This window comes from Vipera berus (assembly GCF_964194415.1).
Source record: "Vipera berus genome assembly, chromosome: 5".
NCBI classification, from domain to species: Eukaryota; Metazoa; Chordata; class Lepidosauria; order Squamata; family Viperidae; genus Vipera; species Vipera berus.
This window is the reverse complement of record NC_138207.1, coordinates 59,102,304-59,171,020: the sequence shown is the minus strand read 5'-3', so window position 1 is coordinate 59,171,020 and position 68,717 is coordinate 59,102,304. Positions and strand designations below refer to the sequence as shown.

Sequence of the window (68,717 nt, the reverse complement as noted above, 5' to 3'; positions counted from 1 at the left end):
AATATGCTTTTAATTGAAAATTAAATCCTGATGTTTTTCTGTGGACCAAAGATTACATCAAAAGCAACAGTATATTCTTCATTAGTTTCAGAGCCATCATTCAGAATAAATATTCATGAAAATATTTTTAATTAATCTTGAAATATTTAAAGAAACTTAAATCTGGTGTAAATATTTTTGTTTGGTCTGATAAACATTGTTATCTGTAATACTATCTGATATTTCTGTTCACATCCAGAAGCAAATTATAGTTTTTCAAATTTAATTTACTTAAAGCACAGATTTGCTTTTAATTTAGAGGTCCTTTTTAATTTTGTTTTTTAAGCATCAATTTGCCCCTTTACATTACTACCTTCAGTGTTCAGTATGCTCAAAAATAGAAGCAGCAATTTTATAAGAAAATTATTTTATTCTGCTGCTTTTTTGCAGTGAAGTAAAATAAATGAACCATATACTTTAAAAATTAGGTACTACATAGTGAAAAAATATTTTAAAAGCCTTATTTTAAAATTGATAAATAATTCCTTTTAGTAACAGAAAACAGATTATTTACTTTATGCTACTTACAATGTAAATAATGAGGCTACTTTAAGTACCAGAATGTTTTTAAAATGACAGGTTTTTTAAAAAAAATAAATGTAGGAATATTTAACCAAAATATTTTTTAATTAAAATGAGGAATTTCTGAAGTAAGGCATTTTAATAATGTCATATATGTTTAACAGAACTGCATTTGGAATAATGAACAATTTTAAGTGTATTTGTTTTTTAGTTATTTTGGCTTGCATTTCACAATTTTGTGCTGAAGCTAGGTTGATTGTGGTTTAAATGTTATTCGGATAAATCATGAAGTTGGTAAAATGTTACATAGGGTTACCTTTTACTTTGTGGATACACTGATACATAAATTTTAAGTTGAAAGTGAATGCAAGATAGGTTACACAGTAATCTGTGACAACTAGGTGAATTTGAACACTGAGATGAACAATATGTGCCATTAATAGAAAGAGACTTGCAGTTTGGTGGACTCTAGACCAAAATAAGTATGAGTATATATGTTTGGTTAGAAAAGTGTTCATACATCACTATTATACATGAGCCTTGGTGGAGCAGTGGGCTAATACCTCCTTAAGTAACACCAGCTGCCTGCAATTAGTGCAGGTTCGCATCCCACCAGGCTCAAGGTTGACTCAGCCTTCCATCCTTCCGAGGTAGGTAAAATGAGGACCCAGATTGTTGGGGGCAATTAAGCTGACTTTGTAATAATGCCGCTTGGGGGGGTGTGAAAGCCCTAATAAGCAGGCATATACATAGAATGAAGGCTACTGCTAAGCTTGTAAGCCGCCCTGAGTCTTCGGAGAAGGGCGGGATATAAATGGAATTTAAATAAATAAATAAAATAAATTACAGACCTAGCAGATATTGGGGAAAAAAGGTTTATTCCAAGCGGGGAAGGGTTGGTTAAACTAATACCCTTTTCTTTTTGAATAATTGATCATAGAATTATTACCACAGATGTTTTTACTACATGCAGTTTATTAATCTGTACTTTGGCTAAAATATTTTTAGGAGTTTTGAGTTTCTATATTTGTTTTGAGGCTGGGAAGATTGAAATAGTATTCATGAACAGCCTACTAAGTCTGTATTATGATCTTTGGCAATTTTAACCAAATAAATTTTTTGGTATGCATAAAGTGTTAACAATATTTTGTTTCAGACTGAGGACAAGCCGATCTTTTCCTGGTTGGTTAGTTTCCCAACTGAACAAAAATTCTGCATAAAACATAATTCTAATAGTTTGATTTCTATGTGATATGGGAACAGTGAAAGCCTGGAACAAGATGACCGTCATTTTTCAGTTGAGGACCCCCATTCTGATTAATTTCTGCTCCCCAACATATAACAAAGTTGATTGAAGAGTATTTTTAAAGAAGGGTTTAAATCAATCAACAATTTAGGACGTGTTCTTTTCGTTCCATCAAGCCTAGCAAAAGATAAAGTCCAGAGCACAATCGGACAAGACTATATAGACAAAGCACCAGCAGTATTTAGAGCAAATTGTGATAGGACTGCAGTTTTGCATGACAAGCCTCATGATTGTATCACCATCAGAACTCATTTCTGCTCTTCCTGAAGAAGCCAACATTAAATTCAGTTGCTGCTATAAAGTACAAATACTAATCCAAAGTAAATGTAAAACAAAAAATTGTACTTATCTCAAAAATTAAACCCAAATTTCCAAACTTTTTGAATATGGTTTAAAACGTGGTTGTTTTATTGTTGATTTTCAACAAAAGTTTTAATTTTAGATGCCAGCTTTTGTTTTTTTTAGAGATTAACATAATTATATTAAATGTTAAGTATATTTAATTTCAGTTGAATTTAATTTTATTCATGGAGGAATGAATATTCATGGAGGAATCATAATTCATTTATTTTACAAGGTCATTGCATTATAGATTTTGAGAATGATTGACCTAAATACTAAAAAGTAAATTTTCTTTCAAATTCACTTTGACTCTTTTCAAGATCAGCCAAGTTCATCTTAATTCTGTCAAAACAGCAACAAAAAAACAAAAGCACCAGACAAACATTCATAAATTTTTATTTTTTCATAGCAATTTTTTTTTGCTATCAGGCAAGAGACTAGCCAAACTTACATGGACAATAAATACACCATCATCTGTGGGCTATCTTTTTAGGTATCTCAGTCATTTGTCATCCCAAATACCAAAACAAAAGTGGCTCAGCTGTTACGTATTGCCTGGATCTTTGCCTATTATAATTTTTGACCCCCAGGAATGAGTTGGTCTAAACCAGGGGTGTCAAACTCAATTTCATTGAGGGCCACATCAGCATTGAGGTTACCCTTAGGGGGGCGGGTGGGTATGGCCTGGGTGGGCGTGGCCTACTGGGTGGGCGTGGCCAGCTCTACATCATTCGCATAAAGGGTGCCTATGGGGGCCTGGGCAGGAGTGGGACAGATCTGAGGGTCTCTGGCAGAAGGAGGGTCTCTGGGCCAGGGCCAGGGCCAAGGCAGTGGGGGCCGTTCCCTCACTGTTTCCAGGATGGCTTCGCGGGCCACATGAAACCACTTCATGGGCCGGATCTGGCCCCTGGGCCTTGTGCTTGACATGTCTGGTCTAAACTTTTTCTGTTCCTTTGTGTATATGAAAGCCATCAATAGATTAGGAGTGTGGTTTGGACACAGTTGAGTTTCCAGCTAGGATTTATTAATTGCCTAAACCAAATTGATTTTTCCAGGCTCTCTGATAGATCTGTAAAAAGGTAAAGGTTCCCCCGCACATGCATGCTGGTCGTTTCCAACTCTAGGGGCCGGTGCTCATCGTTTCAAAGCCGAAGAGCCAGCGCTTGTACCAGCAGATAATTTTTATATTGATAATGATTTGATTCACTGAAGCAGTGGGCGTGAGTTGAAATGGACTCCAGAAGATAGTAGAGGACAGGAAGGCCTGGAGGAATGTTGTCCATGGGGTTGCGATGGGTCGGACACCACTTCACATCTAACAACAACAATGATTTGGGTTTTTTTCATTTTGTTTGAGTAAATATTCTGCTTACTAAGCACATGTGTCAATGAAGAATTGGTAATGATTGAATGATACAATGTGTTTTCCTTCATCCTACTGTAGAGGTCTTTGATTCACTTTTATCTCTTTGTTAGTAAAAATACATTTGGCAAATTGTATGTGTATATTATCTGATCAAATTCAGGAATCATCTTCAGTTATTGAAACTCACTGAGTGACTTTGGCCAGTCTTTCTCAACCCAACCTACCTCGCAGGATTATTGTTGGGAGAAATTGGAGGAGAAAGTACTAAGCACACACCAACTTAAGATCCTGATGATAGAGGGAATATGAGTAAAATAAATGAATAAATATATGTTACAGTATATAAATACAAGCTTCTATCCCTACTTACTAGGGGAGCAGTTTTCTTAGTAATTATGTTTCAAATCAGCCATCCAGCATTGTTTCTGTGTGTTTCATATTTACATTTGTGTCAGGTTTAGCAACAATAGCTTCTATTTCTAAGCATATAACTACTGTTTTTTTCCTGTCCCTCTTATCCCCTCACATCTCAGCCCATGCCACAGAGATAGAACTGATCATTGTAACTTCATGACTCTTCTAGATAAAAATGTTAAAAACAGAAGCCAGTCATAGGATTCAAGCCTCATTGAACATTTGTTTGTTTCTTTATTTGTTAAATTTATTTGCTCCCTATCTCACCGCGGGGCTAAGCAACATAAATGGCACCATTTGTGTTTGAATGTGGAATGAAACCAGTATGTTTTGTTCAGAGGTCAAGACAAAATTTTAAATAAGGTACTGTTGTCAACTTGAAAAACACACTTTATATTTGAAGTTTAATGTGTTTTACATATCCCTAGCAGTTGCTTTGAAAAAGTTGAAAATATTTGGCTTTTATTTTTCAAATTGAATATAGCAATAAACCAAAAATATTTATTTTATTAGACATATGGTTCCACCCTGGCTCTGAGAGGCATATAATGTCAGAAGTGTTCCGTTAGACATTTTTTCCCAACTGTTTTAGCATGACACTATTTTATGCTTTTAGCTAAGGCCCTATTAGCTATTTTTTTAAATTAGAGATTCTTTAAATTCAGAATAATTTCTTCAAGTTTTCTTATTCTATGATTTACTTGATACGTTTGTAGGATGCACTGTGGTGCAGAACACTGAGGAAAAGGGGAAACTTATTGAAAATCAGATCATGTCATTGGTGATCAGAGTAAAAAAAATACATATTTCTCTCTTCCCATGTGCAATCAATTTACCTTGACTCTGCAAGGATTACTTCCAGGGCTAATTAGAGGCTGAAAGGAAGCAAAAAGAGGTCACCTACTGCCATCTACTTCCATAAGTAGGTTCTTTGAACCCTGTTCATTGTTATTGATAATGTTCTAGGATTTTAATTTAGCCACATTTCTATACCTAGCATACAAAAGTATTTAAGCACTTCTGGCAGTTTTATACTTAAAGAATCGAAAAGAGTAGTACTGTACTTACAGTGTTATGGGCTCTTAGCTAAAATCTTATGCACAGTGTACAAAACCAAGTATTTCTGACAGTTTGATACTTAAAAATTGAACATGCCTTTGGTAGCATTAACATTTCTCTGTTTCAAACTATTGATCAGATCTTTGAATCCTACAATGTTACACTTCTATAGGGAACCTGTTTTGAAGGCTATAAAAAAGCCTTTTACATTATACCATGAGAGTGTAGTATGGTGATGAAAACATGTTCATAGAGTTCATGGAGTAACTTGAGCTGAAATTGCATTCAACATCCATGGAAAATGTCTTAGTCAAGCAAATACAATTTCATTAGTTTTCTGCATTCCATATAATTTACAGATTACTTTTCAGTATGTTAAAAGCAAAGTATAGTTCTCCCAGCAATCTTAAACATTTACATTCCAGATTGATGTCGCTATTTTCCTGGAGTATATTAACCAAGATAGAAGTATTTTGTTTTTTATACATTCTCTTTCATCCAAATTTTCTATTAAATTCTCCATTTCTGCTCAAAGAAAAAGAAAGGTATCTAATTAAGTAGGATGCAGATAAAGAAATAACGTTTGCAAATGTTCATACAAAGAATATTTTGTATGTTTTTAATAACATGGATCTACTGCAAGTAGATGGTTTCACATTAAGCAACAATGCTATAATAATTCATGTTTAGGTACAATTAATGGACAGCTATCTACAGTACTTTTTAATAAGTTTGGAATTCCATCACCATTTGAATTATGGTGCAGGATCCAATCTGGGTCAGTCACTGGGACCAGAGGTTTTGTCTTCCGAGCTTTCGGACTCGTGCTGGAGCCCATCCTTAGGGAGCTTCTCTCTACCACAAGTCTGAAAGCTCGGAAGACGAAACCTCTGGTCCCCCTGACTGACCCAGATTGTATCCTGCATTTTCTCTTCCTTTGTATGCCCCAAATAAGGTATAGCTGAAAAGTAGCAATCCTTTCCCTCAGTGCTGTCCTTTTCTGGTAATTAAATTGGGTATGTCTAGTTTAATGAAGAGAAGGATGAGGGATGATAGCAGTGCTCCAATATCTCAGGTTGCCACAAAGAAGAGGGGGTCAAGCTATTTTCCAAGGTGCCCAAAGGCAGGACAAGAAGCAATGGATGGAAACTAACCAAAGAGAGAAGCAACCTAGAACTAAGAAGAAATTTCCCAACAGTGAGAACAATTAATAAGTGGAACAACCTGCCTCCAGAAGTTGTGAATGCTCCAACACTGGAAGTTTTTAAAAAGATACTGGACAACCATTTTTCTGAAATGGTATAGGGTTTCCTGGTTGGACTAGATGACCTCCAAGGTCCCTTCCAACTACTACTACTACTACTAATTATTATTATTATTATCATCATCATCATCATCATCATCTTTGGCAAGTGCATATTCTCCTGCTAGGTAGATATTTATAATTGTTCTCAAAATGACAGGAAATATTCTCTGTTCCAAAGAGAAAAACTGTACCAACCTACCAGCCAGTTACTAATACAAAAAAGGTATAGAAATAGAAAGTTTCCTGGTTTGGAGCTGGAATTGCTAAAGCTGGTCTGTATGAGTTGAAAACTACAGTTCCATTAGAAGGAAGGAAGCAAGCGTGAATCTTGGAAGGAGATGACATGGAATAGTGAAAAGCAGGAGTCGAGATACTGAGGGCCTAAGAAGATTTGCAGAGGCAGCTGACAGGCTGAAGAAAGCAACAGATACTGGAATAATAGAGGGGGTGGTGAAGCTTGTTATTTAATAATTCAGCTTGAAATAAATACTTCAGAAGAGAAAAGTGGAATATTGGTTAAGAACTGGCTAGCTAAAATATTGTAAAAACTTACAAAAAAGGTGGAAAGCAAATTAGAGCAACTAAAGTCATTTCATCAGCACCAGAAGCCGTACCAAGAATATTAGGAGGTTGCATAATAGTTTAATTCAGAACACAAAGCTACAAAAATCTTAGGTAAGGACTGTAAATAAGACAATTGGAAAGACCTAGAGAGCAAGTACTAGAATAAAGCGTAAAAATAGGAAATGACTGGGTTTAAGTGAAACTAAAAGTCTACTTGTGTTCCTATTAAAGCTATAAATAAACCCTGCTGGGATGAAACATTATTCCTACTCATGGTCTTGCTTCCCTTCTGAAACTCTGACAATGTCCACAATGTCTGGAAGAAAGTAAGTTCAGAATAAGCAATTGAGTTTCGACAGGTTCAGATTGGAAAAATTTGAAAGTTGTTAAATTGTTTCTATCATAATATGAAAAGGTGGACTGCCAGTAAATTAATAGCAGCTTTCGTTGGTTGTGGATGTTTCAACTGGGATAGCTAGTATTTAACCACTAGCAGTAGTTTGACTTTTAGATGTTTACAAGGGAAAAAAAATAACATTTTTAAATAGTGTATTTATTAATGATCGCATTATAAAAAATCAGTTATTCAAACCAAATATCTTGTATGTTTAATCATAAAATTTAAATATTTTTTTTTAAAAATCAAAGATCTTAACTGTATTAACTCCTTCTAAAAGCTCACCAAAATGTACCCAAAGGATTGGGTCTAGAATTAATTATGCTCAGAGTGGATGTGAGCGTAGTCAGAGACAAAATCAACTAAATCACTACAACCCATTGATTTCAATGAAATAAATTTAAATAAGACAGTGAATTTACTAGCCATCACTTTGCCAAGCAATTGGAGTATGCATAATTCTTGCTTTTTCTAATAATATAATATTAATACTTCTGTAATCAATTTAATATTACTTTCTGTGTTAAATGTAATTTTGAAAAGTTAATGTAATCCATTCAATGAGGTGTGAAGGGGAAAAAAGATATGCAGCTGTATAAATAAAAGAAATCCAGTTTTTCCTATGTATCTAAAAAAATGCTATGCATTCACATGAGTCTGAGGGAAGATGGAAAGAAGAGAGAAGTAGGCCAGCATTGTTAGAAAGAAAGAGGAATTAAATTTCATCATTTCTGGGAAGCTCAAAATAAGCAAAACAAGACAAACCCAATTCTTGTTCTTAATCATTTAGACACAACTGACATACATAATACATCATGTATGTTTTTAGCATATAAAATGCAGAAATTATATTGTACTGAATTCTAAGCCATTGCCACTGGAAAAATAATAATGATGGGTTCACTTACTTTATTGGTGAACTTGCCAGATTTTATCCCACAAGCTGATTTACAATTTTTAGAACCACATGTGGGTAACACAATCTTATTTCAAGTAAAACATTTATTCTGCCCACTTAACAATCCCATTTACAATTTGGTCCTTATTTTCCTCTACAATACAGGACCCAACATTCAACAAGCTGAGTTGCATGGGATGTGGCCTTTCTATTTTAATATTTCTCACTTGCAGTTTCCTTTCCAAGAAATATCAGAAGTGGCTTTAAAAAACAGAAATAATCAATGACATTAAAAACTATTCCTAATCAATTAAAACAAATTCTAATCAGTTAAAAACAAATTCTAGTCAATTACATTAAAAGCAAATCCTTATCAATTACATTAAAAACAATGGATTTGGACTTTGGATTTATCCAACATGCATTCTAAACTTACCAAATGTAGTAATTTCCCATGGACAATGATTTCCTTTTAAGGTTACATTTATGAGATAATAGAAAACATTAAAACTGCATAAATGTAAAAATAACTTAAATTTTCCTTTACTTAAATTTTTACTTAAAGACTGGTAATGGTTTTATAGGATTTTACCTTGTTAGCTGTAAATCTTTGACGCCCCCCCTAAAAAAAAAAAGCTTTGGGTATGAGTTCTTAACTGTGTTTTTGTACAGGGAACTAAGTTTTGACACATTCTTTTTTCTGAGGTTTTCCAGGAAGATGCATGCTATACTATATAAAGAGTCCATTTTAAAGTACAAAGCTTTACAAAATATTTAGAATAAGAAGTTATTCTCAGTTTACAGACATAAAACACTGATGGATCTTCATTGGCCAAGTGCCATTATGCATGAGTTCATAGTGTTTATACTTCAGCTGTTTTTAAATCTGTAAGCATTTGCATGGGAGTAAGCCCAGTTGAATACTTTAAGACTTATTTCCAAGTACAGTAATCAGTCTTAGAAGTACAGGTTGCATGTTACCTAGTAGATTATGAATTCTTTGAAGAACAAGCCAAGCACAAGGAAATCATTGTCCATGTGCTGTTGAGTTTGAGGATTAATATCTCCTTTGTTCTTTATAAAATATCATTTATCCGGAAAATGCAATGAAACCCAGTTTTGCAGGCAAGCAATTTACCAAGTTTATCTACTTATCTATCTACAATTACAGGTAGTCCTCAACTTACAACCACAATTGAGCCTCACATTTCTGTTCTTAAGTGAATTTGCCCCATTTTACATCTTTTCTTGCCACAGTTAAGTGAATCACTGAAGTTGTTAAGTTAGTAACACTAACTTAAGTGTTACTCAGTGAATCTGGCTTCCCCATTGACTTTGCTTGTCAGAAGGCCACAGAAGGTGATCATGTGACCCCAGGACACTGCCACTGTCGTAAATATGAGTCAGTTCCCAAACATTTGAATTTTGATCATGTGACTATGGGGGTGCTGCAAGGGTCATAAGTGTGAAAAATGGTCATGGCACTTTTTTCAATCATGTAACTTTGAACAGTCACTAAATGAACTGTTGTAAGTTGAGGACTACCTATATATCCACTACCCATCCAATCCTGCAAGATGCCGGATGCTTAAGTATAATGCATGGTGACTGTAAAGATTTTTTCCCCTCTTGATACAGTGTAGAGATCTTGCAGCTAACTTATTTTGCAATACGGCCACTTCACAAAGTAAAGGAGCCCGAAAAATAATTTGAATAACTTATAATTTTTACAACATGAACTTATTGAGATGAACAACTTGCTCAAACTGAGCTGTAATTAAAGCTCCTGCTGCTGGGAAAAGATTTTTTAAAAAAACAAAAACGCCAGTATGTCTAAGATGAGCATTTGTTATTTGCAAGCATTCTGTAACACAGCGTTGGAATATTTATGTATTCAAATTCTATAGCTGCTTATCTCAGTCAGTGACTGGATGGCTTACAATTCCAAAAGTAACAAAAAAATAATAATAAAAAGCATAAATATACACAGCAGCCAAGATATTTGACCAGTTAAGAGTAAAGCCAAGAAATGGGGTTCTTAACACTCCAGCCAGTTTTTTAAAGCCATAGGAAGGCCAACAGGATTGGGGCCATTCTAATTTCAACCGGAGAATATTCCACAAAGCAAGGGCCACTGCAGAAAAGGCCCAGTTTCTGAATATTTGCTTTGAAGTCATCAACTAGGCCAGACATGTCAAACTCATGACGTCGCAAGACGTATCAGGACTATTGCCATTGCCAGCAATGGGGTGGGCGTAAAGACTTTGGCTCCATTCTGGCAAATGGAAAAAGGCTGTGGACTGAGCCTCTGAAGAACTGGAGACTGGGGAAAAGCTATTGTAGCTTTTTGGAGGAATGTTTCAATCTATTAGTTGTTATTTTTAAAGATTTAACTTCTGGTCCAGATAAACTAAGGAAATGAGATTGGCATGATTTGAAACTGTTCTAAAACTGAAGCCAACACAATCCAGCTTTCTCAGTTCTTTTTTTTTCTTTGCTGAATTGGTTTGGCACTCCATCAGTTGCCTTGGCCCTCTTTCAGAGGTGGGCTACCCTCACAAGAATTTTGATTCAAAGCCTATATCAGCAAACTGAAGCATGTCGGAACATCTGGAAAATTAAATACAAATTTGATTTGTGTGTCTGTGCGGTTGTTTCCATTGTGCTTGCATCACGTTGTGAGGTTTTCAGGATTATCAGTAAAATGTATCTGTTAAATATGTCCATGAATATGTTGCATATTATCTTTTAAATATATAAGATTTGTAACTTACGCAGAAACTATTCTGGTGCAAAACAGTTAAAAGTTATTCTAAATGTAAATGTAAAGTAAACATTATTCTTAATAAATACCTGTATGTAGACATGACTCATCTTTGGCAATGCTTCTTTCCTTGCAACTCTGCATACATTATTTTTACCAAGGATAGAATTGCATTTGTTGCCTCCTCCAAAAGAGTAAACATTCAACTTGTAAGTTTAAACAAGCCGACAAGCTAGAAAAGGCTATATAGTATCTTTTTTTCCTTTCTACCATTAAACATATCAATTGAGTTTTGTATTTTACTAAATCACTAGTTCTTTTTTGTCTTCTAAGCAGCTGCTACATTTCTTACAGTAAGGTATAATTTAATCTTCAATTCAGGTAATCTTCCACTTACAACCACAATTGAGGCCAAAATTTCTGCTGCTAAGCAAGACAGCTGTTAGGTGAATTTTGCCCCATTTTTCAACTTTCTTGCTACAGTTGTTAAATGAATCAATGCACTTGTTAATAATATGGTTGTTAAATAAATCTGGCTTCCCCATTGACTTTGCTTGTCAGAAACCCACAGAAGGTGATCACATGACTCTAGCACACTGCATAAATAAAGGCCAGTTGCCAAATTTTGACCACATGATCATGGGGAAGCAGCAACAGTCATAAGTGTGAAAAATGGTCATTTTTCTCGGTGCTGTTATAAGAGCCTTGGTGGAGCAGTGGGCTAATGCCGCCTTAAGTAACACCAGCTGCCTGCAATTAGTGCAGGTTCGCATCCCACCAGGCTCAAGGTTGACTCAGCCTTCCATCCTTCCGAGGTAGGTAAAATGAGGACCCAGATTGTTGGGGGCAATTAAGCTGACTTTGTAATAATGCCGCTTGGGGCCCCCCCGAAAGCCCTAATAAGCAGGCATATATATAGAATGAAGGCTATTGCTAAGCACATTGGTTTGTGCTTAAATTGTAAGCCGCCCTGAGTCTTCGGAGAAGGGCGGGATATAAATGGGATTAAAATAAAAAAAATAAAAAAATAAAAATAAAAATAAAAAAAACTTCGAACGGTCACTAAATGAATGTTTGTAAGTCGAGGATTACCTGTACTAAGATGCTGGCTCTAGACAGCATCTGACCAGGCCTGACCAATATCTCTGAAAGACTCTATTCCAGTGTGATGCTTAAGTGTTGTTGCCACATCATAAACACAAGGTTCCCTTGTAGCTAGTATTACGTTTCCTTTACTTACAGGTAGTCTTTGACTTACAAGCATCCACTTAGTGACTGTTCAAAGTTACAAAGACACTGGAAAAAAGTGGCTTATGACTGGATTTCATATTTATGACTGTTGCAGCATGGTGACATGATTAAAATTTAGGCACTTGGCAACTGGCATCTATTTATGACAGTTGCACTGTAACCTTTCCCAAGCGGCTTCTGACAAGCAAAATCAAAGTTGTTGCTTAATAATTATGGCAAAAAAGGTTGTAAAATCTAGTAAAACTCACAGCCTTGCTTAACAATGTAAATTTTGGGCTCAGCTGTGGCGTAAGTCGAGGATTACCTGTGTTCCTAATGGCTCAGTAACTCGGGTCGGAGTTCCAGTATAACACAATAGTTCAACTATTCTTCAACATTCCAATGTTACAGTTCATTTATGTAACTCAAGATTCTCAAGGGGAAGAACCATCCCAAGTCCTCAAGATCTTCCAGAGAAGAGTATAAATGCTACCAGTTACACGATGAATTCAGATATACAAGAAACCTTCAGAAATGATTACCGTACTCAAATGTAGCATGGGATTCCAACATAATGCAAATTATCTCCAAACATGGAACTTATTTCCAATCGTTCTACTGTTCAGTATTTAGACTGTGTACAATAGTTTTGCACTATTAAAATATTGCCAGAAAGAAAATTGTGCTTGTCCTTGCTGTTGGTTTTTGCAGTTTGTTTTATGTCGGTCCTTGCTCACATAAATACTTTTGCTTCTCTTTTAACTGAAATTTTGTAGCGATGTTCTCATAGTTTCCTTTATGTTGTATGTTCACACTTACTCATTACATACTAAGTTAAGTTCTAGTCCAAAAGACAGTGAAGTCAACACACTGAAGGTTTTAAAAGACTAACCGTTGTTTATTTAGTGCAAGATCTTGAGAATAACATTCAGTGTTTTCTGTGCAAACATAGGAAATGCCTTTCAATTAAAACATGTAATCCATTTAACAGAAAGATTACTTTTTATTTGCCATGACATTTACATAGTTTGGTCTGCAGTCATAAATGGCACAATGTACAAAAATAAATAAAGAAAAAATATTCTGATTATTTTACCTATTTTCTATAATTAAAAGTTCATAATTTTGGGTTCTTCCACCCAGGAATACATCTAATTTTATTTTATGAGACATGCTTCTGAGTAAAGACTGCAGGACTACTTGGTCTGTTTTTATATAATTTTAAACATTTTTAACAGTGGCTTTCATATCACAGTAAAAACAAATATCTATAAAAATTTGTGAACAATAGGACTGAGGATTTTTCCTGCTGCATTACTTCTTGTATAGAGGGCTTGCAATATTTAAATAGGGCTGGTGAACAAATATATATTTCTCCATATCCTTCATTTTCCAAATAGTATGTCACACTATTAGTACTTTTTTGGAAAAAAAATGGGCTTTTCCCCAAGGCTGTATTATAATGCTTTCCAGAGCTGGTTTTAGGCTATGGCCAAGTAGGTATTAGCTTGGGGTGCCAAAGTTAGGGGGCACTAATGCTGCCCCTCTTTCTGAATCATTCTAAAAAGTTCCACATCTGTGGGAGAGGGCACCATCAATGTGGCCTAGGGGTGGCAAATACCTTGAGCCAGAACTGGTGCTATCCACCATCTTGAATCAGCATAAAACTTATCACACAAAATTTGTTGCCCCCTTGCCAATCCTTATCCCTTTTTTGTTGCCTCTGATCCCATTCAGAGCAATCACCTACTTCCTCTTTCAAGGCAATGGGTGACAAAGGCTAACAAATTTTATATATGCATGCTTTCAGAATAAGGGGGAAAAAACCTGCTAGAAATAAGGCCCAATGAAGGATAATTACCGTAAGCCCCTTTCACTCATCAGCTGGGATTGAGATTAATTATGGGAACATAGAAAAAAAAGGTCCCTATTTGTGACATGGTTAAGATGAACATGGGGACACATTCTTCTCCTTGCATGACTCTTTAATGAATTTGTATTTTAATTTTTTTTAATGATTTGCTTCTGTGTGTTCTGCGGGGTTTACAGATTTACAGGAAATGACTGAAGAATTTTAGAAGAAAATAATGTGTCCTAAGTAGGATAGACAATGAGGTTGCTTGTCAAGATTTAGGATACTCTGCATGTTGCAAAGTCACATGCACTATAATCATTGTTTTAAGATAAAAACTTGATTATCTGTAATACATCCTTTTCCCTGGGGGGAGGAAGATAAATAGAAACCAAAGTAAGAGAGGGCACTGAGCAATTGGAAGGGGTGCTGGAGAACAATCTCACTATTTTATCCTTTGAAAATGCATTTGTGACTGATGGCTACACAGTGGCAATTATTAGTAAATCAGGAAGCGATACCACATGGTCTCACCCAGTGTCTGTCAGCTGTCTGGGAGGTATTTTTAAACATAGTTTAATACTCTTTCAGAAAACCACTAGATTGATAAAAGCAACTGATAGGGGTGGCTGTTGCAAGGTAAGAATAAGAAGGAGCTCTGTGTCTGTGGGTCTACCCTTCAATCAAAACCCAGCTCACATTAAGGAGAACAATTTGGGGGGAGGGGTTCTGCTAGCAGGAAAAATCACATTCCTTAACTTATTCTACATTAACCAGTCACCAGCCTATTTGCTCAAGTTGAATAGAGCTTAGAAGTCGCTGCAGAGCTTGCATACTTTTCTACCAGCTCAAGATCTGAAGAAATGCATCTTATTCAAAGTATGAATCAGTTGGGACTGTTGCTATAGTATCAGCCTCTGTGTAGCAACTTCCCTTCCTGAGCTATTATCCATCTCAGGGTTGGCAGTGAAAACCCCCAGGATTATGGTCCTGCAGGATTTCAATCTGCTTTCCTTGGGAGCAGGGTCTGATGTGGCTTTTCATGTCTTTCAGGAAAGCCATGGACTTATTCAAGAACATCTAGAGCAGGGATCGCCAACCTTTCTGGGAAAGGGATGCACAGGCACCTTTATGCATGCATGCGTGCATACGCAAATGTGGCTGTGCACACAAACGGGCATGAGCATGCGCGCTCTGCAAATGGGGCTGCTAGCGCTGGCGAGAGGCTCTCCTAGTGCCAGTGAGAGGTTCACAGCTCACGGCTCTCATAGCACCGGCATGAGATTCGTGGCTCGGCTAGCACCACTACAAGGGCAGGGGTTCAGCGTGCCAGCCACTCACACAGCCCGGTGGCCAAGAGGCCACAGCCCAGTAGTTGGGGACCTCTGATCTAAAGCCAAAAACAGGAATGTGGTACCACACCGGATCTCATTTCCTTTTGGAGCAGAGGAAAAGTGGCCTGGAATTGGGGCAGTTCTCTGTGACCCCTTTGTCATAGTCAGATCTTGGCCTGGTAGCCTTGGGATTCTCTGGCATTGACCTCCCCCCTGCTACAGGGAGACAGGACTTCTTAGATTGGTCCACCCCTAGTGACTAAAGGACCTGGAAGGGTTATAGAGGGAGTTGTGGGGTGTGTGTGTTCCCAATGGTCTGATACAGATCCAATTGAGGCTTTAGTCACCGCTTGGAATGAAGGTGTAGCTGTGGCCTTGGATCACATTGTACTCATGCAACCTCTTTTCCCATGGATCCTGTTACTCTGTGCAGTTTATGGAAGAGCTGAGGAAAATGGGAGATGTCTAGAGCACTGATGGAAGTCAACGAAGCATGAACTTGACTGAACATGGGTGAAAGCCACTATTGAGGACAGTGCCCACCAAGGACAGTGAATGAAACTATTTCTCTATCCTTATTGCATAAGAAGATTGTTGTCTGACAGCTTTGTTTTGGGTGGTTCAACCCAAGCCATTGTGGACAAGGAGAAACTGGCAGTTCACCTGCAAAGCTGGGTGGAGAAATTTTCTTAGTGTCTATTGGACAAAATTACTCAGATTTGTTCCCAGTTAGATGCCAGTTATGGTGCGCATACAGTGAAAACACCTGGGGTAGTCTTGTCTGTGATGAGAATGGTTTGAATCTGTTGGGCCTGATGAAATAGACAGCATACTCATTCACCTCCTCCTTAGATCCATGGCCCTTCTGGCTAGCTAAGACTTCCCGGAATGGACATGTGCCTTGGCTCTGTTGGTGGTTAATTCATCCTTGAAAGAGGGGGTTGTTGGTTCACTCCCTCCTCAGAAAACCATTGATGGATCCCACCATACTGGACAATTTTTGTCCAATGTCCAATCTTCTTTTGGGGGGAAAGGTTGCAGAGATGATCGTACAATAACTTCACCAGATCCTGAATGAAATGTATTTATCTGGACTCCTGTCACTCAGAGTTCAGGCCTGGACATTTAAAAATCTCGTGTTGATTTCATTTTTGATTTTGCTTCAAAAATAGAATAGCATAGAATAACAGAGTTGGAAGTGACCTTGGAGGTCTTCTAGTCCAACCCACTGCTTAGGCAGGAAACCTATACCATTTCAGACAAGATCATTTTTCAATTTCTTCTTAAAAACTTCCAGTGTTGGAGCATTCACAACTTCTAGAGGCAGGTTGTTCCCCTGGTTAATTGTTCTGTCAGGAAACTTCTTCTTAGTTCTAGGTTGCTTCTCTCCTTGAGAGCAACTTAATATGAATATTTTATCTCATATCGTAAACAATCATACTGCCAACATTTATTCCGTCTTAAATTAGCTGCAAGAAAAGTAGGAGGTAATCATATATTTCAGTTATATGTAATGCTTGCAGTATCTTTTAGTTTTACCGCATGCCATTTATAAAATGCAACCACCTAAATTAGCTAGGCGTACTTTACTGCAATATTTTTCCATCTGTGAATGCTTAAATGAGCGTCCTTAATTGTCTTTGGGGCAACTTCAATTTACGACAAACAGTTTCATTCACTTTTATTTCGCAACTCAAGTCCACAGTTCCGTACGAGCCTTCCTGGAAGGCACTGTGACTTCTAAGTAAACCGCGCAGAAAAAAAAAAACAAAACACGAAAAGAAACACGCATTCTTTTGGCAAACCGTTTCGACGTGCCATCGGCTGCGGAAGGTACTGACACGCACCGTCCGACCCACCGCTATCCCGTGAACCTTTCACGCTGGTGAAAGGCGAGTGCAGACGCGCAGCCATTTCACTTTTTCATAAACTCTGTGCCGGGTGGGAGACCCGCAACATCTACCGAAGGGGTTTGAATCCAGGAGGCGCCTCTAAAACTCAAGCTAGCGAGCCGGGCCTAAGGAGCGCTCTTTCCCGCCAAATATAGGGCGGGCCGCGACTGGCTCCGAGGCCGTCTTCTTCTCCAGCGTTTCCCAACCTTAGGAACTTGAAGATGCGTGGACTTCAACTCCCAGAATTCCCCAGCCAGCATAGCTGGCTGGGGAATTCTGGGAGTTGAAGTCCACGCATCTTCAAGTTCCTAAGGTTGGGAAACGCTGTTCTTCTCCACCCGGGGAGATGGGAGCGGGCGTGACGACTGCGCTCCAAGGGCTGCACGAGGCGCCTCCTCCCTTTAGCGGCGAGGCGGGTGGAGGGCCCCGACCGGGAGCGCGCTTCAGCCGGGGATACGCCTCCTTCCCGGACTCTTCGCTGGGGTTTCACCGCCGGCGATGTTCACCAGGGCGGTGAGCAGACTCAGCAGAAAGCGGCCTCCGTCAGGTAGGGGCGTTAGTGCGGGTAGGGGGAATTGGTGCCGTGCCCCGGATAAGTAAGATATAGGGTGTGGGGATGGATTGGAAATAAAACGCAAACAGCCCAGCCTGAGCGTTGGCCGTTTGCTAAGTTTTCTTTGCAAGCGGAGGGTTGGGACGGCGGTGGGTTTGCCGTTTGCAAACTGGCTTTTCTGTGCCGGAAGGAGGAAGATTAGCACTCAGCGCCTCACCGGCTACGCTTGGTTGGCTGTTAAAGTTAGCTCTTCTGGTTCATTATGGCTATTTTGTAGATACAGATATTGATATAGATAGATATCGGAAAAGCGGGATGAAAGCCTAGCAATCGTGATATACATGTTACGATTGCTAGGTTTCCATCCCGTTTTTTTCCCCGCTCCTTGGAGTCAGAAAACGCAAGGGGGAAGTCTTGCACTCGAAAGAGGAAAGGCTGAGGAGGCTCGCTTGCCATTTGGCAGGGTGGGATTTTCAGACAGACCAGTATGAACGAGTCAGAAAAAAGGAAGAGAGAAAGAGACAGGCACGCACTTCAGAGCTGAGAGCTCCGTCCCGTCTGGCAAAGAGATCGAAATGATTTCAGGAGCATGCAAGAAATGCAAGAGAAAACTGAGACTGTACCCTTTTTTTGTGTGTGTGAATCAAGACAGGTTGGATTGCTCCTGAGGACTTAACGGGCAAATATCCCATTAATTTTACATTTCTCTGAATAGTCGGTACGAATCAGAAAGGTAATACAAAATAATACAGCAGAGAGCAGGCGCGCTTCTATTGAGCCAGCTTGTTTACTTTTGTTCAAATCCTGGAGTTCATCTTTTATGGAAATCAGTTTTGCAGTATGAAAATATTTAGAGATGAAGGGATTACTCGAAGAATGATGGAATAATTTTCCATGTCCCGTATACAGAATAGTACTGTCCTACACTGAAAATAATATGTCCATATATCCCCAAGTGAAAAGTTTAAGCCATGCTCAAGATTGGGTCTTCAGCATTCTGTTGAACTTTGTAAAAGTTGAATCCATCATTTGGTTTTGAATAGTTTGAAACAATGAACCTTTACCAATGAATGGATATTGGAAGTTAGATTAAGTATTTGTTGAGTATCTACTCATTCTGGTTTTCATATCTTTATTTATAAATTACTGTATTTTTCATTCACATGGTGGAAATGATTCAGGCTTTGATTTCAGAGGGATGAAATCTAGGATTCCTGAATGTGATCACTGTACCAAAAAAAAAAAAAACCCTGGCAGGGAAGTAGTTACTTGGAAAGTATTTATATACAGGATTAACAGTATAGATTTATTAATCTCAGTTTTAAACTAAAGTTTAAGCTAATTAGGTTAAACTTTGTCTGTCATGATTTGGATGAAAGCAACAAGAAATCTCCGGGCCATAGTTTGGACTGCAAATAAAAAAATCTTCCTAACAGAAGACTTCTGTATTGTTGCAAAACATTACCTATGACCCTTTATCATCACCAGAAATCACTCAGTTTGGAGACTTTACCTTTTCCCTCTGAAAAGTCACTGTTACTGAACTCTCTGTAGTATGCAGGACATTTCTTTGTTTTTGTGTGTGGAGCATATATAAGGGCAAGTGACCTTAATTCCATTCTTTTTCGGATTTCCAGAAAAAAATCAGGATGTGAAGATGGATATTTCTTTTACGATCTTTTCTCTAGTCTCAGTGATTTATTCTGCAGCCTGACCTTATTTCAAATACGTAATTATTCTTCTTGCGGTTCTCTGAATCTTTTTCCACTTACTAGAATTTTTATGTCCAGATTGGTTTTCCTGCTTTCAAATACCAAACGTAGATACAAAATATCTTTTTTGGAAATAATTGAGATTACATAATTTACCCATAAATATTTAGGGATCTGACAAATTATATGGTTTGTTTAGTCAAGTTAAATTATAGCAATGCAGTTATAAGTAACAGTTGGGCTGCTGGAGCTCAAAGGTGCTGAAGATGAATCATAGGCATCAGTTTTTGATCTGGCTTATTTCTTGTAAAACAAGGGCTTCACACCTGATAAATGTTCCTGTTTACTATGCACATAACATCTTCTAAGTTTCTGTAAGTTTTAGTTAAAAGCAGAAACCAATGTTATGAAAGAAAATGTTCGTATTAGTAATTTCAGCAAATCCACTGATTTAAAACACGTTAACATTACAAGCAGCTACAGGTTGTCTACAGTTTAGTTGCTTAACAACCATTCAAAATTACCACAACCTAGAAGGCTCATAAAGCACTTCTGGTTGAAGTAAAATGTGCTAACCCCCAATGGTTATAAAGGCTCATCTTTATGATGGTTTGTGGTGTTAAAATTGGGTCCATGTGGCTGCCTTTACTTAACAACCAGAATGACTTACGGCCAGAAATCTAATCCCAATTGTGGTCATAAATCAAGGATTGCTGGTACTACTAAAAAATTGCATGTGAAACCTAAACCTATCGGAAGTAAAGTTTCTTTGCTTCTTGGGCATGGATTATTTTCATCTTGGATTGTTACTTTCAAGCTTCAGTTTTCAAGCAATAAAAATGTATTTCTATGATTGTAAATTAATGTTACATATAAGAAATTTGTTGTGGATAAATATGTATCATATGTTGGTGCAATGTTATCTACTTTTCTGCAAATTGCAGATATAGCTGTGAATAGAGAGTGAAATAACATGCAAGTTATGTTAGCAATGATGTAATAAAGGTTGTAGCTAGTCTGCTTTATAACTTCAATAAAGTTGTTGTTGTTAGTTGCAAAGTCGTGTCTGACCCATTGCAACCCCATGGACAATGTTCCTCCAGGCCTTCCTGTCCTCTACCATCTTCTGGAGTCCATTTAAGCTCATGCCTACTGCATCAGTGACTCCATCCAGCCACCTCATTCTCTGTCATCCGTCCCCTTCTTCTATTGCCCTCAATCTTTCCCAGCATTAGGCTCTTCTCCAGTGAGTCCTTCCTTCTCATTAGGTGGCCAAAGTATTTGAGTTTCAACTTCAGGATCTGGCCTTCTAAAGAGCAGTCAGGGTTGATCTCCTCTAGGACTTATCGGTTTGATCGCCTTGCAGTCCAAGGGACTCGCAGGAGTCTTCTCCAGCACCATAGTTCAAAGGCCTCAATTCTTTGGCACTCAGCCTTTCTTATGGTCCAGCTTTCACAGCTATACATTGCAACTGGGAAAACCATGGCCTTGACTATATGCACTTTTGTTGGCAGGGTGATGTCTCTGCTTTTTAGTATGCTGTAAAGTAGATGTCCTCTTTAAATAACGGAAGCAAAGGGACAAAGCTATTTATGCTGAGTAGGATCTATATTTCATTTCCACTGAATGCCGTAGGACAAATTCATCTGAATCAGGGATCCAACTACTAATATGTACTTGTTGTCTATTTGATGTTGCAGAGGAAAAAATGAGAGAAGATATGCTAAAACTGCTTCCAGAGATGAGGTTTTTATTGTATAATTATCCTGTCTTAAACATAGGATTTAATAGGAAGTTTAGATGACATTTTCCATTTGGAATTCACCCATGTTTTTGGATTACTTCTTTTATTTCTTACCACAAAGCGGGTGAGGAGGAGGAGGAAAGATAGGCAGAATAACTGCAGAGTGCTTTTCAATTAACACAGAAGCAGCCAAAGTGTATCTTAAATATTTAAATAGTTCGCCCAGCTAAAAGCTCTGGGATTCTTACCCAGTGTTCTAGAAGTTTTAAATTCAGTCGCACCTAGAAATAACCATAATTCACTGTACAAGGGGACATCAGGATTGCACTGTTATTGTATTGTATTAACTCTTCGGACTTTATTCTGATTATGAGCTACACAGAATCTGGCTTATTAAAGCAGCAGAAGAAGATAATTTATTAATTTATGATAGAAGTTCTCTCTTTCCTCACCACCAAAATTAGATTAGCACCATCCCTTTTGACATTCTCAAAGGCCCTCAAGATGTGATTGTGTTATTAGGCCTGCGGTTACCAGGATACCAGAGATTTGCTTAGATGGCTCCATTGTTGACGTTGCCATTTTTATCTTTTCTCCTCAAAGGGGTTATACATTTGGATTTTTTAAATATTATTTGCTTCTTAATGCAGATTTTTATATTTTTATATTTGTTGGTTTTATTTTTGTAGCTTTTATCTGATTGTTGTGTGCCACCTAAAGTCACTTTGGGTGAGATGGGCGTTTTTGAGAACACTCAAAGTTTAAGAAGAAACTTTAATTTATAATATGCACATATACTATTGAAAGCAATTTAGTGTTAACAAGAAGTACATTAATTAGTTTGAGTCTTAGTTTTCCAGTTATATTTTTATTGTCTTCCATAAAGCCACATACATTCTTACTTTTTTTAAAAAAAAACAGTATTATTACTGTCTATAAAGGACAAGAGACTGTATGTAGAGATCCTTGTTTTACTTGTTACTTGATTTGTACAGTATATGACATGGAGAAGGATAGCAGATTTGCCATTTTTTATATTGAATTGTGTGCTTGGTCTGTATCATCATCCTACTCTGCATATGAAATCTCACGTAAATCTTTATTTGATTAACAAATAAATAGATCAGTGGACTGTTAACTTTAAATAATTCTGTTCTTGTAGCCAATGGATGTTCAACAGCAACTTCTTGATAGAATTTATTAACCTTGTATTTTGGCATGGTTAAACTTTTTCTATACCATTATGCTTAATATTAACAGTTGTTAAAGCCCAAATAAAAACTAATCATTTGTCATTATAGTAAAAACCAAATTTCTTCAAAATTCAGTATTTTTTCTGTTTTCTTCCAAATAGATATGTTTAAAACATATGGATGTGTATTTGTATAGCTGTTCTGCTATGCAATTCTCTTTTAGGAAATATTCCAACTTGTTTACAAGGCAAATATTTAATATCTAACACTATTGCCTTTTTAAAGCTTCTTGAAAAATTTCTACCTAGTTTATAAACTTGGAAAAAATGATGTCTTAGTCACATTTAATAAAATCACAAGCATACCCATTTGGATAGGGTTTTGGTATATTACATAGTATTGCTTTATAGCTTTGCTATGGGTGATATAAAACAGGGAAACATGATTAGTCACAAAAATAAAAGGCATTACCTTATGTCAAGTAAGATTATATTCACATTATATTTCATTTTTCTACCCTTTGAACTTGAATCCTGAATCTGTAGTTAATTGTGGATTAAATGACATGACAGCGAAATATATTTATGTTTGTTGGTTCTCACCATCTTCAAAAGTGCAAATTAATTGAATTGTCTCACAGCCTTTTAACACAGAGAGAAAGAAACAGTTCTGCAGCTATAAGTTGAAACACACAGACATACCATAATTAACTTGCTTTTTCAGAAATAACAGACAATGACAGCAAGCCATGCAGTAGCCATCAGACCCTCAATGGAACCACAATATGGGCTCAGTCACTGGAAAGTTTGCTGGAAGATCCAGAAGGTGTAAAGAAATTTAGGGTTGGTATCTAAACTATTATTTACCACACAAAGCTAAAAACAACTCCCAAACAATTAGAGCTGTTTTGTCTTCATTATATGAATCAACAATATGCAGGTTATTTATTTTGAGAGTCTTGAGTGTATTTAGTGGCACTTAGGTTTAAGGAAAAATATGTAAAGTTCAAATTCATAATTGCTGAGGTGATAGATAAGTGTACAAGTTTATGTAAACAGGAGTGTGAAACCATTGGCTGCCATTACTAAGGTGCTATCCTTATTCTAATACTCTTCTCAGGATTGCATGAAAATGACTACAAAAAGTTGAGTTGAAGTGGATACCATACACAACGAAGTATAATATAAGCTTTTAGAACACAGCTACAGAAATATTGGGGGCAACATCAACGTCTGACCTTTGAATGACAATGAGAAAAGTGGAGCAAGAGGAGGAGCATGCTGCGACTTCCTTTCTGAAATCTTGTCACCTTACGGGACAGAAGACATACAGATAGTCCTCTACATACAGCCATTCATTTACTGACCGTTCAAAGTTGCAACGTCACTGAAAAAAGTGATTTAGCACCGTTTTTCACATGACCATTGTAGCATCCCTGTGGTCACATGATCAAAATTCAGATGCTTGGCAACTGTTTCTTACTTATGATGGTTGCAGTGTCCTGGGATCATGGGCTCACCTTTTGCCACTTTCTGACAAGCAAAGTCAACGGGGAAGGCAGTTTCAGTTAACAACTAACTTGCTAACTTAACTTCAGTAATTCACTTTAACACCTGTAGCAAGAAGGGTGGTGAAATGGGGCAAAATTCACTTAACAACTGTCTCGCTTAGCAACAGAACTTTTGGACTCAGTTGTGGTTATTAGTTGAGGACTACCTATACTTTTTTTTAAAATTGCCCTTGTTTTCTGGAAGGAAAGATTTCTCTTCTGATAGATGATGGCCCCAACTCTGCTCACTTTTAGGACAGATGTTGAGTGGCATTAGAGGCCGCTTAAGTGCATTCCCCTTTGGTTGTATTATTAAGTGCTTGGTCACCATTTTTCTATTTTGTATTTATATATTGTGCATATTTTAACGTTTTTACATTTTTGGCTTAATTGTTTTTTCTTCTTACATGCCACCTAGAGTTGTACTGCATAATAAGTTTGGCAGCCTGATAAAAGTGGTTATGAATACTAATAAAGTTTAGATCCACAAGAAAATAAAGTGTTAATAGGAATACTCGCTTGATTCCATTTTCCAGTAATGCCATTTTAACAACTGCAGTTTGGTAGCAACCTTTGAAGAGGCTCTGAGAATTGTAGCCTGATAATCAGGAAAGCAGCATGTTGCTTCAGACATTTACTTTGTACACAGTTGTTTAAGAGTTTGCAATTGAATTTGCAAGGATATTAGAAAATCCTTTTGTTCTTTATGTGAAGACCCTTAATGAATGTAATAAAGGCTGACTACTAGTTTATGGTACTTTATTTTAATAGCTCCTTTTCTTCCCTATCAGGACTTTTTAAAGAGAGAATTTAGTGAAGAAAATGTTTTATTCTGGCAAGCTTGTGAAGAGTTTAAGAAGATAAAAGATGAAAAACAGGTATTGACTCACAAATCAAGCAGAACCAGCTGAACTTCACTTGATATGAATATATGTAAAAAAACTACAGTCTACATCTATTATAGTTACAGCACACAAAATTGATTCAGGTGGGAAGTGATCATTGTTGAGATTATGGTGGTTATCAAGGATTTTTTCTTTTGTCGTTTATTTACAAGATTACATGTTAAAACGGCTTTAAAACTATGATTTTCTAGAATTTTCTAACTATTTTTTCCTTCTCTTTTGGCCAATGCTGTCTGATTTAAGAAGAGGATAGGTAAACTCAATTTTATCTTATATTTCCCTGGGAAATGTTTCATAAACTGAAATATAAAGTGATTTCATGTTTTCGCCAATTCAGTTTTTGCTATATAACCTTGTAAACAACAAGTGTAAGTTGTTGTTTTTTTTTAAATTTTAAAAAATCATTCCTTTGGAAATGCTGCTTAAAGTAGGATTTCTTAACTTTAAGACGTGTGGGTTTCAGTTCAGTTTCCAACATGCTGAAAGTTGAAGTGCACACATCTTAACGTTACCAAGGTTAAGAAACCTGGCCTAGATCATGGGTAGGCAATCTTGGCTCTCTTATGACTCGTGGACTTCAACTCCCAGAATTCCTGAGCCAGCATGGCTGGCTCAGGAATTCTGGGAGTTGAAGTCCACGAGTCATAAAAGAGCCAAGGTTGCCTACCCCTGGCCTAGATGAATGACGTCTGAATTTCTTGGTACCAGTGAGCAGCGACATGAATTTTTTTTCTAGAAACTAGCATGTGATGGCTTGCATAACAAGATGGTCTCATAAAAGATGAAGATGTATGATAAAGAGTAGGAAGATAATATAAAGAACAGCAATCCGGTTGATTGAGCTGTGGATAAAGTGTTGATTTCAGAACTGCACATTCCAAGAAACAAAATGAATGTTAATCTGATTCCATAATTACACCATGCCACTACATATTCAACTTCTGTTGCCATTATGTTTTGTTAACTCTACAAAGGACAGTTATGAGTCATATAGATTCCAATAGGATACAAAATTTGACTTGCTGCTTCAGTCCTCAGGTTTTTCTTATCATGTAATAATCTTTTTGTTGAAACAAAAGCTGTTTGATGAATCAGCCGCAATCCTTTTTAGTCAAGGAATCAGCTGTACAGAACAACGCTTGTTTCAAATGACTTTTCTGAATACAAGGATAGATCACAATAAACATGGAATTTGGCTTACAAGATTCATAAACCCCAGCCATTACAGCCTAAAATTAATGTTGTAGGATATAACAGTGATTACAATGATTTATTGATTATGTTGGCTGATTATACTTAGGTTTATTTACAGAATAGTGTTCTCATCGTAGAATTCAGCGCTCTTTTCTTCACCTTTCCTGTAGATTAATCTTTAGTATTGGAAAGACTATCTGAAACAGGATGTGTGCAGGGCAGGGAGATTTCAGGAGGAAGATCAGGCGTTCTCCTCTTGCTTAAGTGGAATAATATTCAGTTAATGCAAAATGTTTTTAAGGAAGGTCGGCAATGTTGGGGAAATGACATCTGTGCTTAGCGAAGATGTCCTTCTCTTCACAGATGAACGCAAAGGCAAATGAAATTTACAAAAATTTCTTGTCTAATAAAGCTTCTTATCAAGTCAATGTAGAAGGACAATCGCGTTTGGATGAATCAATACTGGGGAAACCTCATCCTCTGATGTTTCAGAAACTTCAAGATCAGGTAAAATTCTGAAACTTCCTTAATTATCTTGTGAAATATGAACAACTAACTCCTGGCAGCAGGACAGGATCATAGTTACAGTAGTTAGAAAGGCTCCAGGAACAATGTTTTTTTGCTGAACAGATTACCTAATATTTAAGAAAAGAAATTGACAAGTGGAAAATGCTTAAGAAAGAGTATATTTATGATTTGGTTTAGTGGTTAAGGCACCAATTTAGAAAGCAAGAGACCATGAGTTCAAGTCCCACCTTAGCCATGAAAGCCACTTGGCTTGGGCCAGTCACACACTTTCAGCCCAACTCGCTTCACAGGGTGGTTTTGTGGAAAATAGGAAGAGGAAGGTGTGTTGGATATGTTTGCAACCTTGACTTATTTGAAAAAATAATAAAGATAGGATACAAATGGATCAAATAAATAACTCAAAAATAATTGAAATTGATGCATGCTTACCGTATTTTTCAGACCATAAGACGCACCTGACCATAAGACGCACCCAGTTTTTAGAGCAGGAAAACAAGAAAAAAAATATTCTGAACCAATTAGTACCGGTATACTAGGAAGGAAGGAGGGGAGAGAGAGAGAAGGAAGGAAGGAAGGAAGGAAGAAAGGAGGGAGGGAGGAAGGAAGAAAGAGAGAAAGAAAGAAAGAAGGAAGAAAGAAAGAGAAGGAAGGAAGGAATAGAGAGAGAAAAAGAAGAAAGAAAGAAGGATGAAAGAAAGGAGGGAGGATGGAGGGAGCAAGGAAGAGAGAGAGAGAGAAAGAAGGAAGAAAGAAGGAAGGAAGAAAGGAAGAAGGAGGGAGGAAGAAAGAAAGAGAAAAAGAAAGAAAAAGAAAGAAAGAAAGAAAGAAAAAAAGAAAGAAAGAAAGAAAGAAAGGTAGGTAGGTTCCGGTAGTTTCTTTTCCCTGAATAAGTTTTCTAAGATGCCGAAGCAATTTCAAACAATTAGCAGTATTACTCTTGCAAATGGGAAATCACTTCCAATAAACTTCGCAGAGAAACCTGCAGGGACAACTCCTCACGGCTTTGCTGGGGCAAGTCACCTATGTGGTTTAGTTTAGCAAAAACTATTTCTTTAGCAGCGAGGTAAAAGAAAGAAAATGTGCGCGCGCGAGGAGGGGGGAGGCAGTCAGAAGGCATGGCATGCACGTCCGTATTTCTTCCCCTGCCAACCAATCACAAGGGCGGGGCAGAGAATTCCACGTCTTCATTCAATCACGTCTCTCCAATGGAGCTGATGGACTGCATTGCCTGAACGGGAGACAAGTGTTTTCACTTACCTTCAGACCATAAGACGCACCTTGTTTTTCCACCCACTTTTTTGTTTTTCCACCCACTTTCTTATGGTCCGAAAAATACGGTACTTTGTACATCTTTCCTTTATTTCAAAAACTATTTGATGACATAATACACTGAATATCTTTTTTAAAAAAATAATTGCTGGTTAGGCATGGCAAAGGTATATTCTAGATAGATAGTTTGTTAACTGATTAGTCTTACAATCATATTAAAAAAAATACAACAAAAATCAGATACAGGTCTAATTCCAGGATAAAATAGATAAAGGAGAATACAGCAATAAAATATAAATTTGGTAAATTCGAAGAATCAACATTCAGGTAAAGGCATCACCTTTACAGAATACCCAATGTTCGATATAACGGATTTTTATCTCAGCTGCTACAAACAAGTTTGTTAACTACAAACTTAACAGTTCTGCTCATGATGTATACCTTAGAGCCCAGAAATCAGTGGGTTGTTCTTTCAAGTAGGGATGTTAAATATCTAAACCCAAGAAGGGCACGTTCTTGACAGTCAAACAAAACATGAGCAATATCTTCAATGGCTGGAGCAGTGCATATACACAATGAATTTCAAAAGTTGCTCTCCTATATCTTAAAACTTTGGTGCTTTTCTGTTTGGAAGAATCTGACAGACATTGCTTTCTATTTATCTGTGCATTTAATATAAATAATTATAAATTACTGCAGTCCCTATCTATTTTTAGCCACATGATACTTTGTTGAATGCATATTATCACTGTGTACAAATTTATGTTTCCACTGACTCAAAAATATCATTGCACTTCTTCCACACTGTCCCATTTTCTCTTTCTCTAAATCTAGATCTATTCTGCCTCAGATACTTAAGATTTGGGTATTATCCTATCATGTCGTTCCTCAGCCCCCCTCACGCATACTCCATTATGTCTTGTCACCTTCTCTTTGTCAATAACTCTCCAATGCATTCAACATCTTATTGTGGGAAGAGAAAAGGAGTAAGCCTGGATAATTTTACAGGTAACTGTGAGGGTCTTTCTGGTCTAGTAGTTAAGGCACTAGGCTAGAAACCAGGAAACCAAGTTCTAGTCCAGCCTTAACATGAACGTTTTAATTGCTGCCAGCATTTGCCAAAGATTTAACATGAGTTTGCCGAATATACCACAATGGCTACATTCCAAAATAACTCTATTCCATGGCTTATTGAGAAGCCATAATGGCTTCTTAGTTTGTATACAATTCTTAATATAGGTGCATTCATTCACTACAGTAATCAAAGGGCAAACAAATTATAATAGAAACTAGTTGGTGTCAAAACCAGCCACGTATTAACATTACGTGTTTGCTACATCTGCTTGATGTCCTTTTAATTTTTCTAAAGTTCATCATTTATACTGCAAAATGTTAATAGATGACCTTAATAGTTTAGTTTCCTCAGCATATCTCTATTTGGTAGTCAGTGTGTGGTAGATCAGAAATGTAAGGGTTCCTTTAAACTAAATTAAGTTTAGGGACAAGTTTATGTTTTGAAAACCAACATCAAGTTTCTCATCTGGTAATCATATTTTTACACACAAAGCACAATGTGTACTAATTTGAAATTTGTTATCAAAATGTTTTGAATTCCAAGTTTTTATAACTGTAGTAAAAAAGATAGTAACCTACTTTAAAAAGAAAAAACAACCAAAGCACTTTGTCTCTCTTAAAGGATCTTCTTGGAAAAAAAATCTTTTGCAGCTAATTATGTGAGGCCTATTATTGCTGAAGTATAAGCAAAACTCCTGAGAACATAACATTAGGCAAAACGCTTTGCCAGCTGGTTTAAGATTGCAGTTGTGTTCTCTTGCTCTGAATGGATCTCGTATTGAAGGAAGACCTCAGCCAACTAACCCCACCCCCACCCCCCCTTTGTCTCCATCTGCCCCCAAAAGTAACATCTTATCTTAGCTGGTCATCACTTTCTCAAATTGCAGAATTATATCCAAGTTTGTGCAGTATACAATAGGATGTGCAGATGGCAGTATGGGTCACTTTCTAGTGCTTTTTAAGCCTAGACCAGGGGTAGGCAACCTCGGCTCTTTTATGACTCATGGACTTCAACTCCCAGAATTCCTGAGTCCTGGCTCAGGAATTCTGGGAGTTGAAGTCCATGAGTCATAAAAGAGCCGAGGTTGCCTACCCCTGGCCTAGACCAAGCAGCCCACTTACCTGCATGTTTTGTGGAAGAGATGAAGCAACCAAGATATAAGAAAGGAAAGAGCTCCCTGCCCAATCTTTTCTTTCAAAAACCAGGAGAATAGTGAAGACGCCATGGGGTCTGCAAAACTCAGTTGTTCTATTAAAAATTACAGCACTTCTGGCTTTGTAGTATTAAATGCTGCTTTGACAAGGAAGTTGTGTACATTTAAAATAACTGAATCTGATTAAAAAAATTCAGATAACAAACTGATGGGCTACTTTTTTTATTTTTCAGTACATCCAGGCTTGCATAGGATATACCAGAAGTCAGGCCCCATAGGTCTATTGCAGTATGTTCTATTAATTAATATTGTTTATCAAAGAAATATTATTGAGAGGTCCTTGGTGCTCTCTAAGCTTGGTTGTTATCTTGCAGACGTTTCAGTAGCGACATTCCAATAGGTTGCATTAATGTCAGTTGCTCATAGGGTAGACACTCCAGGATGCAACAGTGTGCTAAGACTGAGATCTAAGAACAATTAGATGCTAAGCAGAACAAAGTTAGTGGATTTACTGTGAGATCAAATCCACTGATTATGTGCTAATAAAATAAAATGTCCATTTGGCTTATCTTGTCTATAAATAACTTCATTCTATTTAGGAATACATTGTTTTGGCATTTTAGCAGCAGCAATATATGATATAATAGGATAATCATCTTTATGTTGGCTCCTTATTATGGCCAAAGTTTCTTTCAAAATTAATAGCAATATCATAATCAAGTGAGATTATGGCATTATATATAGTACTCAATATCCTGAAGCATCAGTAATTTATGTAATGCACATGTAATTAAACTTTAATTTATGGAATAAAAGTAATGGGAAATATGGAAAGGTTGCTGGATGCAATAATGAAGAGAAAAAGCCTGTATATGAAGAAAAATTGATATAAGAGAGTGATTGCTACGGAAATTTAATTTAATTTAATTTAATTTAATAATATTTGTATACCGCCCTTCTCCCTGAGGACTCAGGGCGGTTCACAGGGCAGAATAAAATACTAAATACAAACATTAAAAAAAGATTAAATGATTGCCCAAGTTAAAACAATTAGAATAAAATTCTAAAACACCAAGTTAAAATTAAGACACCAAAAATAAAAAACCCCACCAATCCCCATCAGGCTAGGCCGGCTTGAACAAACAGAAACGTCTTGAGATCGCGACGAAAGGAGCGAAGATCGGGCGCCATCCGGAGCTCTACCGGTAGCTGATTCCACAGCTCCGGGGCGCCCACAGAGAAGGATCTCCCCCTGGGGGCCACCAATCGACATTCTCTGATCGGTGGCACCCTGAGGAGGCCCTCTCTGTGGGAACGCACAGGGCGCAGGGAGCTTGATGCCGGCAGCAGATGTTCCCTAAGGTACTCCGGCCCCATGCCATGGAGGGCTTTAAACACTGTTACCAGTACCTTGAATCTCACCCGGAAGACAACTGGCAACCAATGCAGCTCACGGAGCAGAGGTGTAACGTGGGAGTATCGGGAGACTCCCAACACAACTCTCGCGGCTGCATTCTGTACCAGTTGGAGCTGCATTCTGTACCAGTTGGAGAAGAATATAATGATATGTAGAAAAGAGGTTAGTTGCAAAGTGTACATATAGTCCTCACTTACTGTCCACTATTTCAGTGACCAAAATTAGACTTATGACTGGTCCTTAAACTTGACACTGTTACAGCTTCCCCATAGTCTTGTGAATGCCATTTGCAATTTCCACAGTTAACTTCAGACAAGCAAAGTCAATGGGGAATTCAGCAGAGAGTTGGAAATCATTGACATCATGTTTAATGAGCCATGATGATTTGCTTAGTGACCACAACTGGAAATCACATTGTAAATTGGTGCGGTCACATGACATCATGCTCAACAAGTACTTTACTTAGCAAAAGTGTTGCTGGTTCCTATTGTGGTTGGTAAGTGAGAACTATCCACGAACTATGAGGATAGTTAGGATAAAAGAGGTAGAAAACAGAGAATAATTTCCATAATAAATGATTTTAGAAATAAGTTAAATGGAATAAATAAGCAGCCTCCAGTAGAGTGAATGGAATTAAGGCTAAATGCAGTGGCATGACTTGGGGTGAAATTGAAATGGGGGGAATGCTGGAGGAAGTATTTTAGAAATATGTATGTGGCTGTAAGATGATGTTACAGAGTAGAACCGACATTAATGCTATAAATATTAATGGAATACCGTGTTTCCAAGAAAATAAGATCCACCCAGAAAATAAGCTGTAGCCTGATTTTTAGGGTGCACCTAATATAAGCCCTACCCCAAAAATAAGCCCGTGGGTAGACCTGGCCAGCATGGGAGGCGGCGAGCGCGTGGGGGCCAACGGTGTCTGGCAGCAGCTGCAGTCCATGCAGCACAGATAAATCTGAGCGTTGTGACCACCAGGCCAGCCCCCCCAAGCAGAGGTGCTTGCATCATGATCACCTGCCTCCCTCAGTGCATCTGCCTCTGCCTGGTGCTTGTACAGGTAATCAACTCACCTACACTGCCTGGGCTCTGCAACCCCAGAATACGCTGGGCAAAGGGCTGGCGGGCTGCGGCTGCTGCCGGACACTCAGCCCCTGCACACTCACCACCTCTTCTGCATGTGCCAGTGGATGGGGCACCCAGCCAGATTGATACCATGATACCATGTATCCCCAAATATAAGCCCTAATGCATCTTTTGGAGCAAAAAATATATAAGACTGGTTCTTATTCTCGGGGAAACATAGTATTAATATTCTATTGTATGAGAAAATGATTAAGAAGAAAATAAATGCTATGAGAATGTTGAAAAATACTAAGGCGATAGGTCTACATGTCTTGGAGAAATCATTAAAAAAGAATATGGTTTGTTTATGGATTGGCTATGCATCTTATTCAATATAGGCGAAGACAGATTCCCTTGTGCAGAGGAAAAGCTGATTAGAATGAATGCATGAACAGTCTGACTCTTTGTTAAGTAAGCCTGGAAAGGCATTTGGCAGAAATAGATTGAAGAAATAAAGTTCAGCTTTATGTTCAACAAGAGATGTACAAACCAATATTTTGCTTTTCAACAGATCACCGACAAGTGAAAAAATTTACAATATAATTATTGACGTAGAAGGGAAGGCTTTTTGGATGGATTTCTGTGTTAAAAGCAACATATTATGGGAGGAAAGCATGTATGAGAATAAATAGAATAAATAGAAATTTTATTTATTTATTTGTATCCCACCTTTATTATTTTTACAAATAATTCAAGGTGGTGAGCCTACCCAACACTTAAGCAAGAAGGCTGTGCTATCTTACCTGGTTTAAGGAAGTTATGGAGACAGGTATAAGAATAGGGGCTACCACACCTGAACTGCAAAAATCTGGATGATATCTTAATGATATCAAACAATGTAGAAAGCTCACTGGATTTTAAAACAGATCTGGTAATTATAATAGGGACTGTTTGTGGTAAATTGGTAGTGTATTGGTTGGGTATGAATGGCATGTACCGTATATACTTGAGTATAAGCCGAATTTTTCAGCCCACTTTCTGGGCTGAAAAATCCACTTCGGCTTATACTCCAGTGAACAAAAAAAAAGAACTTCCACCCCCCAGTTTGGAGAGCGGCTGCTTTCGTCAAACATGGACGAAGGCAGCAGCTCTCCAAATGGGCGGCGGCGGTTTGGAGAGCTGCGCGCGCAGCTCCGCCGCCACCTCTGCAAGCCTCCGCTGAGAGAATGGGGCGGTGGAAGCTTGCCACCCATTTTCTCGGCGAAGACGTCTTTCGGGGGATCCAGCCTCTGCCGCCCCCTTCTCTCAGCTGCCCAGCTGAGAGAAGGGGGTGACAGAGGCTGGATCCCCCGAAAGAAGTCTCCGCTGAGACGAGAGAATGAGGCGTTGGAGCGCTCCGCGAAGTATGGGGTATGGAAGTATGGGGGCGGTGGAAGTATGGGGCGGTGGAAGCTTGCCGCCCATTTTCTCGGCGAAGATTTCTTTCGGGGGATCCAGCCTCTGCCGCCCCCTTCTCTCAGCTGCCCAGGCTTCTTTCGGGGGATCCAGCCTGGGCATCTGAGAGAATGGGGCGGCAGAGGCTGGATCCCCCGAAAGAAGTCTCCGCTGAGACGAGAGAATGAGGCGGTGGAGCGCTCCGCCAAGTATGGGGCGGTGGAAGCTTGCCGCCCATTTTCTCGGCGAAGATTTCTTTCGGGGGATCCAGCCTCTGCCGCCCCCTTCTCTCAGCTGCCCAGGCAGCTGAGAGAAGGGGGCGGCAGAGGCTGCATCCCCCGAAAGAAGTCTCCGCTGAAACGAGAGAATGGGGCGGTGGAGCGCTCCGCCGAGAGAATGGGATGGTGGAGGCTTGCCACCCATTCTCTCGGCAGAGACTTCTTTCGGGGGATCCAGCCTCTGCCACGCCGCACCGCGCCAACAGCAAGCCACCCCATTCTCTCAGCGGAGCGCTCCACTGCCCCATTCTCTCAGCGGCTTGCTGCCCCATTCTCTCGTCTCGGCAGAGCCCAGCTGAGAAAAGGGGGCGACAGAGGCTGGATCCCCCGAAAGAAGTCTCCACCGAGATGAGAGAACGGGGTGGCAAGCCGCCGAGAGAATGGGGCGGTGGAGTGCTCCGCCGAGAGAATGGGGCGGCTTGCTGTTTTCTCGGTGCAGCACGGCAGAGGCTGGATCTCCCGAAAGACGTCTCTGCTGAGATGAGAGAACGGAGTGGCAAGCTGCCGAGAGAATGGGGCGGTGGAGCGCTCCGCTGAGAGAATGGGGTGGTGGAGGCTGGATCCCCCGAAAGACGTCTCTGCTGAGATGAGAGAACGGGGTGGCAAGCTGCCGAGAGAATGGGGCGGTGGAGCGCTCCGCTGAGAGAATGGGGTGGTGGAGGCTTGCCGCCCATTCTCTTGGCAGAGACTTCTTTCGCGAGATCCAGCCTCTGCCGTGCTGCACCGAGATCCAGCCTCCAGCTGCTGCATTTCCCAGCCTCGGCTTATACTCGAGTCAATAACTTTTTCCAGTTTTTTGGGGTAAAATTAGGGGTCTCGGCTTATACTCGAGTCGGCTTATACTCAAGTATATACGGTATTTTATGCCAATTTGTAGGCTGAGAATAATTTGCAGTGTATGTTAAGTAGATTGTGTATATGGCAAGAAGGAATATGAATCTATACACTGATGTATTAAAAAACAAAGTAAATATATTTGATAGGGTAAATGGAATTAATGGGTGGGTGGGTGTTTGTTCTGGTGCGTTAAAGTCAGTGTTGACTCCTGGTGACTGCCTGGTTAAGTCCTGCAGGTTTCAGAACTAATTTTCTATTGCTTCCTTCCTAGGACTGATGTAAGGTCATCCTGTTAGCTTTGTACCTAATGCAAGACTAGACCTGGCTCTCGAGTAAATGATTACAAGTTCAATATAAATTAGAATGAATAGGTGAAGCTAAAATGTTTGTTAAACATGGAGAAATGGAAACTGCAATTGCTGGTATAACGGTTGTGGAATGTAGTGTGGTTGAAAGGCACGAACAAATGTTAAAGTGAACGACCAGAATGAAAGGAGTCAATTAAGAGACCATGAATGAGGATTAAATGGCAAAGCACATATGTGACAGAAAAATGAATGAGTTCAGAGGAGAAGGAAGACCAAAAAAGTAACAGGCAGAATTCATGACAACCTTAAAAAAAGAGTTGTAAGAAAATAGAAGAACAAATATGTGTATAAACTGGATGGTTTACATGGTTCAAAAAGTAGTCTTTCATGTCGTCTTTTGACGCATCCTTCAACAATCATTTTATTTGCCATGGTTGAAAAGCATAATGTAACTGTCTCGTTCATTTTTAAAATTCCACAAATTATGTGAACTTCAACTCCCATGATTCTGTGTAGAGTTAATGGTGGATAAGTGAATTCTGGGAAATCAATTTCACATATCTGAAGGCAACCACTAATTGGGGAAAGCCTGCTAAGGCAACAGAATATTTTCTTTTTAGCACTTTTTAAACAGATTTATTGTTGACTAATTGGGGAGCTCATTTGCAAAACCTTTTTTCTTCTTGTTGTTTGACGCCTAGTTTCAAATAAATTGTTTTTTTCCCCTTTTCCATACAGATTTTCAACCTCATGAAATATGACAGCTACAACCGCTTCTTGAAATCAGATATATTTCTTAAATTGAAGGAGACTGAAGAACAGGAAGAAAATTCACCTGATCCTCAGACTGCAGCAAAAAGAGCTTCTAGAATTTATAATACATGATTGTATCCACATATTTGGATACACTCCAAATAACAACAATCCATAGATCAATAGATATATTGAGACTACAATCAAAAGCATACCAGTTCTCAGGAATAATCTTTGTGGCTAACACAGATGCATTTAGAGGCTTAAATAGTATAGAATCCTATTAGATAAAACTTACCTTTGGTTGCTTCAAGTGACTTGTTTCTTGCCGGTGCTTGCTTCGAGATACAATGATCAAGGTACTTTTATGACATCCCTTGAAAGACTGAACAATTTGTAGGTCCTTGCAAATTGCTTTTAATTTTTTTAAAAAAATATTTTCTTGTAAATTATTTGGTAGAGGTGGATGATAAACGTAGCATTAAAAAGTAAAGCAAGCTTGAAAGTAGAGATAATAAAAGGTAAAGGTTTCCCCTGTCCAATCATGTCTGACTCTAGGGAGCAGTGCTCATCTCCATTTCTTAGCCAAGGGAGCCAGCATTGTCTAAAGACATTTCCATTCTCATGTGGCCAGCATCACTATATGCCATGGTGTACGAAATGCTGTTACCTTCCCACCGAAGTGGTACCTATTTATCTACTTGCATTTGGATGCTTTTCAACTGCTAGGTGGCCAGGGCCTGGGACAAGTTGTGGGAGCTTATCCTGACGCGCAGCGCTCAGGTCTTGAAACTGGGCCATTAGCTTTCCAGCTGACATGCTCAGTGTCTGTAACCGCTCATCCGTTGTGCCCCAGACTTTGAAACCTTCCATAGAGTTTTGTATAACAGAGACTTTTCGAAAACATCCTCTTTCTTGTTTTAACTGCTATGTGAATTGAATTAATCATGTCATTTTGGGTACCCAATCCACTGAGGGATTAGGATCAAGTTCAAGACACTTTACAGTAGCTGTTTGGCTAAGATTTTTGTCTTTAAAAAGTGCTTCCTGGACCAATTTTATAGTGTGTTTTTCTATTTAAAACTAAGGGATCTATTTCCAACTGCAGCAGAATTATCTTTTAAGAAACACCTACATCTTAAAAAAGAATTCTCAGTACTAAATCAGTATGGACAAATCACAACAATTCACCACTGAGATTATGCTACAGAGGCCATTTTCATCTTGGCTGTCTTGAAAATATTTTTTTGCAGGAATTATCAATATGGAAATATGCCTGGTAGAAGTATGGGGTTAATGGAAATATGTGGGCCGTGTATGAGGTTAAAGAGCAGTTTATGGCAAGAAAGAAATTTCAAACATTAGAAAGAAATTGTGCTTCATTTTGTTGTGCTGTTTTTAAATCATATTTTAAATATTGATAATGCCAATGACATGGTATATGTTAGTATGTGTGATACTATTTTGTATTTGATTATGCTTGGGGCATTCCTCCTTCATGCTTGGGAGTGAAGCATAATTTTTAACATTTTGTTAGCTATAGAAAATTAAAGTACAGAAATAGTGCTAATATGATTGCAAACCTCAACCAAAAGCCTTGCTCTCTGTTTTCCAGCTGAGGCAAAGAATCCATTTTTAGTTTATTTTTGTTTTAATATTTCACCAAAAAATAATTTTAATGCTGTTAACAAATTGGGTTGCATGCTTTATTTACAAGTTCTGCATGTGAAATGCAATTCTGATTCAGAAACTCTATTTGCTTTTTTGTCTTTGTATGGACTACTTTATTGTTCAGTTTAACTCTTTAAATAATGGTAAGTTTTGTTTATTTGGGCAAGTAGCACACAAACCTATTTTTCTCACTAGCTTCTTTCTTCTCTAGAAGTCTTAGTCATTATGTAATATATTAGGAAGAGATAAGATGTTTGAGATTTCAGAACTGACTATATATACAATAAATGATAGCAGTTGTATCCTACTTTCATCTTAATACAGAGAATTGTGGTTCAACCAGCAATTAGTTGCTGGGTTATTTGGTTCTCCCTCAAATCACTATATAACCAACAGTAGCATTTCTAGACATGGGCAGTAATCTCCTGTAAGTTGTTCAAAAATGTCAACTATTTCTTTGCCACAGACATATCAATGCCTTATTGATTTAATTGTCTTTCTCTTTTACTAAACGGCAAAGAGTAGGAGAAATCTTCTGTAGATTGTATATATATTTTACAAAGGTAATCATGTCTGCAGAAGATACAGGTTTTCAAGGATGATTTAGGAAATGGGGAAAATGCTGTTTTTTCTATTTCTGCAAACCACGTTGAGGCTAGCTTTACTGTTCATTATATTAGCCATTGTTTGTTTTAATGATCTTTAATATAATTAAATGATAGGAGCTATACATCATACTAAACCATAAAAGCTGGATTCACACATTCACTGTATGCAAAAACAAATACTAGTATCAAATGGTGCAATATGTGAACCATCCTAGAAGGAAGGATTAAATGTCCCAGCTAAATATTGAGGCTGAAGCTAACAAAGGCTGGAAGCAAGAACCTATAAGATAGGATCACTGTAAGATTGCAGGTATCTTTTAACATCCAAAGCTTAATAAATGAATGGCAAGAAATCTGTTTCCATGTAAGGGTGAGAGAGATTTAGGATTTAAACCCTCTTTCTGTCTCCTTCCTGTGGATTTTTTGCCTTTTTTTGCTTATTTTTTTAAATATTTCAAATTTACCTTCAGACCAATAGTGCCCTAACTATTAAATATGACCAGATTGTTATATACTGCAGTAGCTGATAATCTCCACAAACAAAGCTTCTTTGATGTTGTTGTTAGCTGCGAAGTCGTGTCCGACCCATCGCGACCCTATGGACAACGTTCCTCCAGGCCTTCCTGTCCTCTACCATCTTCTGGAGTCCATTTAAGCTCACGCCTACTGCTTCAGTGACTCCATCCAGCCACCTCATTCTCTGTCGTCCCCTTCTTCTCTTGCCCTCAACCTTTCCCAGCATTAGGCTCTTCTCCAGTGAGTCCTTCCTTCTCATTAGGTGGCCAAAGTATTTGAGTTTTAGCTTCAGGATCTGGCCTTCTAAAGAGCAGTCAGTGTTGATCTCCTCTAGGACTGACCGGTTTGATCACCTTGCAGTCCAAGGGACTCGCAGGAGTCTTCTCCAGCACCATAGTTCAAAGGCCTCAATTCTTTGGCGCTCAGCCTTTCTTATGGTCCAACTTTCACTGCCATACATTGCAACTGGGAAGACCATAGCCTTGACTATACTCACTTTTGTTGACAGGGTGATGTCTCTGCTTTTTAATGTGCTATCTAGATTTGCCATGGCTTTCCTCCCCAGGAGCAAGCGTCTTTTAATTTCTTGGCTAAAGTCCCCATCTTCAGTGATCTTGGAGCCCAGGAAAATAAAATCTGTCACTACCTCCATTTCTTCCCCATCTATTTGCCAGGAATTGAGAGGGCCGGATGCCATGATCGCTTCTTTGATACCTGTTTTAAAATCAACTTCCCTTTCTGAGCTATGTCCTTAACTCTTCCATCGTAAGCTTCTACATGAGGCTTAAGTTTGAGAGGTTTATTTCAATATTCAAGTTGAATCTCTGACATCGGGATCGCTTATTCCTTACCCCAACTCTATGGGAGGATAAAAAATACTTGTGAGTTAATGAGAAAACTATGGCTACCAACCTTCCTAAAAAGTGGTGTTTATCTGACAGTAAGTATTAATTTTGTGTTGGTTCCTCGTAGCTATTTATATTGATGGTAGAAATAATAAATAAAACTGAAACAGATCGTATGTTAATTTAAAGAGTACGTTGACAGAGACCTAACAGGAGTTTGCTAGTGGATTTTAAGAGTATCTAACCAATTTTCTTTTTAAGTCAACAGTATATGGCTGGCTACCATGAGTTTAAAAAAAAAAGCAGTAAGAGGATGTTTTTGTATCTTTATACTAGTGACAGCCTTTTGAGGTAGTTCAGTCAAGAAGTACACACCATGAGTACTAACATAGAAAGTTTAGAGTCACAAAATGTCACAGGTCTGAAAATACATATCTCTTCCCTTGCCTTTACAATCCAAGAAACTATTATAGAGGGTTTATGAGATGCCACCCTCCCATCTGTGGGCTCAGCTGCTTCTTATCAGACTCTTGCCTAGTTCGTGGCACCTCTTCCTCCTATTTCTCAAGGACATTCTCACAGATAATTACAAAGTTTGTGATATGTCTGAATCCAACCTCAGAACAATTGGCATATATTTGCATTTCATGGTAGTCTTTAAAGAAGAGAACAGCGCTACTTCAACAGATAACGGAAATTATTTTCTGGAAAGAAGACAACTGAGGAACAAATCCAATGGATGAGAATAATAACCAGAAGGAAGAGACAAAAATATTCTACTATTGGAGCTGCTTGGACATAAAGAAACTATAAGACGTTAAAAGAGATTAGAGTAAATAATGCAACTGTGTCCTGTAAGAAGCCATAGACAAGTAATGGTATCTGATCACAATGAAGAATCATAACAAATGTGTGCTGACTAGACCTACCACCATGTAAAAATAAGCTATATTTCAGGGAAAAGGAGATGACAACAGTTTCCAAGATTTATTAAGCCCACTGATGATTAGCCGTACTTGCTAATAAATTATGCTGTAAAAATAACAGAGCTACAGTTATACCACTACAGAGTCCTAAGAAGTAAGACAGAACCTCAAGAATTCTCATCCATTGTTTTTGTCTATTGAAGATAACTAAAAAGGGGGAAAATAATGTAAATTAATGAAGGACCTCAAATAATGTACTAAAGATCCGTGAGGCCAAGTGCCATCATTGTATCCAGTTTCTATACTCCAGTTCAAAAGGAATAGAAGCAATACGAAAAGAGTTTGCATGGTATATTAAATTATCCACTCTTGCTGAAAAATTCTAATTTTTGGCAGAGTGTGGAGAGCTCTGAAATAAGTGGAGAAAAACAAAGAATTTTCTTCAGAAAATTCCTGATGTCTTCTGGACTGAATATGGCACAATAGAATTGGCCATATTGTCCAAGTGCTAATCAATGGGAAGAACTTAGTTGAGAAAGTAGAAATAATAGAAATTTTAGGGAAAGTGATTCTGCAATGTTGAATTTTTGATTCTAAGGGAAACTAAGCTAACTGCTTACCAGAACATTTGTTAAACTTTAAACTGCAAATTAAAATTCTGTGACAGGACAAGCTTAACAGACAAAATCAAGATGGATGGATGGTTTTAAAATAAAAATATTGAAAGCACAATTTAAACAATTCTAATAAGGCATACAGGTGAAACTCGAAAAATTAGAATATCGTGCAAAAGTTCATTTATTTCAGCAATGCAACTTAAAAGGGGAAAGTAATATATGAGATAGACTCATTACATGCAAAGCAAGATAGTTTAAGCCGTGATTTGTCATAATTGTGATGATTATGGCTTACAGCTCATGAAAACCCCAAATCCACAACCTCAGAAAATTAGAATATTACATGCAATCAATAAAACAAGAAGTGTACATAGAACAATATTGGACCTCTGAGAAGTATAAGCGTGCATATGTATTCAGTACTTGATTTGGGCCCCTTTTTGCAGCAATTACTGCCTCAATGCGGCGTGGCATGGAAGCTATCAGCCTGTGGCACTGCTGAGGTGTTATGGAAGACCAGGATGCTTCAATAGCGGCCTTCAGCTCTTCTGCATTGTTCGGTCTCATGTCTCTCATCTTTCTCTTGGCAATGCCCCATAGATTCTCTATGGGGTTCAGGTCAGGCAAGTTTGCTGACCAATCAAGCACAGTAATCCCACGGTAATTGAACCAGGTTTTGGTGATTTTGGCAGTGTGGGCAGGTGCCAAGTCCTGCTGGAAAATGAAGTCAGCATCCCCATAAAGCTCGTCTGTGGAAGGAAGCATGAAGTGCTCCAAAATCTCCTGGTAGATGGCTGCGTTGACCCTGGACTTAATGAAGCACAGTGGACCAGCACCAGCAGATGACATGGCTCCCCAAATCAACACAGACTGTGGAAACTTCACACTGGACTTCAAGCATCTTGCAGTGTGTGCCTCTCCATTCTTCCTCCAGACTCTGGGTCCTTGGTTTCCAAATGAGATGCAAAAGTTGCTCTCATCAGAAAAGAGGACTTTGGACCACTGAGCAACAGACCAGGTCTGTTTTTCTTTAGCCCAGGTAAGAAGCTTCTGACGTTTGTTGTTCAGGAGCGGCTTGACAAGAGGAATACGACATTTGAAGCCCATGTCCAGGATCCGTCTGTGTGTGGTGGCTCTTGATGCACTGACTCCAGCCTCAGTCCACTCCTTGTGAAAGTCCCCAACACTTTTGAATGGCCTTTTCCTGACAATCCTCTCCAGGCTGCGGTCATCCCTGCTGCTTGTGCACCTTTTTCTTCCACACTTTTTCCTTCCACATAACTTTCTATTAATGTGCTTTGATACAGCACTTTGGGAACATCCAACTTCTTTTGCAATTACCTTTTGAGGCTTTCCCTCCTTATGGAGGGTGTCAATGATGGTTTTCGGCACAACTGTCAGGTCAACAGTCTTCCCCATGATTGTGATTCCTACTGAACCAGACTGAGAGACCATTTAAAGGCTCAGGAACCCTTTGCAGGTGTTATGGCTTAATTAGCTGATTAGAGTGGGACCCTTTGAGCCTAGACTATTGCACCTTTTCACAATATTCTAATTTTCTGAGATTGTGGATTTGGGGTTTTCATGAGCTGTAAGCCATAATCATCACAATTATGACAAATCACAGCTTGGACTATCTTGCTTTGCATGTAATGAGTCTATCTCATATATTAGTTTCCCCTTTTAAGTTGCATTACTGAAATAAATGAACTTTTGCACGATATTCTAATTTTTCGAGTTTTACCTATAGAAGCCAATCCAGTTCAAAAAGCTTAACAAAGGTCAGAGAACAAAAAAGATCATGTTAGAAATGGAAACAAGGAAAGCAAGTATACTAATGTATCATATAATAAATCTGGGTTCCAGACAAGCAACTACATTCAGCATATTGCCTTAGTGATCATCATAGTCACGTTGGATATCTGTGCCTATAAGCAAACTGATTGAATTGTCTGTTTGCTATTCCTGTTCAGAAAATTAAAAATCAATATAGACTTGGATGCAAAATTTTAGGATAGGTACATTTAGACAGAAAATAGGTAGGTGCAGATCCCTATGAATTAACATATAATAGCTGGGTACTACAGGTGGGGAGATTTGACCCCAAGCATCTAAGCTTTGAACAGATACAAGTACATCAGTGGAAGGTCTAGTAGCTGAACCACTCAAATGGAAGACCGCATCAGAGACCAGGTGGTGATCGGTCTGAGGGACGAGAAGCTGCAGAAGAAGCTGACATCCAAACCCGACATGAGCCTGGCAGAGCTGACCAGAGAAATCATGGCCTACGAGCACAGCCACAAGAAGAAGCCGACAACCACGACCCCAGAGAGCCCAGCGACCGTCTACCAAGAAAGCGCAACCTTCAGCGACAGCGGAGAGTCGGTGGATTTCACCGACGGAGAAGCCCTGCAGCGCAGGATGGAGCGTCGGCAACCGAGGAGAGGCAACACGTCGGACCGCCGTAGGTCCAGGAACCCCCCTCCGCCGCCGCCGCGTTATGAGCAACGAGCCGCCTGTGCCAGCTGCGGGGGCAATCACGCCCGAGGAAGCTGCCGCTTTAGAAACGCTAAATGCCACAATTGCGGGAAGACCGGCCACATCAAACCGGTGTGCCGCAGCAAGGGCCGGGACAACATCAATGATGTGGAGGCAAACTCCCCAGGTAGGCCAGCAACCCAGGCCAGCAGAGAAAAACCGCCAGGCCCCCTGGTAGAGACAATTGACAGGGTAAACAGCCTAAGCTCAAAGGTTAAGATCTGGGTCAAAATTCAGGGGGTGCCCTGCCACATGGAAGTGGATTCAGGGTCAGCAGTCTCCTTAATTTCGTTAATGACGTACCAGGAGATCTGTCAACAAGGCAAGGAACAAATTCCCCTGAGGCAAACCCAGGTACACCTAGCTGATTTCCAGAAAACCCCCATTCCTCTGGAAGGGAGGGCTAAGGTCGTAGTGCAGTACAAGGGGTTCAAGGGTCCCTTAGAGGTCTTAGTTACGCCAGGGAATCGCACCAACTTGATAGGGTTAAACTGGTTCGGACCGCTAGGAATCGCCATAACGGGGGTAAATACAATTCAAGCACCCAGCCTGGAAGCCGTTTGCAACGAGTATGCAGACGTCTTCGATGGCACTTTAGGAAAATACACTGGCCCCCCCATTTCCTTACAGTTAAACCCAGCAATCCAACCAATTAAAATAAGAGCTAGGAGGGTACCCTTTGCCCTTAAAGAAAAAATAGAAAACGAACTTGATCGCCTCATAGGTCTAGGGGTGCTTGAACCAACGGAGGGGGGAACCTGGGAAACCCCTATAGTCACCCCAATTAAACCTAATGGAGAAGTGAGAGTGTGCGCGGACTATAAAGCGACACTCAACTTAGCCCTCAGCCCCCACGCTTACCCGGTACCAGCGGTAAGGGACGTATTTGCTTCCATCCGTTCTGGCACCATTTTCGCCAAACTTGATCTCACGCAGGCGTATTTGCAACTGCCTGTCACTGAGGACACCGCGGAAGCCCAGACTATTGTCACCCACCGCGGTGCCTTTAAAGTAAAGAGGCTCCAATTCGGCATATCGGCGGCCCCGGGTATCTTCCAGGGTATCATGGAGAAGACCCTGAAAGGAATACCCGGGGTCTGCCCCTATTTCGACGATGTTCTCATCGCCGGGGAAAACGAAGCAAGCTTAGCTGACAGGCTGTCAGCTGTGCTGAGCCGGCTCAGAGAAGCCGGCCTCAAACTTAAGCGAGAAAAGTGCTCCATTGGAGTCACATCTACTGAATTCCTAGGGTACAAAATAGACGGCCAGGGCATCCACCCCACCTCAGAAAAACTAAAGGCTATTCAAACCGCACCCAGCCCCAGGAATAAACAAGAGCTTCAAGCTTTTTTAGGACTATTAAACTTTTACCATGCCTTCATCCCCCATAAAGCTACTATCGCGGAGCCTCTGCATAGGCTCCTGGACAAGGGTACGAGTTGGTCCTGGACCAAGATACATGAGAATAGTTTCCAATCATTAAAAAAGATTATCTGTCACAGCTCAACTATCACCCTTTTCAAAGAAGACACCCCAATATGCATCGCTTGCGATGCCTCTCCCTATGGAATCGGGGCAGTGTTAAGTCATATATTCAAGGACGGTACACAAAGACCCATAGCCTTCTATTCACGCACTCTGACCAAAGCAGAAAGAAATTACGCACAAATAGACAGGGAAGCCCTAGCAATAGTTGCAGGGGTCAAAAAATTTCACGACTACCTTTATGGAAGGCCATTTACTATATTTACTGATCACAAACCCCTGCTGGGCATATTCACTTGGAATAAAACTACACCACAAATTCTCCGAGAATATTACGGTGGTCCACATTCTTAGCAGCCTATTCCTATCAACTAATACATAAACCAGGAAAAGAATTGGGACACGCAGACTGCCTCAGCAGACTGCCCATGCAAAACAAGGACTCAGACCCAGCCCCAGCTGGTCTGATTTTAGCAATCTCCCAACTTCCAGAATGCCCCCTCACTGCAAACATTATAGCCAATAATTCAGCTAAAGATAAAATACTTACAAGAATCCTCAAATGGGCCACAACAGGGTGGCCAGCTCAAAACCCACAACCCCAATTCCAACCATATTTTAACAGAAAAAATGAGATTTCCACCCATAGGGGATGCCTGCTGTGGGGAAATAGGGTCATCATACCAGAGAAAAACATAGACCAAACATTACACATTTTACATGAAGGACACCCAGGCATTGTAAAGATGAAAGCGATGGCTAGAAGTTATGTATGGTGGCCAGGCATTGATAAACAAATAGAAAAGTATGTGGGAGGGTGCTATACTTGTCAGGCGACCAGAAACGAGCCACCCCAAGCACCAATCCACAAATGGGAAACTACCAGGAACCCTTGGTCACGTATACATTTAGATTTTGCAGGACCTAACCAGGGCCAAAGTTTCTTAATTGTAGTGGACAGCTATTCTAAATGGCTAGAAGTCACTCCCCTTAGAAAAACAACGTCCGAAGCCACTATTCAAGCCTTAAGAAAAATATTCGCCACACATGGCCTTCCAGACACCATAGTTTCAGACAACGGACCTCAATTCACCTCTCGTGAATTTCAGATGTTCGCTATGAAGAATTGTATTAGACTGGTCACGTCGGCGCCGTTCCACCCATCGTCGAACGGGATGGCTGAAATTATGGTACGGTCCACAAAAGAAGCTTTAAAAAAATTCGTTAAAGGGAACTGGCAGAGGCGTCTCAGCCAGTTCCTCTTGTCACAACACACAACTCCATGCACAACAACGGGCAAATCACCAGCAGAATTGAGATGGGGGAGGAGGCTAATAACACGACTCGACAGATTGCACCCTGATACATATCCAGAAGAAAAAGAGCACCCCCACCCAAACCGCACACTCAACCCTGGACAATTGGTATGGGCACGGTCATACACGGATAAAAACAAGTGGGTCCAGGGGACAGTATTAAAACAAACCGGACCCATCTCATACCTTATAGCCACACAAACACACGGCAACATACGCCGCCATATTGACCAGCTTAGACCCAGACAACCACCACACAACTCAGAGCAACCAAGGGATTCCGAGATACAACCCCCACCGGAAATACTGCCTATGCCAAACCAGGAAGAAGAACAGCAGAACGCACTACCAGAACCAGTCGATCCTCCACCCCTTCGCCGCTCAAACAGGAATCGAAGAGCCCCCACCTACCTAAAGGACTATCAGTGGGCGGGTTCCAACGTCCAAGAGGGAAGAAACACGCCAGGGGAGGGGTAAGGGGTGTGATATATATATAAACAGTTAATAATACTTCATTGTATAAACCAGGGAAAGCCGCCTGACAGAAAAACACGCGGGAACTTTGACAGCTGTCAAAGTTCCCCGCACTGCGCAGGCGCCACCACTGACAGCTCGCGGCTGTCAAACTCCGGACCATGTGGAAGCCTGAGCTGTCAAAGTTCCCCGCACAGCGCAGGCGCAACCACTGACAGCTCGCGGCTGTCAAAACACCAACCCATGCGGAAGCCGGAGCTGTCAACAGAAGACGACGCGGATTGGTCCCGGTTTGACACGGCGCCAAAATGAACACCCCTGATTGGCCCTCGCTGCCAGCTGCCGGCTATAAAAGCCGGACAAGTTATTCTATGTTTGCCTTGCTCTAAATAAACCTGTTGTTAACTAGCCTGTCGTCCCGAGTGGTCCTTAGGCTACTTCAGCTGAGGTATTGGAACACTGCTATCATGTCATCCCTCACCCTTCTCTTCGTTAAACTACACATACCCAATTCCAGCAGCCGTTCCTTATATGTTTTAGTCTCCAGACCTCTAATCATCTTTGTTGCTCTTCTCTGTACTCTTTCTAGAGTCTCAACATCTTTTTTACATCGTGGTGACCAAAACTGGATGCAGTATTCCAGGTGTGGCCTTACCAAGGCATTGTAAAGTGGTATTAGTACTTCACGTGATCTTGATTCTATCCCTCTGTTAATGCAGCCTAGCACTGTGTTGGCTTTATAGATAGGTCTGGTAAATTTTCTCAATTCAGAAAATAGTTAACCTCTAAGGTTAAATTTGTTTTTTAACTAATTAAGATATTTATTAGAAAAATCTAGATAAGAGTAATGGACCAGGTTTTGAAGTCACAGTTTCTGGGAAAGGGTTGCTGCACATCAATTTCCGATGCCCAAGCAGCCTGTAAAGATTTAATGTTAAGAAAATTACCTGCTGATCCATTTCATATACATTATACTGTCTGTACTGTATTCCCCTCTTTATGGGGAAAACAGCATTTTCAAGGAAGGGAAGGGCAAACTCTGGAGACAGGTCATTTTTATAATTATTTTATAGGTGGGAAACTGTTTCTGAGGAAACTGCTATTTGAAACTCTTGAGTGAGCAAAACTGGCTTTTGGATCTGGACCTCAGTGCTTCATTCAACTCAGCTAATTTTCCTTGCCATTCCCTATTCATTTTTTCTTCTGGGTTCTGTCTCGATTTGCAAATAACAGTTTTGTTTTTAAATGTAAACCACTCTAGAAGGTTTCTTAAACTGGACTGGGATATGCATGTTATAAATAATTTTTAAAAGTACAAGTAAATTGTATAATTGCAAAACACTTTGTTGACTCTATTATCTCAAAGGAGGGTTCTTCATCCACTAATTTACTTCCTGAATAAACTAGTAATCTTGGACACAAGCCAAGTGCAATTGTTAGACCAACAAAAATGTATACAGAGAAACTATGTCAATGGGTTGCTTATACAACTGCAGCAAGTAATAATAACCGAAGATGACTCCTACATGGTAATGAAGTCAAACTCTACAAGGAAACTACCATTTCTGTGCTTATTTTGATGATTTGTCTGGGAGATAAATAATTTCTGGGTTCAGATGTGTTCAGATCTTTTATTAAGCAATCAAATGATTTTCCTTTGTTCAATCAGAGTAGGAAGAAAATCAGGAAGGGAATTATCATTTGGAATTTCAAAACTTTCCCCCCCAAACACGCACACATTTTCTGGGTCTGAATCTAGCATAAAGCACAATCTAGACCCTTGCAACAACAGTGCAATTTACTGTACTGGACCTGGTGCCTAGTTCTTCAAATTTTGTTACTTTGAAACTTGTTTTCAAAACTCTTTTTAATATAAACTTTGTAGATATTTTATGATTTCAGCAAAACCCTGTAAGAATATTCTGACAACATTTTGTAAGTCTACCCAATGGCAATGTAAGAGGAGTGATTTCTGTAGGCATATTTCATTATATTTCCAAGTAGCTCAATTCTAATTTCTTTACCATATATTAAGCAACAGATTTGGAAATGAATCCTGAAAAACAATCTCTTGGCACTAGAGATGGGAAGGCTTGGGGGAAAAATAGAAAAATTGGGGGAGGGCGAAGAGTTATTCCCAATTTTTTTTATTTTTTCCAAAGCTGTTTGGGGGGAAAAAGAAAAAAAACCCTGTTTTCCCCCTATTTTTCCCATCTAGTACAGGACCATGAACTGTTTGTAATTCTCTAGTAGAAAAATTTATATATGTGGTAAGGTACATTGAACAGGGATAATATGGGCATTTTAAGAAGATTTTGCATTGCTGTCTATATGCAAAAGAGAAAGGGGGAAAAAAGATGCTGGCAGATACAATATCATATAGACAAACTTCCAACATGGTCTGAATCTGAATACTTCTCAAAAAATGATGCAGGGTTAAAAAAATGCTTTTGCAGAAAGAGCTATTTATGGCTTTTTTTAACCACACAGAAGCCCTGAAAGGAAAACCAATTTACTACAATAGGGATATATTTGCTTGTTAGATGTTAGAATGCTTTAATCACATTTGGGGTACCTGTGATTTACAGAAGTGTTTTTAAAATTTGGCAACTTCAAGTTGTGCAGACTGGGGAATTCTGGGACTTCACACATTTTTAAGTTGCCATGTTCAGGAAACACTGATTTACAAGGATTGCAAAGAATATTAAGTGTGATTTCCTTCCTGACCTAAATCGTAGATCCATTTGAGGCTTTAAGAGGATAGACTTTGGGAGGGTTTGAGACAGGAAAAGAAGGAAATAATTGCTCCTATTAAAAAGTTCTTGAACGTAAGTCTGTGTTCTCATATTATTTTATTTTTATTTTTTTTATTTTAATCCCATTTATATCCCGCCCTTCTCCGAAGACTCAGGGCGGCTTACAAGCTTAGCAGTAGCCTTCATTCTATGTGCCTGCTTATTAGGGCTTTCACACACACCCCAAGCGGCATTATTACAAAGTCAGCTTAATTGCCCCCAACAATCTGGGTCCTCATTTTACCTACCTCGGAAGGATGGAAGGCTGAGTCAACCTTGAGCCTGATGGGATGTGAACCTGCAATAATTGCAAGCAGCTGGTGTTACTTAAGGAGGCATTAGCCCACTGCTCCACCAAGGCTCTATTATACTACTTTTTGTGTTGAAATTTAGTAGAGTTAATTTACAGGTAGGAAAGAAGCTAAAGTTCTTTCATGCTCAGTCAGGCCATTTAATTCAATATAATCTGATACCTGAGAGATGTTAAATGGAAATAATGGGAATTATAATCCAGTACTTCTGAATGATGCCAGATTAAAAACAATGACTCTTTGACAAAGATTACAGTAGTGGCCAAAATTGTGGAAACCTTTTGGTAAAAGTGTATTTTTGAGGTTTGATGGCTAATAACACTTTTTTTTGGAGTAGTACCATAAAATTATTTATCAATGGAAAGATAATTTAATCAAGAATGTAATGCAACATAGTTTGGTCAATTATCTGTATTCTATGAACAGTTATAGCCAACTAACCAGAAAAAGGAAGCACAGGTTAAGGTTGATATCAGGTAGCTTTCCTTCATCTGACTGTAGCCAATGAACATGAGTGTTTAGAGAGCCAATCATGTTCCTTCTTATTTTGGCAATGAGCCAATCTGATCACAGTAGGATTCAGTTATTGATGTCATGTATTGAAGCTGAGAGGAGGACATTTGTCAGTGTGTTATGTGATCGCTATCAAGTTGGTTGGGGTTTTTTGTGTTCTTTCATTTAGTGAGCTTGTAAAACATAATAAAATTAAAGCAATGGTGCAAAAAGTTGACTGGTTGCCCAGAAAGCAAAGTAAAATAGTATTATTAAGTAAACAAGGCTACAGTTATAAAGAAATTAGAAGAAAGATTGGAGGAAACATAACCAAAGGTGGCATTTCTACTATACACTTTTCCCAAAAGGTTTCCACAATTCTGGCCACTATTGTATAGGACTTTTTAATAAGTAAAACACATACTTTGTAACTGAACTATATTCTGAACATCTAGAATAAGACAGAAATAGCAGAATAAGGTTATCTGCATTGAAGCTTATTACAAAACAAAAAACAGTACAACTATTAAAAGTTGCCAATTCTGTAATAACAGCTATAAAGCCTGACTCAATACAAGAAATAGATCAACTGATGTATAGCACGGCTGTCATTATAACTGAAGATCCTGGATGAAAAATCAACACACAAGGGGAAAAAAAGTGCATCACCAAAGTGGAAGATCAGGGATGGAAAGTAAGACCAGCATGCTAAACATTAGATGTAAGCAAGCTAGAACAGAGGAAAGCAAGCAAGCTGAAAAACAACAAATCCCCCAAAAAATCCCTGAACAAGAAATATCATGTAGATACAAAGGAAATCAAGGAAGTACTGGAAATAATAAAGCAGCAAATAAAAGCCAGGGCCAAGAAAATCAATAAAAACAAGCGTCAAAATGCACACTAGGGGCAAAATCTTCAATTTCAGTTGAATCAGAATTTTTTCTACTAATCCATAAACGTGGAAACCACAATTAACCAGCCAATCAATACCTGGCATTGCAAGATCTGCAAAAAATACCATCTGTTTGCAAACCAGAACTGGTGGAACCACAAAACAGACAAAGTAATAGAAAATAAATTAGCTAAAGTGCTCTGGGACTTTAGCATTTAAATAGACAAGCAGATATCACATAATACCCCAGAGTTAAATGTTGAGAAGAAAGGAAAAAAAAAGTCTGTGGACATGACAATACCTGGAGATAGAAGATCAGAAGAGAAAGAAAATTAGAAACACAAAGACCTGCAAATAGAAGTAGAACAACTGTGGCAAAATAAAGAAGAAATGGTTGAAATTCCAAAACAACTGGAACACCACTTGAATATCATCGGCATTGACAAAAAACAGCACCGGTCAATTATAAAAGGCAGTTTTACTTGGAACAGCTTATATCTTGCAATGAAATCCTTAACCCTATCAAACAACAACTGCCTATCCCAGATCCTTGGGAAAGATAGGATAGGTGGCTAAAGATGGTAATCTAAACATCTGGCTGAAAGTGTGACCAACCATAGTCAGGTCTAAAAGTAAGAAATTTGGATTCTTAAGGATATGTAGTTTATAGCAAAATATAGTCAGCAGGTGGCACTCAACTTCCATGAAATTGGTATAGATCTGCTACAAAGTCAGTACAGGATGGGTTGGGTGTAAGTAGAGCTTGCTGGTAAGAAAAAGTAAATGTATCCAGAAGTTTGCAGCTTGCTCAAGAATGCACAGTTAGAGAAAAAAAGGTTATTTGGAGTCTTACTTCACTTTTCTTTTCTTTTTTTAACATTTTAATTTAGTTTTAGGAAGTACTTTGGGTAGCTATCTCCATGCTACGTCAATAATAGAATGTGCTGTCCTATGGAAACACCAGCAGCAAAATGGAAACATCTATCTATATGGAAATAACTATCTCCATGCTAGAGCAATAATAGAATATGCTGTCCTATGTAAAAACTAGCAGAAAAATGGAAACAGGAGCTGTATGTTTCTATATATTTTTTCTGAAGCCTGTTTAATATCTGGCAGCTTAACTACCTGGTTTTTATTGGCATAATTTTACCTCCACCCAGTGAAGATCACACTTTTGAAATTTGTGGAAGTATATTCCTTTCTCTATACTACAGTGACACTGAAATGCAAGGAATTTATATTGGTTGTAAAATCTCCATGTTGTGCAATATCCAATGATAGCTTTTTCTTGGCAACAAGTAGGCAGCCTATGGTTCTCCAAATATTGCTCTACTGTAACTGCCAACAAATATTGTTATTGGCCCTGCTGGCTGAGCTGCTCAGAACTAAAGTTCAGCATTATCTGAAAAACACATTGTGACCATTTCACAAAAGTCAGGGCATTTGTTTTTCTCTTGGTCTCCAATCCACTCAAGTCTCTTATCTCACTGGAATGAATGCAGAGGGTTGTAGAACATAGGAGGATTGTAAAATCAAGGCTGAGTAGGAACTTTTTCCATTAAAAATTTGTCAGAACTGGTTAACTGCACTTCTGTATCTGAAATTGGCAGGTCTTACCTCCCTAGAAGACAACCATTTTGGTGCAGTGGGAGACCATGGGTTCTAGTTCTGCCTTAGGCACAAACTCAGCCACTCCCTTTCCCTCAGGCCTAAGGAGCAGGCAATGGCAAACCACTTCTGAAAAACCTTGCCAAGAAAATTGCAGGGACTTCTCCAGCCACTCTCCAAGAATTGGCCATGATTGAATGGAAGAAAAACAATCTCTCTAGGACATCTAAGTAGGTCTATACATATTATTTAATGGTAATAGCACTCTATGCAATAAAGTACTGTAATAGAAACTTTGCCTTTCTTACTGTTGAGAGAAAAATCTTCATCAGGGTCCAGTCCAAGCTGGGAATAAACAAAATGGAGACTGCTCTAGAAAGAAGGTTGTAGTTTATTGAAATGCAGAGCCAGACAGACGGATGACTCTGGGAAAGCTGACCACATGTAGTAGGGAGTGGTGGATTTTTATATCTTCTTGAGCTTTTGTTTGGAGTTGTTCCTGTGGCATGAACTTTGACCTGAGTCTGTGTATGCCTTTCTGGTATTCTGATGGTGGTGGCTTAATCCTATTATATCCCAAAGGTCATATCCTGCTTCCTGGGGCTGTGGCTGATGACTATGTCCTGTGTTGGGTTTCCCCCCCCCCCCCGGTATGAGGGATTGTTGATTCTAGGGATCTTTGTCTTTCTAATCCCATCAGCTCCAATCTTCCTGGCTCCAATCTTTCTGACAAGATTATCACATCTGCATTTTGGCAGACCTGGTTTCTGTTTGGGGCAGAAAGACTTGGGGGGTGGGGGTGGAATTCTGCCTTTAATATCCTTTGGGAAATATAATATTCTGCCTTTTAAATATTCCCAGAATATTTCTTTGTCTGTGGGGGTGCTGTCCTCCCACATTACAAAAGTAAAGACTGCAAGACTTATAGTAAGAATTCCTGTACATATTTCATATCCAGTGCTATTTCATGTCTGGTTAAGTAGCTAGGTAGCTAGTAAGTGGGTGGGTAGGTAGGTAAGTAGGTAGGTAAGAGGGAGGGCAGGCAGGCAGGAAGAAGGAAGGAAGGAAGGATTTCTCTTATTATTCTACTTAGGCATGAGATTCTCAACCTCATCAGGGATTTTGTCCCCAATTGAACTGACTCTTTTCAGAGTGCCTCAGGCTATTTTCCAAAATAATAATTTGTAGGATGATCTTGGTCTGCTGATTTCACCCTCTTAAATAAAAACTTTAGAAATGCATACCTGTTTCTTGGTAGGAAGAGGTTTGTTTTGGAAATTCAGCATATTTAATTAAATGCTATAATTCACACAAATTATTATAAAAATTATTCTTAGTGAGGAGAAAATAAAGGCAGCTTCTGTAGAGGGGCTGTACAAATGTTTATATGTATGTACCATACATAAATAAATGTGGGTATGTTTGTGCTAATATATAGTCTCTGTCATATTTGATTGCAAGGGGTTTTACCCATTGCTGTGTTGAAGAGCTAGCTACTTATTCTTTGATCAATAGAAAACTGTATTGGCATAAACTTTGCTGCCCATTTTTGTTCCTTACCTGCCTCTATTAACTATGAGGCATCTGAATTCCTTCCAAGTTCCAAGGGTAACACATCCTAACAAATGTTAAGAATCTCAAGGCTGCTCTTGGGAAATATTACAATTAAAGGAATACAGTATTTTAACACAAGGACAACTTAGGTCTCCTTCACCTTTCAGATGTGGATGAGAAGAAGGCTGTATCATGGAAGGAAGGAAGAAAAATGATGCCACCAGGGCTGACTTACGCTATGGTTTGATGCAAGTGAGACATAATATGTAGATGACCCACCACCACCACCAAGAAGGAATAGTTATTATTATTGGGGGATGGTGAGATTATGATTGTTTTATATCTTACTTCCACAAAGACCAAAATCCTCAAACACTTAGCCAAGAAAGAACCTAATAAAATGTTAAGAGGGGCAATTTTTAATTTGCCTTTTTAAAAACATGTTGATATTTCTAATGTATCTACCGCTACTGGAGCCGCAGCCACAAAATTTGTAATTCAAAATCAAAGATAACAATACCAAGTTGCTAATTTTCTGCCTACATACGAAACTTTCTGAAATATGGCTGCTGTAGGGCAGATACCATTCCAACTATTTTTTAAACAGGATATGTATCAAATTATCAGTCGACCATGTTTTGGTGCTGGCTAGTCATGAGTGCCTGTAGCTGTGTAAACTATGAAATGGGCATTGGGAGAAGGGAAAATAATCCAAACTTTCAGTTTTTTCCTTTGTGCTTTGCTTACTTACTCTAGACCAAGAAGATGTTTAGTTTTGATTCTTATAGGAAAGTTCTGCAGATGGTAATATCAATATTAGACACCAGACTAGCCTTATAGATGGAGTTAAAAGCTAACAGAGAAGATTCTAGGAAAAGAGCAATGGAAGAGCTGGCTTACAACTAAAGGTATTACAGTGGCTAAGTGACAGTCTAATGCAGACATGTCAAACACAAGGCCTGGGGGCCGGATCTGCCCCGCGAAGTGGTTTCATGTGGCCCACGAAGCCACCCTGGAAACAGTGAGGGAACAGCCCCCGCTGCCTTGGCCCTGGTCCAGAGACCCTCCTTCTGCCCTAGACCCTCAGATCTGTCCCACTCCTCCCCAGACCCCCATAGGCACCCTTGATGCCAATGATGTAGAGATGGCCATGCTCACCCAGTAGGCCATATGCACTCTAGCCACGCCCACCCCGTAGGCCACGCCCACCCTGGCCACACCCACCCGGCCCCCTGAGGGCAACCGCAATGCTGATGCGGCCCTCAGTGAAATTGAGTTTGACACCCCTGGTCTAATGACTGTTGAAGGTAGGATATTGGACTGGTGGTTTTTATCCAGGATAATGTTGGCTGTTAAACTTAAAAATAGCCTGAACTAATTAGGTTTCTGGGATTCAGGGTAAATCTGGCATAAGATTTACTGAAACATTTGAGAGCATGTTCTGAGAAAAAAAGAGCTGAAGGAGCACAACATGTGGGCAAATATAGCTAGATAACTCCAGGCTTTGGCTAAGATTGAACATGGTGGCAAATAAGATAATAAAACATTTACCTCTCAGAATGATTAGGCAATCACATGTCATGTCTTCAGTTGAAAATGCAGGATTTAAATTAAGCTGAGATAGGAGGGAGGGGCAGCCAGGGTGGCTGTGCAGAAGCAAATGTCTTTGTTGAGATCTTCTGAGATAGCCAGGAATCTTTTGATGTATGTGATTTCAGCAATCTTCCTCTCATTTGTGCTGGTAAGCTTTTTTTTTCTTTGAAATATGTAATTAGTTATCTTGGGAGGTTGAAATGCTCTGATATTGCTTTGTTCTTGTTCTGAGTTCTGATATCAAACTGTGTCCATTCATTCTTTTGCATAAAGTTTTATCTATTTGTCCTACATAAAATACAGAAGGGCACTGCTGGCAGATGATGATGATATTCAGTATATCACGTTAGAGGAAGTGCTTGTGAAGGCATCTCTAATCTTTTTGATGTACTTGTTGGGTCCTGTGATGGTGCTCTTAGTGTAGATATGGGGGCAAATTATACATCTGGGTTTACTGCCAGGTCTGGTTCCCATTGTTGCATGTCCTGTTGTTTCTTGTTGTTGGTGACAATCTTCTTCAGGTTGAGTGGTTGTCTATGTAAAGCAATGTCAGAGCATTTCAACCTCCCAGGACACTCTATGGCAGACTAATTTTGGTTGTTCAACAGATGCAACACTGGGACTTGATTATTAGTATAATCATGTACTTCAACATGCCCCCATCACAATATATTTGTCTCCAGAGCTCCCACTCTAGAAGTGTAACATGTAGTTCCTTTTAAAAGGAGCTCCCATGTAAGAAGCCATTTCATCCCACAATTAAAGGTGAGATCATTACTGCAGCCCTCTAAATTGATTGTTTTATTGGAACGGAAGATGGGGTATAGGCAGAGATACTTGTTCTTTACGTGTCCAGAGTTAATCCTATTATATGAAAGCTTAGATGCACAGCACTCTATAGACAAAACTGCCGTAGATACGCTCAGAGATTAAATATAATACCAGTCTCCCCAGTTCCTCATATTTATAGCCTTGTTGCTAGGCAGTTTTCAGCCTCATAGTTGGAGTGAGGCCAGGAGGGGGCAGACATAGTCAACCATGTCTTTAGTCAAATGACATTATATTTTGGTTTCAGCCAAGGCAGCCATATTTATACTGCTTGATTTCCATAATATTGTCTTAGCAGTTTGATTTTTTTCAATAGAACCATCACCCATCCTTTTATGATCCAGAAGCTATATGACTATATGTGATTTATTGCTAGTCAGAAGGCCCACACACTTTGTGATGCTAACTATTGTAAATTCTCTGTGTATAAGTTTTTTTTATTAGTTTATAATATACAATACAATGAAAATACAAAAGTAAATAGCAGAAAAGATAGGGAATAATAATAACAATAACAATAAACAACAACAATAATAGTTGGAAGGGACCTTGGAGGTCATCTAGCCCAACCCCCTGCTCAGGCAGGAAACACTATACCATTTCGGACAAATGGCTGTCCAGTCTCTTCTTAAAAACTTCCAGTGTTGGAGCATTCACCGCCTCTGGAGGCAGGTTGTTCCACTGGTTAATTGTTCTAACTGTCAGGAAGTTTCTCCTTAGTTCTAGATTGCTTCTCTCCTTGACTAGTTTCCATCTGTTGCTTCTTGTCTTGCCCTCAGGTGCTTTGGAAAATAGCCTGACTCCCTCTTCTTGGTGGCAGCCCCTGAGATATTGGAACACTGCTATCATGTCCCCCCTTGTACTTCTCTTCATTAAACTAGGGAAGGGGAAAGGGAATAAAAAAGTGAGGGAAGAAAAAAAAAGGGGAAAAAAAGGCATTGACATCCGACTTCCTTTGGTGCAATAAAATAGAATATCAACATCAAACCTCAACTTTTTACTTTTACAAAATAATATAAACTAGACATTTTGATAACATCATCTATCTAATTTGTAAAGCCCAAAATCAAAGTTTCATTTTTCCACCTCAAGCACAAAGTCCAGAAGTGGTTTCCACATAGCAATAAAAGTATTTGTGTTCTTTTCTTTAATCAGAGCAGTCAATTTAGCCATCTCTGCTAGCTCCATCAGTTTTTGCAACCATTCCTCCGTTGTGGGAATCGGTGTAGCAAAGTACTGTAAATTCAAGCCTCTTTTTACTACAGAACCTAGCCCTGAATCAATAAATTTAATACTATGGCAATAAGCAACTTATTTATAGCTAGTCTTTCTACAGGAGCTTCCCTTCCTTTATCCTTTTTACCCTACTAGCAGTTTCTTTACTATCGGTCATTTTTACAAAAGAGGACATGGTGACTTCCTCAAGGCCTGATATACAAAGAAAACTTAAAATTTGCCAATATAGCAAGTGTAATACAAATAAACAACTAAAATTCTTTTTGTATCATTTTAGCTTGTGCAGCAGTCATTCAAGTGCCTGTCCCCACACAATGAACACGCTATCACCACATTTCTTACTATTACCAAATTAACCACTAGAAGTAACTCCCTCATTTGACGTAATGCAATGTCCAATTATAAAGTGCTTTCCCTCCCCCTAAACTTAATAGAGTTGTTTCCACATAAAAGCTATTAACAAACTAATTTTTTTAAAAGGAATGGGGAGGAGAGGAATTCAGAGTTAATCTTCTGGTTTATCATGCAGCCTTCCTTAAACTATCCTTTCACACATGTTTTTTTATCCTATTTTATGTTGTGGTTTGGCTTTAGGAAAGGACATATGGCGTAGTTTACTTGCTAGTAATAGCAGAAACCATCATCCTTTCAGATATGTTTTCATAATAACACTTTTAATTATGCACAAATATGGTTTGGATTGCATTGAGCGACTTATTGAACATTAAGCTTGAGGGTTTCTTTCAAGACAAGGGAGGAGAATGAGATAGCTTTCAAATCTACCTTTCTACCATACTTTTGTATCTAATCTCTTTTGTATCTAATCTAATCACTAGATTAAAGAGCTATTTGTTCTGGAAAATCACCATGGCATTGTTTTTCATTTGAAGAATCCATGTATTACACAGGCTACCAAGTTGAAACGTTTTGGGGACTCCTTTGAGAATGTTTCTTGGATGATATAGTAAGTTCAGTGTTAGCTTAAGCATAAACACCTAGTAGGGGAGACTTAACAGAATGAGAACAAAGCCTACATGTAGGTGTGGTAGTTTTTATTAGGATTAAAAACAAAATAAAACTGGGCTTTAAATATATTTCCTACAGAAGAGGAAATATTGTCTTATGAGAAGTGACATGATATATAATTGAGGGGGAAAATGTTCATGAAATCAAGTCTGTATCTTTTGAGATCAGGCTGTGGTTTCACTGTTATTCCATGTTCATTTTGATCTATCCTTCTGTAGTTCAGGGTATAATATACAGATTTTGCCTTCTCAATTTACCTTTGCATAAGACCATGGGATAGGTCAGGTTAAATTCAAGTGATTGTGCTCATACAACATGCTAAGCTATAATTTGTTTAAATATAGTTTATTGAAAAGATGTATCATTGGTTGACCCATGTGCTATGCCATAAACCATGGTTAACAAATAATGGGTTCATACAACACATTACACTAAATCCAAGCAAACTATATTTTTACATAGTACGGAGTGGGTATTTAACTATTCTTTCTCCAGACTGGATTCATTAACTTGCTAAACCAACCAACCAAATAATATTTGGTTCAGTATACAAGGGCAATTCGGAAATAAACCTCCATTTGGTTATCAATGACAGACACTCGCAGATACAGAACCTTTATTATACACATTAGAAAACTACAACATTACATTACTTTTTGACATAATCGCCATTCAAACTAAGGCACTTGTCATAATCTGTTACAAGGTTTGAAATTCCTTAGGAGTAGTCGTTCAGCTCCAAATCTGGGCTATTGGGGGGGGGGAATCAAAAACATCCCAATGGAACTGCTTCAAAAGTTCTTGGGTGGGTCTAGCGGTGTGTGGGCAAGCATTATCTTGAATCAACCCCACCCCTGAAGTCAACATGCTCCAACACTTGTTATGGATGGCTTGTCTGAGTTTTCGTAATGTTTCATAGTAGACTTCTGAATTGATGGTCGAACCACACTCCATGAACTTCGCTAGCTGTACTCCTTTGGCATCTTCACATTTGGTGGGATTTTCTATGGCACCACTTCTAGTTCAGGTTTATTTCTGAATTGCCATTCAGGTTTATTACTGAATTGCCATTCAGGTTTATTTCTGAATTGCCTTCATAATATGAGATCCCAAGCATTGACTGGCCAAGATAATCTTGTGAATGTCATGTCTGAAGTGATCTGAATTCAAATTCATGCATTTCCAGCCCAGCACTTTTAATAATCTATATAGGTGGAAGATTCAGGTTGGAACTACAATTTCCAGACTTCCTAATCGGCTTGTTGGCTCTGATTTAAATTGCACGGCTTACATTTGTCAAAGCAGAAAAATCATTCCATGTGCCTATGGTTGGGACTGTCACTTATTTTATCTCAGAATTTACATTGATGGGGTGATAGATTGAGCAGTGTTATATGATAAACAGCTTGTAATGATACAACTCTCATTTGTAACTGTGGCTATGGGTGATTGTTTGCAAACACACAGGTAGTTCTCAACTTACGACCCCAATTGAGCCCAAAATTTCAGTTGCTAAGCGAGACATTTGTCAAGTTAATTTTGCCCCATTTTACAACTTTTCTTGTCACACTTGTTAAGTGAATCACTGCAATTGTTAAATTTGTAACACGGTTGTTAAGTGAATCTAGCTCCCCCATTGACTTTGCTTGTCAGAAAGTTGCAAAAGGGGATCACAAGACCCTGGACCACTGCAACCATCATAAATATAAGTCAGTTGCCAAGCCTCTGAATTTTGATCATTTGACCATGGGGATGCTGCAACAGTTGTGTGAAAAACGGTTGTCACTTTTTTCAGTGCCGTTGTAACTTTGGTCACTAAACAAACTGTTGTAAGTCAAGGGCTACCTGCACATATGGGAATAAAGTCAACATATTATCATATTTGGGTTGAACTAATGTCAGTGCCTCAGTGTATCAAACTGTACATATTATATGGTGGTGATTGGACAAGGACTTTATTTTGTTTTGCTTTCTTTTATTATCTTATCCAACAATCTATAGTTCATTTACCGGTAATTGACAATTGACAATTTACACCCATTTCTGCTTGATCATCTATCCCCTTTTGCAGGCACTTTCCCCATCCTGGTGACCTCTGGATGCACTGGACCATGAAATGAAGCCAAGCCAAGTCAAGCTGGCCTCTCCCTTGGACTTGCTGGCTGGGAATTTTGTGAATATGAAGTATAATGTACAGCTGGAAGTACCAAACCGGGAGTACTATTTTGCAGGTTTTTAATGTGTTACACTTTTGTTTTTGTTGCTTTGGGACATAACTGACATAGAGCGGCTTCCAAGGAAGGTGAAACTTCTGACAGTTTTACCTGAAAGCTTTTCTCTCACTTGGTTTATATGATTTTTAAAAGCAGAGAGATGTCTTATATGTTATGTACAAAAGACACAACTACCTTTCAAAAGCCGTTGATTAGCTGAATCACTGCATAGTTGTATAGAAGTACAGGGTTTTCTGGTCTTGGGCACAGATTTTGAATGAGGTATCTATTGAAACAAACCCTTTGCTATTCCATTTTGCAAATTAGAGAGCCCTTTTGTGTGAGAAAAATGTTGGTAAATCAAGACTGAAGTGTCTTCAGTCCTAATAAGCCCAAAAGCCCTAATAAGCAGGAATATACATAGAAGGAAGGCTATTGCTAAGCACATTTGATTTGTGCTTAGATTGTAAGCCGCCCTGAGTCTTCGGAGAAGGGCAGGATATAAATGGGATTAAAATAAAAAAATAAAATAAAAATATTTGATTGTTGTATAATATGCCTGATTTTGACAACATGATGCAAGTGGTGCAGGCAATATTGTAATGTTATTGAAGCATACAAAACCACTAGGCCCTCAGTGTCAACAAAAATGTTCAACATGTCAAAATATAGCTGATAAAGGCTATAGCAGCAAGGCAAATGAGCTTTCAAGGACCTTCTCCTCCTTCTAGGATATTTGTACAACATTCCATGCCAGTTTACAGCCTTGGACTTCTTGGTAATCTTTGTAAGGGCTCCCAAAGCTGATCCTACTAGGTTTTAAGAGATCAGCCCATTCATCAGTTTCCACACCACCACCAATTTAGCACAATAAGTGATTTTATATATTTATGATACAGTCTGCACATACACATTCTCTGCATTCAAACATTTCTGCAAATTGTCTTCTTTAGCAGCACTGAGAATAGTTTTCTGAATTTAACATAAATGATCAACATTACTACAATATAAAATAATTCTTTTTAAAAATTGGCAGTTATGTGTCTTATCCCACTTTTTTAAAGTTATACATACATTTACACAACTTTAGAGACAAGTGCAGCCAGAAAGTTCATAAACAAGTAAAGAATCAGAAAAAAACATAGCTAATGTCAAATGCTTCAGTCTTCCTTTATCATTTCATTCCAGGATAAGTCAGCCTGCTCTGGTAAGAACACTCAGAATTTCTCATTCACCAGTCTGAGGCTGTGAATATGGCTTTCTTCCAGTCGTCCTTAATATGCTACTCTAATGTGTAATATCACTGGGTGTTAATTTTATCCTTGGGGAATGACATAGAACAATATGGTGGTGTAGTTGCTCCATTAAAATGTTTGACTGAAATAGTTAATATGAGAATTATAATATTATATACTAACTTGGAAATAAGCTCTACTAAATTCAAACTTTCTTGTCACTAAAGGTATTTAAATCAGGTTGTAACACTATAGAAACTACATTTGTGAAATGAACCAACCCCTGAATGGTAAGCCCTGCCCACTAACTAACTTCTTATTCTTTGTATCCAACTGTGGTAACAACTGTTACAATAAAGATTAAGGTTTTCTCACCTTGTTCAAAATCTAGGTATGATTCTTCCTCCTACCTTTCAAAGTTAGAAGAGAGTTCTAAGTTACATCTTAGAACATAGAATCATAGGGCTGGAAAGGACTTCGGCTTAACATAATCTATATTTCTTTTCATCTGAACATAAAGGAATTGCAGTCAGTGCACTAATAGTAACCTTTCTTGTTAAACAGGACAGTTTTACAGATGTGGCTTTTTTGCCTCTCTGCTCTGTGGAGTGTGTGGGATCAGAATGGAGCACCCATTGTGGACACCCATTTCCATCTACTGAGAACAAAGCCCAACCCTCTGATTAAAATGGAACCATGTTATTCCGTGACTTTTTTGAATCCCTGTGTAAATGCCAACTTTTTAGTAGCACTACCACTATCTCATTAAACACAGTGAACTGCTGAATGGAAGTATGTTGGTGTTCTCATACAGGGACACTCTGGTTCAGGAAGAGACGGAAGTGAAGGATTGGAAATACGTTTTAATGATAAAGGTAACACAGTTATAATAATACGTTTGGGATCTGCAGGGTTCAGTAAAAGGTTTTTTTTTTGTACTGACAGTAAGTGCTATGCTTGCAGTCAGCGAAGCCATTTAGTTTATAATAAGTTTCCTCTTATAAAAACCACCATGTCAACTGCTGTTATTTTGTAGAGCAATTATTCTTCTGCGTAAGATGACAAACTGAGTAGTATCATTAATACCTTGATTGCTTTATAAGAAAGAATAATGATGCCATCTGCCACATGTGGAATTAACCTGATGCCCGCTGTGGCTTGCTTTCTTTCTCTTCAGCTGTGCAAAGCATCTCCTCACATTAAAAAGATTTTGTGCAACACTTGTCATTTAGGAAATGAGGTAATGGGTCACTATGAGCAGCTGGGAGGACATGCTTACATCCATGTGCTTGTTTTTTCCTGACGGGAAAAACTGGTGCAATAATTGTAACGCTATTCAAGAGCTAATGTTGTTGTTAGCTGCGAAGCCGTGTCCGACCCATCGCGACCCTATGGACAACGTTCCTCCAGGCTAATAGTTAATAGCTATTAGTTAATAGCTAATAGTTAATAGCTAATAGAGCTAATAGTTACAGGAAAAGTTAGAGATGCACAGAAAATGGCAATTTTTCACTTTAAAAACCTGCAGAGCCTATGAAATTATGACCCTACAGAAGCCAGCTGTTAAATTCTAGATAGACTTCATAAAGTTTGATTAGCAAAAGATGCTTGTTTTAGAATAATGAGCCTCACAAATTATATGAATGGATAAAAAAGGATATACAAATATACAAATAATGGGGAGTATATAGCTTGAACGAAGACAAGTAATTTCACCTAACAGACCATCTGGATTTAGACATAGCTTTTATCTGGATTATTCATGACATATGTGTATCATACAAACAGGAAACCCAAGTTACCACAAAAGCAGGAGAAGCTTAGTTTTAGCTCCAACCACAAAAGATTAGGCTGGAGTTAAAATATATCCCCAGTCAGCTGTGTTGTGCCAGTACAATTAATACTGAGGCTACTGCAAATCCTGGACTCTCCAAAGATGTAGACAACCTGGTGAAGTTGATTGGCCCCTGATTCTTGAGCATTCAGAACAGCCTTTGGCAATAAAAACAGATTTGGGGATTGGAGGCATAGTCTTTTGGGACATCTCCTATTTGAGTGGGCTGTTCCTGGTAATTATACAGAGAAAATAATGTAGAACGGTTTAACACCTATAATCAAGAAATTATCTGAATTTAATTTTCTATGCTTGAAAGGATATTTATCAATCTTGCCCTTTGTGTTTTAGTAACTATTGCTTTGATAGTAGGAAAAAGTATCATCATGCAGAGCTTTAACTCTTTATAATAAAGCAAAAGCAAGTATGAATACATAAAATGGCAATAGTTTGTTGAAATAATTGAGTTCCAGTTATAAAGTAATATAAGTCGTCTTGAAAACCACAGAGGTTCCAGTGACTACAAAATCCATGGTGCTTTCTTGGCACGATCTTCTTCCAGGGTGTTTTTTTAAACAATTCCAGGTTAGTCTGAAACATGAAGTTTTCCACTAGCAAGTACTAAACAAATCTAAATCTATCCCCCAAATCACTCAGACTCAGCTAGGTGCTACTATCTGTTTGGATACCTCAGTTTAGAATCATTTTTAATCATAGCAAGAATTACAGCAAGGTATTCATCTTATGTTTCTCCCCTCAGGGGATGTATGGAACTAATGTAAGTTTCAATTCTCTATTATATATATTTACACTTTAATTTTTAAGATACAAATAAATAGTGATTGAAATGTGTAACTGATTTGGAATTGGAACCTCTGTGGTGTATGTATTTTTATACTGTAATTTTTAAGTTGTGGATGAATGATTTTTGAAATTCAGGATCCACTTATTATATATATATATATATGTGAAAAAAATGTGAAAACTAATGGAATAAAGAACAAGAACACAAAAGTTATTTCTACAGAAGGTTTAAAAATTACTGGTGAAATATAATACAGAAAAGTGATATAACCATGACCGTTCTTTGTATAAAATTAATTTTACATTAACTTGAGTTGGATTGAGATTGATTAAATTGCAGCCCAAAATTTTAAAAAATAACCACCTTAGGGGGCTTTTATATATATATAAAAGCCCCCTAAGGTGGTTATTTTTTAAAATTTTGGGCTGCAATTTAATCAATCTCAATCCAACTCAAGTTAATGTAAAATTAATTTTATACAAAGAACGGTCATGGTTATATCACTTTTCTGTATTATATTTCACCAGTAATTTTTAAACCTTCTGTAGAAATAACTTTTGTGTTCTTGTTCTTTATTCCATTAGTTTTCACATTTTTTTTGATCATTTGTATCTTACTCATTTGATATGTGAATTGTACATTGGTTTTAGTATTTGTACTCATTTGGGGACTTAAATTTCTCCATCTGTAGAAACAGGCAATCTATTGTTTCTTTAGCAATCCACGATAGTTCCCTTGTTTTTACTTTTGAAAGTTATCTCATTCTACGTCATGCAGGAATAAAATGCAATCCCATAAAAACCAAGTCCACAGCTTGCCCTGAACATTCTGGAAAAACAAAATGGTGGATCTCCAGAGCAGTTTCAAAAGTAGCTTTCATGTAATTCACTCCCCAAGCAGCATGAAGAATGGATGAATGGGGGAAAAATAGAAACATCCTCTCATTCATAATTACATTATTTTGCAGTGTATTTCATGTTTTTTATTTATTCCAGAAAGGAGTACACAAACCTACTGGGAGCAAGTTTTTGATTCTCTCACTGGAAGCAGTTATCTAATGTAAATGGATTTTGCTTATTTTTAGAAGCAACATGGTTAACCGAGAGGAGGATCCAGCTGAATTATCTAATAAAAGTGACTTTATGGAATATGAATAAGAGACACTTGACATTACTTAAATAAAGGAATTTATTTCTTTTTCCTAAAAAATCCCAAAACAAAACTGGAAAACAAAACAGTGGTTTGATCTAGATACAGCGGCACTGCAATAATATCAGACATGTACAAGAATTCAAGCAAACACAGAAGCCGTAGATGTTGGTAACAACCTCAAAATAAAAATGGTTTTCATTCAACAATTGAAAAAAAAACCCTCCCTGAATATTAAAACCAAATGAACAATTCCTTTGGATACTAGAATTATTATCATAATTATTTTACAATATCAACAGCCACTAAATTTTCTATTTAAGAACATTTGTTTCCACTTAGTGTAAATGTATAATTTAAGTTATGAAAAAATGTATGAGAAGCAGTTTATGTTGTTTATTTAGCAAACTACAATATGACAAGTGCATTAAAATATTTACTTCTGAATGTTTTTTTAATTGAACCCAAGAAGTAATATGCAAGTGTAATTTTTTAAAAGTTTAGTGTTAAGTATAATACTAATACATATCTCACTATTTTAATCAAGAGTCTGCTATGGTAGTCTATAACTGAACATTTTTGATTGTAGAATGTATGACATTCTTTGAATATATTGTTTCATAGTAGAGTATCCCAATGGGGAGGGACAAGCACTCAAAATCCTGTTGAATTGGGAAGAAGAGCACATCGGCTGCATTAAGAAGATCCCAAGTTCATCCCCAGCATATCTAGTTAAAAAAAGCCAAGTAAGAGCTTGTAGTAAATAGTAGATGGAGCTCAACTATCAAACAAATTGTAGAATTCCTTCCCTTCAAATAATGTAATTTTACTACGGAGTAGCCAATCCAAGCATGAGTTGTACATAGATAGGGCGGGGATGAATATTTCAGAATGGTGCACCTATTAGTATTTTGGGTGAGGACTTACGGAATCAGAATAAATAAAGGCAGATGGATACATTTTCTATTCCTTTCTTCGTATATTTATGGATCTTAACATTAATGATGTTTGACTTCCTACTACGTATGCTCTTGGTTACAATACAAAAGTTGCTATTGTATCCTTATAGGCCTTGTGAAATGAAAATCTAGATTGCTGCATAGTATTGAAGATAAATTATTGAGGTACCGCAGTCAGGTAATAAAAAGAAACACTTTCTAAAACAACGACTGCCCAAATGACAGCTTGGCCTCACAGAATTTCGTATTTTTGTTACTGTCTCTAACTTGACTAACAAGGTTGGTATAAAATAAATAATTGCAGAATAATTTACTTAATTCATAGACAAATAAGTAACTTTGCTCAAAAACTAGCTTATGTTCCATGATTCTTATAAATTAGGTGATAATTCCATGTAGATGTATCAACATTTGTAATGAGAAAAAAACGTTTAAACAATATATAAGAGTTCCAGTTTAAGGGTCTTATAGCACCCCACAAGATATATATATATATATATATATATATATATATATATATATATATATATATATATATATATATATATATATATATATATATATATATATATATATATATATATATATATATATATATATATATATATATATATATATATATATATATATATATATATATATATATATATATATATATATATATATATATATATATATATATATATATATATATATATATACACACACATATATACATATATACATATATACATATATACATATATATATATACATATATATATATATACACATATATACATATATACATATATATATATATATATATATATATATATATATATATATATATATATATATATATATATATATATATATATATATATATGAAGGCCATCGACAGGCAGTAGTCACACCGGTGACAGCTCATATTTGTGTAATTTTTTTTTTAAA

General features: G+C 38.3%; 1 protein-coding gene across 1 annotated transcript; it reads left to right on the top strand.

Annotated features, from left to right (window-relative positions):
- The first annotated feature begins 17,748 nt into the window (after window positions 1-17,748).
- On the top strand, window positions 17,749-37,158 carry RGS10 (regulator of G protein signaling 10). The gene is made up of 5 exons (XM_081328420.1): window positions 17,749-17,832; window positions 23,211-23,329; window positions 24,828-24,914; window positions 26,499-26,642; window positions 36,241-37,158. The coding sequence occupies exons 1-5, from the start codon at window positions 17,784-17,786 to the stop codon at window positions 36,385-36,387; spliced, it is 546 nt and encodes a 181-aa protein (XP_081184546.1). The 5' UTR covers window positions 17,749-17,783; the 3' UTR covers window positions 36,388-37,158.
- The last annotated feature ends 31,559 nt before the right edge of the window (window positions 37,159-68,717 follow it).

What these genes read in the sequence shown, in the direction of transcription:
- RGS10 (XM_081328420.1), top strand. Translation starts at nt 17,784, where the DNA reads ATGTTCACCAGGGCGGTGAGCAGACTCAGCAGAAAGCGGCCTCCGTCA. An exon ending in AGATAAAAGATGAAAAACAG is followed by an intron (nt 24,915 to 26,498) that starts GTATTGACTCAC and finishes TTCTCTTCACAG; the next exon opens with ATGAACGCAAAGGCAAATGA. An exon ending in TTCAGAAACTTCAAGATCAG is followed by an intron (nt 26,643 to 36,240) that starts GTAAAATTCTGA and finishes TTTTCCATACAG; the next exon opens with ATTTTCAACCTCATGAAATA.